The sequence below is a fragment of the Symphalangus syndactylus genome, chromosome 2 (genome assembly GCF_028878055.3).
Source record: "Symphalangus syndactylus isolate Jambi chromosome 2, NHGRI_mSymSyn1-v2.1_pri, whole genome shotgun sequence".
NCBI classification, from domain to species: Eukaryota; Metazoa; Chordata; class Mammalia; order Primates; family Hylobatidae; genus Symphalangus; species Symphalangus syndactylus.
In genome coordinates, this window is record NC_072424.2 from 114,956,119 (window position 1) to 115,028,207 (window position 72,089).

At 40.3% G+C, this 72,089-nt stretch overlaps 1 protein-coding gene across 3 annotated transcripts; it reads right to left on the bottom strand.

Moving 5' to 3' along the window:
* Positions 1-23,386: 23,386 nt before the first annotated feature.
* IL22RA2 (interleukin 22 receptor subunit alpha 2) lies at positions 23,387-53,322 on the bottom strand. Of its 3 annotated transcripts, XM_055265144.2 has the most exons (7): positions 53,092-53,322; positions 41,334-41,459; positions 37,990-38,125; positions 36,410-36,505; positions 34,549-34,727; positions 27,288-27,457; positions 23,387-25,341 (listed from the first exon to the last, which is right to left on the bottom strand). In XM_055265144.2, the coding sequence occupies exons 2-7, from the start codon at positions 41,392-41,394 to the stop codon at positions 25,192-25,194; spliced, it is 792 nt and encodes a 263-aa protein (XP_055121119.1). In that variant the 5' UTR covers positions 41,395-41,459; positions 53,092-53,322; the 3' UTR covers positions 23,387-25,191. The 3 variants fall into 3 exon arrangements, with proteins under 3 accessions (XP_055121119.1, XP_055121129.1, XP_055121139.1); XM_055265154.2 differs by lacking the exon at positions 36,410-36,505; XM_055265164.2 differs by lacking the exons at positions 27,288-27,457; positions 36,410-36,505.
* Positions 53,323-72,089: the final 18,767 nt, after the last annotated feature.

Sequence of the window (72,089 nt, forward strand, 5' to 3'; positions counted from 1 at the left end):
CCTTTTCATATATTCATGAGTTCTTCAATATTTTAATATTTGTATTTATATATATTTTATAAATATTTTTATATTTTATATGTTATATATTTAAAAGTCACTAAAAATTCTTTTCATTTTTATTATTACAACCAATTTTTTTCTGCATGTTATGCTGATGTTTCTCTTTTGAACTTTGTTTTGAACTCATTCTCAAATTGGCATAACTTGGCTGACGGGAAGTAAGCTGCCTTCTACTTCAACCTTTTAGCTCTGCCCCTGGTTTTCTTATGACAAAAACAGTGTCATAAGAAACATCTGGGTTTCTTCTTCCATACGGACTCATTGAAGAGTCCTGCAGCTTTGAATTGGAGGTTAGTGTTAGAGACCTAAATCTGAGGGTTGGGATGCATCTGAGAATTGTGAAGGGTGAGAACTGTCCCTGCTACTATGGATTGAACGAAAGGTAAAGATATTTTTAAGGTTATGGCTCCATATTAATCTTCCAAATTTATCCCTGTGCCATATCTCATTTTCATTATAGTAAGTGATTTTTTGACCTACCAAGATATCCTTCAACAGGCCGGGCATGGGGTGGCTCATGCCTGTAATCCCATCACTTTGAGAGGCTCAGGCAGGTGGATCACCTGAGGTCAGGAGTTCGAGACCAGCCTGGCCAACATGGTGGAACTCCATCTCTACTAAAAATACAAAAATTAGCCGGGCATGTTGGTGGGCGCCTGTAATCCCAGCTACTCTGGAGGCTGAGGCAGGAGAATTGCTTGAACCCAGGAGGCGGAGGTTGCAGTGAGCTGAGATCGTGCCACTGCACTCCAGCCTGGGCGACAGAGCAAGACACCATCTCGAAAAAAAAGAAAAAAAAATCAGCCAGGGACTACGTGCCTGTAGTCCCAGCTACTCAGGAGGCTGAGGCAGGAAAATTGCTTGAACCTCGGAGGCGGAGGTTGTAGTGAGCTGAGATTGCCCCACTGCCCTCCAGGCTGGGCGACAGAACCAAAAAACAAATATCTTTCAACAGTGACAAAGCAGAGGTTAGTGAAGAGAGAGTGTGCTTGTAGGGGATCAGTGAGATCCTCTAGCTGGGTCATCCAGAGGAAAAGATTTATGTATGTATGTATGCGTGTTTGTATGTGATATGTGTGTGTCATGTGGTATGTGATCTGTGTGTAGTGTGTGTGTGTGTGTGTTATGTGGTATGTGAGTGTATGGTGTAGTGCATTGTGTGTGGTGGGTATATGTGTATGGTGTGTATGTGGTGCGGTATGTGGTGTGTGTGTGGTGTATTGTGTGTGTTTGTGTGTGTGGTGTAGTGCATTGTGCATGGTGGGTGTATACGTATGGTGTGTGTAGTGTGGGGTGTGATATATGTGCATGATGTGTGTGTGTTATGTGTGTAGTGTGGTGTATATGCGTGGATGTGGTGCATATGTGGTGTGTGTGTGTAGTGTGTATGTAGTGTGTTTTCTGTGTGTGGTGTGTGGATGTGGTGTGTGTGTAGTGCATTATATGTGGTGGGTATATATGTATGGTATATGTGATGTGTGTGTAGCATGGTGTCTGTGTGTGTGTGTGTATGTGTGTAGTGCACTGTGTGTCATGGGTGTATATGTATGGTGTGTGTAGTGGGGGTGTGGTGTATGCATATGGTGTATGTGTGTGGTGTGTGCATAGTGTGTTGATGCATATGCTCTATGTGTGTGGATGTGGTGTGTGTGTGGTGTGCATGTACTGTGATGTGTGTGGTGTATGTGTGTGGATGTGTGTGTGTGGTGTGAGTGTAGTGTGTATGTAGTGTGCTTTCTGTGTGTGTTGTGTGTGGATGTGGTGTGTGTGAACTATGTATGTAAGGTGTTTTCTGTGTGTGGTGTGTATGTAGTGTGATGTATATGTGGTGTATGGTATGTATGTGGTATGTGTTTGGGGGTTGTGTATGTGTTGTGTGTATGTTGTGTGTGCGTGTGTTGGGATAAGAAGAGGGAGATTGGCTGAGACTTAAGCTAAGATGGGTGTGGTATGCCCAAACATTCTTGAAATTTTTGATATGAAGTTTTATTTTTTTCTATCTTTTGATGTTGATTGAATTAGGGTAGTGGTTAGTATTGCTTTTGAGTGTGTTGATTTTAGAAGCATTTTAGGTTGAGTAAAAGGGGCAAACAGTATATCAGCATCACTCTTTTTTTGCCAGCTTTTTTTTTTTTGAAGCAAAAACAAAATTCTAATTCCTTAAGAATGAGCAAAAGATACACCCACATGACCACTGCTTCATAAGTCAGAGAGAAAGTCTAGGCGGGAGCTATGGTGACACTCATTTAAGTGACAATGAAGTTACTTATATACATTCAGAAATTTATACAAAGAGGGCTTTGTACATGGAGGCAGGCGGGCCAGGCACATCCTGGTAGTGCAACAAACCCTTGGAAATCTGGGCACATCTTGTTTTCTACTTTCACATCCTCCTGTATATAGGGACTTTTGTCCTAATTCTTCTTGCCTCAGGGTTAAAAGATGCTTTTTGCACCTCACAAGATGCTTTCTGTCGACTCTACTATCAGGAACTAGGGGAAAGAGGTGAGGGTGGAAGTTGTGGCAGTACCTATTTAATAACATAATTAAAGTATTCTTGAAAGTTCTACCCAGCATAAATGGTGGAAATAGAGGGAAGTGGATGGATTTAAGAAATATTTAGAAGGGAAAATTAATAACACTCAGAAATAATTAGATATGAAGGATGAGAGGGAGGTGCTAAGGATGATGTCAAGGTTTCTGGTTTGGGTACCTGGATAGGTGATGGTGCCATTCGCTTAGAAAATTGTGGAAGGGGATTGGGTTTTGGGAGAAGATCATGTGTTTAGTTATATTGAGCATGAGGTGCCTCCAAAACATCCAAAAGGAGATGTCCAGTAGACAATTAGATATAGTTGCTCTACTTCTTTCTTGCAATGAGAGTTCTTTTATTAGAGGCATTGTTGCGTGGTAAAGCATGATGGCCAATGAGACACTCAAGAAGTCCACAGGTGCTGGCCCAGACAGAAACACCATGAGCTAGGATGATAAACCCAAATCTGGATGTGTCTACCCCACTGGGGACAGATTACTGCCCCCTCCAAGATATGCTAACATCCAAGATGTTCACAGGCTGCTTCCTGTCATTGGTTGACAGGACACTCAGGCCTGCAGCAGCCAGGTCAGCCTCAGTGAGAGGCAGCCTGTGCTCTTTTGAGCCATGTGGGACCCCCATCCCTACTGCACAGACATTTGCTCATGAGCACATTGAGAAAATGCCAGGGTGTCTGGGAAAGAGAATGACTAGGTCACACGTCCACTGAGCAGGTCAACTTGTCCATTGATCCTTGACATCCTGCAGTCTTATTTGTGCTATAAGATTGGATCCAGGCTTGCTATGCTCCTCCTGCCTCATGGCTTGATGGTCCAGAGAAGACCCATTCATGATGAGAAGTGTGGGCCACATGGTCCCATGGGACCCCGAGGTCAGGCTTTCAGCCTCCCTCAGGGCGAGTAATAAGCCAATAGACGTTTTCCAGAATGAGACTAGTTATTTGCTGAAGAGGGTGGGATTTTAGTCCAAAACCTTGGAAGCCATGGCTGTGTGTCTACTGTCAGGGTTTGCCACTGACTTACTGCTTGGTCTCCTCTCTAGTGTTACCTCCTCTATCTAACTTTCATATTATAGCCAGAGTAATGTTTCTAAAACTGAAATCTGGCCCTGGCTAAAATCTGATCAATAATTAATTCAATCACAATCCTTCAACACATATTTAACAAGCACCAGTTTTGTGTTGGTTCCAGGTCTTGAGGATTCAGCAGAGACCAAGATAAAAAGCACTGGCAAAAACTGAGGTGGAAATTAAAGAAAAAAAATTAAAAAGAAAAAGAAATAAGCTTTCCTGTATTAGGCTGACTTTCCCAGGGGCAGCAACAGGCACAGCCCAGACCCAAGAAAATCCTCGATAAACACTATCTGGGAAGCCAGGGCTCAAAGGAATGTGCTCTGGAGACTTTCCCAGCAACATAGGGAGGAGAAGAACAAATTTTCTTTTCTCTTATGGTATGAGTTTATAGATTCCTGTTCTCTGTAACTAGTAACTTCAAGTATTCTGTTTCACCTAAGTGGTAGAGTGAAGGTCATGAGTTGTCTGAGTAGGCCTGAACTACAGCTACCTGGGCACCATAGCAAAGGTTATGAGATAAGCCCATGCAAGGCACTAGAGCAAAGCCTAGATAACAGCCATCTGGGCTGCATAGCAAGGGTCATGTGTAATTCTGGGTTATGTACCTGTCACAATTTGATTAACTGCCTTTGTTCTGCCTCTGTATCCTTGCTTTCTTGCCACTACACTTGGCGCCACTGTAAGCTTGTTTCAGGCTAGCCCACCCCCTTTTAGAAGTGTGTATACAAGTCAAGTCTGTCTTTGTTCTGGGCCCAGTCTCTGGATGCTCATCCACTGGGTCTGATTGCACTCAATAAAATCCTCCTGCTCTTCCCGTGGTCTTTCTAGTTCTCCTGATTCCTGCAAGAAAACCACAATTATTTTGCCCCAACCTAATACTACACATATGTGTGTATGTAAACATACATATTTTTTAAGTTTAAAAAATGAATTAAAAATTAATTACATGAATCTATATGTAAATATCTATAACATTATATATGTGTGAATATATAAAAGAGATATATATTTAATTTTCTTTTCTATTTCTTACCTCACCATTTCTATAGGGTGTGTTGGCAGTTGTTAATTTTCAACTTGTCCACAGAATACAGTGAATTAGTTCTTCTGGGACATAAGAACCAAGTGGCTGAGCTGCTGGTTAGCAGCATGAACTAGAAAAGTAATCTCTTTTTCTGGGCTGAACTCAAATACAAAAATTTTCAATTCATCTAGTAAATGCAAGGGACTGTAAACCAAATGTTGCTTCCAAACCCTGAAGAGATCCACCAAGTAACCTCTTTTAATGGTAGGGGGTAAAAAGGATAGCAATGTGTCACTTAATTCAGAGGGTATCTCACAGTGTGCTGAATCTCCCAGGACTTGACTGATTGGGTAGGTTCCTGAATTTTATGAATTTTATTTCCTTCCCTCTGGCACACACGTATCCTACTAAATCATATGGGTGAGGGTTACTTCTGGCTTTCCAGCTCGGTCAGCCCAGTCTCCTCCGAGCAGTAGACAGCGCCATGTCCTGTGGATGGTAGAGCACTCCAGTTCCCTGCTGAAGGTGTGTTTCTGGTGTTCTATATTGACTAAAATAGAGAAAAATAGATTTGCCTGATGAAAAGCTGCATACTGGTTTTCAGAGGCTGTGTTGACTTTCTCCAATCAATGACTGTTTTTTCAACAGCAGCTATAACAGGAGTTACTACCCGATTAAACTTACAATTACTCTGTCATTTTCCAAAACCCACCTACTTTTTTTCAGACCAAAAAAGCTAGTGAATGGGTATGCAGGCACATGGTAATAAAAGTCAAACAAACTTACATTTGTTTGTATTAGAGCTTTTTAATCTTCTAGAGACAATACCTCCCTTCATTCCCCTAAAGCTTTGCCTTCAAGGGACATTTTATTCCAGGGTACCATAGAGGAAATTTGATTAAAGGCAAGCGTTAGCTTCTATTTTTCCATCTCTTAGCTATGTTTTCACTGCCCTCAGCTCTAACAAGGCTAAAAAATACACACAAATTTTCTCCTTCTCTCAAGGCCTGTTATTTGGAACCAATGATGGTACTAATTTATGTAATCGGCTGGTCTCTTAGGTGTAAGCAACAGAAACCAAATCTGGGTAATTTAAACAGAAAAAGGACAGTATTAAAAGGATGTTGATTAGAGAAAAGCAATTTGAAACCATAAGCAGGAACTAAACCAGCTTTAACTTTCTGCTGATTCCTTCATTAATAATGAGTTCAATAAATCTTTAACACGTGTTATATTCATGAGGCTGGGAGATCTGTTTTAACTGAATATTGTACTTTGACAATTTTTGGAGATTCCACATAGATGTCCCAGGAAATTCCCCTTCTGAAATTAATTAGGCTTATTGAATTTTGCACAGATTGATGCCAGGTATTTCTTGTGCTCCTGGAGACAATCTCAAGCAGCAGTAAACACTTAACCACTGCTGGCTCTGTTTCTCTGTTTTTTTCCCTTCTTTGAGTCTGTTTTTGTTTTTGTTTCTGTTCTGAGCTACATCTATTCGTCCAATTATGCCTTGTCTAATTTAAGTTTGGCCCACATTTATTTTTTCACGGAAGTTCAGGGACTAGTATTAATACATATCTGGCCTGTCTCTACTGAGATCGCCACCCTGTGTACATGTGAGTCTGGCTTGTGCACAGCTGATCTGTTACTGTCCTTTTGTGGCAGCAGTGGATGGAGATCTGGTTCTATGCACTGACTTTTTTTGTCATCTCTGTTGGTATGACAAAGATCTATGCTTCTTTGGCAGTTATCTATCTGTCTGTCTGTCTGTCTGTCTATCTATACACACATTGTGAGCTTTGCTGTCTGCTAAAATGCTAGTGTATGAAAGACAGTTCTCAATGTCCTATCTTCCAGAGTTTTCCATGAAAGAAAAATTGATTACTTTGTTTAAAAGTTATAATTACTCTATGCGATTGAGACTGTCTTAAGTAAAGTGGGGGCAGAGAAGTATGAATGTAGAATCTAGGTAATAATGGGATGAGTTATTATTTAGCAAGGAAGAGAAAGAGTAGACTTTCTTATAGGAGAGCATCTTGTTAAAGAAGTAGTAAAGAAAAAACCTGATATGATATTTAAGGCTTATAGAAGGTTTGCAGAAAGAGAATTTTATTTGCCTTAGATTAATACCTAAAGGTAAATGAATCTGAAAAGAAGCAACACAATGTGCTAAAAGTTTTGGCAAAGTTGGCTCAATTTTGACAGGTTTATTTGTAAGATTTTTTTAAAAAAGAAAACACATGAATACTGTGTTAATACAAGACATAAATTTTTTCCTCTGTTAAAATGAGATATGTTGGACTTGGAGTCCTCAGTCTGTGCTTATTAAGAGGTAGTAAATTGTCCTTTACCTTTGTGTTATTTCAAACGGCAGAGATTACATATCTCATCAAAATAACTTTCATTGCTTTATGCTGACTTCGGTTTGTTTTTTGTTTGTTTGTTTTTTAAAGACAGGTTCTTGCTCTGTCACCAAGGCTGGAGTGCAGTGACATGGTCATAGCTCACTGTAACTGTGAATCCCTGGCCTCAATCAGTCCTCCTGCCTTTGCCTCCCAAAGTGTCTAGATTACAGGCATGAGTCATTTGTACCTGGCCTGTTCTTGATTATTAAGCAAACAAGTAAGCAAGCAAACAAAGAATAAAAGTTACTTCTGAGTAAGCTAAGTTTTCCTACAATGGTGTTACCTTCTGTTGGGTTTATTTTTAAATGCTACATGAGCCTCTTATTAATAAGGGGCCAAACCACCTACGATGGCTATATGCTGATCACTAGCACCTGTGTTATGCTGTGAACTAGAAACCATCCACTTGTTTTGTTTCAGTTTTGCCTTCCCAAGATCAGATCTTAGATTCATAAAATTTTTTCTTAAAAACGTTTTGCACCTAAACAAACTGTGTGGTTCCTCTGAGGTTCTTCCCAGATTAAAAACTGATTTGTTTGTTTATTTAACCTTATAAAAAGAGGGGGGCTAAAAATAATTAGCTTTGGGTGGTCTATTTTTCTTAACTTGTTGAATGCTATCATAAGAGCTTCATGGAAAGGATTAAATAAATGAGGCTCAGATTTTCCTAGGTTAGTTCTGTGCTGGTAAAGTCCTACTGATAAGTGTGTTTCAGAGCTTCTTACAACTTGGCAGGATGGATTGGAAAGCCCTGGATATTTGTTAAAAATTCTAACTGTTTATAGACTATTCTTATCTTCAGGGGAAACATTGATCAAATCCTCAGAAAGTAATTATGTATTATACCCTAGTAGAAAATTTTACTTTCCTTCATTCTGATTTTGTTAGTTATTATAATAACTGCAGCCAGTCTATCTTCTTATAAACCAGTGGCCTCAGCTCTTCTCTTATACTTGCCTGAAGCCTATGCTATAAGCTATGACTCTAGAAATGGATCTTTATCAAAAAAGGACAGTTTCAGAAATTTAGTGGAAAGGATTCTACCAGAAACTTCTACACCTATTGTTACTTCCAAGACTGGACTCCCGCAGACATGGCTTCTGAGTGGGCATTACTTAGACAACTGTCAGACTGTTCCATGGGACTAAGATTTCCAGAACTCTTTCCAGTCCAGAAAGACAGGAACTCTTGAAACTAGACTGCTCCCCAATATCCAGTGAGGCAAGACTTAATTAAGACAAATGATGGGCCGGGCATGGTGGCTCAGGCCTGTAATCCCAGCACTTTGGGAGGCCAAGGCAGGTGGATCACGAGGTCAGGAGTTCGAGACCAGCCTGGCCAAGATGATGAAACCCCATCTCTACTAAAAATACAAAAATTAGCTGGGTGTGGTGGCAGGCGCCTGTAATCCAAACTACTCAGGAGGCTGAGGCAGGAGAATCACTTGAACCCAGGAGGTGTAGGTTGCAGTGAGCTGAGATTGCGCCACTGCACTCTAGCCTGGGTGATAGAGTAAGACTCTGTCTCAAGAAAAAAAAGAAAAAAGGAAAAATGATGAACTGATGAGAATACAAAACTGTGATTTTTTATTGGAATAATGTTAGCATTAGTTTTGATATTATATCTTTTTATTCTTTTTTAGTTCCCTGCAAGTGTTGCACATCAATGTTGTATTTTTGATAGGTATATGATGGATACTGCTACTTAATCTATTCTTAACTCTTTTATCTCCAATCTTATTTTAGTAGGACATTTTAAAAAGAGTATCTTATGGTCATTGATCCTTCAGTAATCAGCAACAATTATTTTTACCAAATCTCTTTGCTTTTAGTGGCAATGTAGTTACCTACATAGATTCAATAAAGCCTTTTTAACAGACAATTAATTTTACAAGTTAATTGACAAGTAGCAAATTTTTTTTAGAGTGCCAATAAATTTATTTAAATATGTATGACTAGTCAACCATTAAAAAACAAGAGTTGTACTTCACATGTGAAACCAATGCTAAAAAGCCTCCTAGGAAGCTGTTCTGGTGTCTATTTCATGGTTTATAGAGACCCAGCCTTACAGGATGTAAGGTTGCTTTCCAGCAGGCCCATGGTTTCAGAAGACTTTTGAGACCCTGAAAACAAAGGAATTTACCCACATTTATAGGTACTGCAGGTAATCTAATGGAGATGAATTTCTTGGGCTTGATTTTCTAACATTATAATAGAAGAGTAACTAAAAACATCTTGGAGTAATGGAGACTGTTGAAAAGACAGTTCCTACAAAGTCTTTAGATAGAAGTTAATCTTCTGGTCTTAAGTAGGTACAGCTCTAAATTTCCTGGTTATACATCACAAGTTGGTTTCTAAATGTTAAATAATGCTTCTTGCTACATCTATGTAAGTGTACAAGGCTAAACCACAATGAGATCCTTGATAATAGCAATGAAAGAATGATTGATGAAAAATGTCCATAACTTGTAAAGAGAAAAGGATGACTGCATGTCCTTTCATGTCAAATAGGTTCATCTTTGACTCAGTAGTTGCTATTTATTAAGAAATCTTATTAGTCAATTTGGGCTGCCATAGCACAAAAACATAAACTGGGTGGCTTAAATAATAAATATTTGTTTTTCACAATTCTGAAGGCTGAAAAGTCCAAGATCAAGGTGCTGGCAGATCCAGTGTTTGGTGATAGCTCACTTCCAGGTTCACAGATGGCTGTCTTCTCATTGTAGTCTTACATGGCTGAGAGGAAGATAATCGCTTTCATGTCTCTTCTTATAAGGGCACTAATCTTATTCATGAGGGCTCCACCCTCATGATTTATTCACCTCTGAAAGGCCCCACCTCCTAATACCATCACAATGGGTATTAGGATTCCAACATATGACTTTTGTAGAGATAGAATCACTCAGTTCGTACATCCAGATAGATGTTAATTTTTAGTATACTGAATGGCATGTAAGTTATTCTCTAGAACAATGTAACTGATTTTTTTTCTGTAGACATGTAAATTATTTTCAGTAAAAAAGATAACCCTATGGTTTCATTACCTGTAGGACATTAAGCAAGTTTGTATCTAAATTAACATTCTTTCTTTTAATGACTATGAGTATTTCTGTCTTTCCTTTAGTCCTTTGAACAAGCTTTATCTGTCTTCTGATTCCTCAATCATGAGTTACTTTAATACATGCTCAAAGACACATGCACAGACACACACAAACACACCATAATGAACCATGACTTAGTACCCACCAGAATGGCTAAAATTAAAATGTTAACAATGCCAAATATTTACAAGAACATAGAACAACTAAAATTATTGTATATTGCTGGTTGGAATATAAATCAATCATTTTGGAAAAATGTTTGTGAGTAGCCACTAAATTTAAACATACTTAAACCCAATGACCTACTCCTGGGTACATCCAACAGAAATCTGGACTTTTGTCTACCAAAACATAATAAGCTTTGTAGAAACTTTAATTGTAATAACCCAAAATAGGAGGCAACCAAACGTCCATCAACAAGTTATATAGATTGTGTTGTAAATACACAGTGGAAATCTAGACATCAATTAAAAAAATGATCTATTGATACATGCATCAATAGAGGCAAGAATGGATAAATTTTACAGATACAATGTTGAGTGAAGGAAGCTGGGCATAGAAGACTACATACTGTGTATTTCCATTTATATGAAGTTCAACAACAGGAAAAACTTGTCTCTGGGAGACAAGTCAGGATTGCCATTCCTGAGGGAATACTGAGTGAGACAGCTCTATGAACAAGCCTTCTGCATGTTGGAAATACTCTATATCTTGATCTGGGCAGTGGTTACACAGGGAAGTAGATATGTAAAATGTTATTGACCTACATTATTTTTATTATTTTTGTTTTTTTTTGAGATGGAGTTTCTCTCTGTTGCCCAGGCTAGAGTGCGGTGGCACGATCTCAGCTCCCTGCAACCTCCGCCTCCTGGGTTCAAGTAATTCTCTGCCTCAGCCTTCCGAGTAGCTGGGATTACAGGTGCTCACCAGCATGCGTGGCTAATTTTTTGTATTTTTAGCAGAGACAGGGTTTCACCATTTTGGCCAGGCTGATCTTAAACTCCTGACCTCATGATCCACCCGCCTCAGCCTCCCAAAGTGCTGGCATTACAGGCGTGAGCCACCGCACCAGGCCTTATTGACCTACATTCTTAAGACTTGTGCTCTTTTCTGCATGCGAGTTAAGACTTAATTTTAAAAAATAAATTTTGGTTAATTTACAGGATTTCTGGAGGATGGGTGGCACAGAAGACCAGATCTGGAGGCTGCATAGTCAGGAACAACATTCCTGTTGTGTTACAGAGTTGCCCATTTATGACCCTTTTGCTGCCACTGGGCACAGCACTGCAACTTATGTCCCATAGAGCTCTGACACTAAACATCAGAATCTACCACTTAAACTGCAGCCACAGCTGTCTCTGAGCCATTCCCACTCCCTGACCCCTGCCAGAATGGATTCTGCAGAGAACAGCTCACTTGTGACCTAGCTTGCAATTTAAAGCCTGGGCCAGGAGTATCTGATTGGCAAACACTTGCCCTTAGTTGCAAGAAAGATTGGGAGGGAGAGACAGCATCTCCTACTATTTCATAAAACAGGAGGATGATTCAGTCATTAGATGAAGGTTGTGATATGAAGCATCCTTCAAGAATAACAAATGTCTGTAGAGGGGAGGTAATTCAACTAGTAACCAATACTTAAAGCACGCCCATGGTGTACTGGCCACTGTAGTGGTGAAGAAAATTCTTGGAGTTGCTTTCCTATCAGATTAGTTGTTTTTCCTCACTCAGTTGGGGGAAGGCGAAGGAATATGTGCCAATTCCGAGTATAGTTGCTGAGAGAATAGGGTCAGATCTTAGTCGTTGACTAATTCTTTTCCTTGCAGAATGGTGTGGACTTACTTTTCTTTTTACTGAAGAGCAAGAGTCACAGTCACATCTACTTTTTCCTTAAAAGAATAAGATGTATTACTTTTTTAAATTTTTATTTTTTATTTCAGTAGGTTTTTGGGGAACAGGTAGTGTTTGTTTGATTTCATGGATACATTCTTTACTGGTGATTTCTGAGATTTTGGTGCATCCATCTCCCAAGCAGTGTACACTGTACCGAATGTGTAGTCTTTTATTCTTCACCCCCCTCCAATCCTTTCTCCTGAGTGCCCAAAGTCCATTGTTATTCTTATACCTTTGTGTCCTCATAGCTTAGCTCCCACTTACGAGTGAGAACACATGATGTTTGGTTTTCCATTCCTGAGTTACTTCACTTATAATAATGGTCTTCAGTTTCATCCTGGTTGCTGCAAATGCCCTTTTGTTCCTTTTTATGGCTAAGTAGTATGCCATGGTATATATATCCCACATTTTTTAAATCCACTCATTGATTGATGAGCATGTGGGCTGGTTCCATATTTTTGCAATTGTGAATTGTGTTGCTATAAACATGCATGTGCAAGTACCTTTTTCATATAATGACTTCTTTTCCTCTGGGTAGATACCCAGGAGTGGGATTGCTGGATCAAATGGTAGAGCTACTTTTAGTTCCTTATGGATCTACACACTGTTTTACAGAGTGATTGTACTAGTTTACATTCTCACCAGCAGTGTAAAAGTGTTCCCTTTTCACCACAACATGCCAACATCTATTTTTTTTTATTATGGCCATTCTTGGAGGAGTAAGGTGGTATGGAATTGTGGTTTTGATTTGCATTTTCCTGATACTTAGTGATGTTGAGCATTTTTTCATATGTTTGTTGTCCATTTGTATATCTTTTGAGAATTGTCTATTCATGTTTTTAGCCCATTTTTGATGGGATTATTTGTTTTTTCCTTGCTGATTTGTTTGACTTCCTTGCAGATTTTGGATATTAGTCTTATGTTGGATGCATAGTTTGCAAATATTTTCTCCCACTCTGTGGGTTGTCTGCTTACTCTGCTGATTATTTCTTTTGCTGTGCAGAAGCTTTTTAGTTTAATTAAGTTTCATCCATTTTTCTTTGTTTTTGTTACATTTCCTTTGGGGTTCTTGGTCATGAACTCTTTGGCGAAGACAATGTCTAGAAAAGTTTTTCCAATGTTATCTTCTAGAATTTTTATGGTTTCAGGTCTTAGATTTAAGTCTTTGATTCATCTTGAGTTGATTTTTTATAAGGTGAGAGATGAGGATCCAGTTTCATTCTTCTACATGTGGCTTCCCAATTATTCCAGCACCATTTGTTGAATACTGTGTCTTTCCTCACTTTATGTTTTGTTTGCTTTGTCAAAGATCAGTTGGCTGTAAGTATTTGGCTGTATTTCTGGGCTCTTGATTCTGTTCTGTTAGTCTATGTGCCTGTTTTTATGCCAGTACCATGCTGTTTTGGTAACTATAGCCTTGTATTATAGTTTGAAGTTGGGTAATGTGATGCCTCCAGATTTGTTCTTTTTGTTTAGTCTTGCTTTTGGCTATGTGGGCTCCTTTTTGGTTCTGTATGAATTTTAGGATAGTTTTTTCTAGTTCTGTGAAGAATGATGATGGTATTTTGATGGTAATTTCATTGAATTTATAGATTGCTTTTGGCAGTATGGTCATTTTTACAATATTGATTCTACCCATCCAAGAGCATGGGATGTGTTTCCATTTGTTTGTGTTATCTATGAGTTCTTTCAGCAGTGTTTTATAGTTTTCCTTGTAGGGATCTTTCACCTCTTTGATTAGGTATATTCCTAAGTATTTTATATATATATATATGGTAGCTGTTGTAAAAGGAGTTGAGTTCTTGATCTGATTCTCAGCTTGTTTGCTGTTGGTGTATATCAGTGCTACTGATTTGTGTACATTGATTTTGTATCCAGAAATTTCACTGAATTCATTTATCAGATTTAGGAGCTTTTTGGATGAGTCTTTAGGATTTTCTAGGTATACAATCACATCATCGGTGATTGACTTTCTCTTTACTGATTTCAATGCCCTTTATTTCTTTCTCTTGTCTGACTGCTCTGGCTGGGACTTACAAGACTATGTTGAATAGTAGTGGTGAAAGTGGGCATCCTTGTCTTGTTCCAGTTCTCAGGGGGAATGCTTTCAACTTTTCCCCATTCAGTATAATGTTGGCTGTGGGTTTGTCATAGACAGCTTTTATTACTTTAAGGTATGTCCCTTCTATGCCGATTTTGCTGAGGGTTTTAATCATAAAGGAATACTGGATTTTGTCAAATGCTTTTTATGCGCCTATTGAGATGATCACATGATTTTTGTTTTTAATTCTATTTATGTGGTGTATCACAATTATTGACTTGCAAATGTTAAACCATCCCCTACATCCCTAGTATGAAACCCACTTATTTTGAGAAAAAACAAAAACAGATTAATTTTAAATGATGTGAAATTTTGTTCTTTGCACAAATATGGAGGGAAATGATTAATCAGGTATTGGCTTTACTAGGCAGGAAAGAAAGCCTGTTCTTAATGGGCATTTAGATTAAGGAATCATCTAAAGAAACAGTCTCCCTTATTATTCTACATTGAGAGGCAGGGCCATTTTTTATTTTATTGTATCTTATTTTATTTATTTTATTTTAACAAAACCTGTTCTCAAAACAGTAGAGATGGCATGCTAGGAGACTACAATGGCAGATGCTAACTATGTATGTATACGGCGTGTGTGTGTGTGTGTGTGTGTGTGTGTATGAAAGAGAGAGAAAGAAAGGGAGAGAGAGCAAGAGCAGCAAGCATTTGAAATAAATACCGAAGATGTAGTTGTGGTGTATTTAATAGAGTTTTGGTCACTAGCATTGCACTGACCATGTATTAGGATGTCGGTAAATATTTCTGGCCTGAACTTGGAGCATTCTAAAATTGCCTTTTGTCCTTGAAATTTATATTCGTAGGACAAAAGGGAGATACTGGTTTTTTGGTTAGAGTATTCGTACAGCCATATGACTTCTGAAGAATATCAGATGGGACCTTGATTTGCTGCTGTAAAAATGTACTTTTTACATACTAGGTTTACACACTAGGTTTCATACTAGGGATGCACAAATCGTTTAACGTTTGCAAGTCAATAAATGTGATACAACACATAAATAGAATTTAGTACCAAGGAAGCCGTGAATTGAACCACGTGATATCAGCAAAATGAGAATTTGCTGACAACAGTAGAGGTTGGCCGACATTGTCTCTGATAAAACCCTGACCAGAATAACCAAGCATAGTTCTGTAGGGCTTTTCTGTGCTCAATTTGCACTAATTGTATAATCTGCAGAAAGATGAAATTTCCGGCAATGTTATTCTCAATATTTAGAAGTTACAGTTCAAAAGTTTTTTTTTTTAAGTTGAAACTGTAACTTTGGCTTCAAAACTTACATTGGCTTCATTCTCTGCTGGGTTTTCTCCATCTGCTGGGAAAGTTGTTTAAAAAGTTTAAGCTGTAACTTAATGCAGACGATACAATTAGTGCAAATTGAGCACAGAAAATTTACTTTTGTTAATACAATACATAATTCATGTCACAAACACTTATTTTTTTTTGTTCTATTAGTCAAGGATCTTTTGGTTGAAAGTGATAGAAATTCAAGATAATAGTAAAATAAGGGGAAAAAGTAATTTATATATTCATTTAAAATCAAAGTAAGGAAGGTGGGCTGGTTTTCAGCACAGCTGGATTTACTTGAATACTATCAGGAATCTGTCTCTTCCCATCTTTACTCTGCTTTCCTTCACATTGGCTTTCTCCTCTACTGGGCTCTATGCTGAGAAAGTTGCCTGCAGCAGCTCTAAGCCTAACAGATCCTTACAGTGCATGACTCCAGAGGAGAGAGCTGGCTGTTCTTCTCCAATCTCAACGTTTGTATTTTAAATAGCTCTAATTGACCCACCTGAGTCAAGTCCCACCAGATGATTGCCCTGTGTGTGTGATGGGGTGGGAGGTGGGAAGACCTCTTTGACAAGGTGGCAAACAGGGCCGGGGAAGGGAAAGAGTCAGCAGAGCTCTGGGGGCTGTCACGTCGCATTCTTGGGGCTGTGAATGAAATGAGGGATGTGTATGGAAATAGGGTAGATCTACCATTTGCCTCTTCTCACCCAGCTGTCATCTTCTCAGATCCCTAAAGAGAATAAACAGACCCATCTCCAGGACCATCATCCTTGGGCACAGTATCATTTCAGCTGAAGGGTGAAGGGCCTTTCTGCTTAAAACATATATTTCCAGTTACACAGCATTGCCTGGAATCAGTTTCACTCAGAGCAAAGCATTTCATTCCAAATTATTCTTTCACAGATAAAAAGCCTCAAATGCAAAAATCTGGCAGGATGGGCTTATTTGTGAGAATGTCAGTCAAGCATAACTGACTGCTTTTTGTATGTGACTAAGGGTCAGAAAGAAGGAAGGCAAATGGTTCCCAAGACGGAAGGAATGACAGTGGACCAGCCTCTGCCCCACATCCAGCCAAGGGGCTATGGGTAAAGAGAGGCTAGCTATCGTCAAAGAAGTACTAGAAGAGATTGAGGTCCCAGCTGAAAAAAATGATACCTTTGGAGCATCAGGAGCAAGGTTTTTCTCCTTAGCAACCCTCATTTTGTAGAGATCAATTTTTGTCATTCGGCTTAAGCAACATCTAGCAATTGACTATGTAGTGATTTTTGTCATTGTTTAGACACAAAGGTCTACTTTCCTTTCCAGGGAACATAATCCCAACTAGCAAGATAAAATAAAAGAAAATCCACAAGAACAATAAAGAAAAGTTCTATTCACCAAGTTCACTTATTTCTCTGGGTAAATGGCATAAGTTAAGGAAACCATATAGTTTGGTGCAAGAATTTCAAGATGGTTATGATTTTAAAAGGCTTGGATAGAGTTTATTCTAAATTAGTTTCATCTTATCAAGCTGGTTTTTTCTTTTTCTTTTTTTGCCTTGGAACCATTGGAACTTAATTTACCAAAAGAAATTATGATTTTTTTTTTTGCTTGGAGGTCAAGATACCATAAAAATGATTGACAATAGCCTTAAAAGTAGCTGAGAGTGATGTTAGCAAGATGGCCAATTAGAAGCCTCTCCCACTCCTTCCCCCAACAAAGACAGACAAAAACAACAAATAAACAACTACATTCTGATAAAAATAACTAAAGGAGAATGCCAGAGTACATCAAGGGAGTGGCAGAAACCCCCTGGAACACAGAAATCCAGGATGGCCACACAGAAAAAGGAAGGAAATGCCTTGCCTCCACCATCCCATAACCCAGTCGGATCAGCAAGGAACCAGGAGGGACATCTCTTTGCAGGGAAAAGGGAAGCAAGAGGACCCCAGCAGCCTTCATCACCACCTTGAACACCTACAGTCCTCACTACTGAGAGTCTCTGCAGTCCTCATGGGCATATTAAGCTTAGTTGAGAGAGCTGCCTGGAGTCCACACAGCTGCACTTCCCCTAGAGAAGAAGCCAACACTGTGCCCTCCTCCCTGTGGTCCATGCAGCTACTTCACTGTGCCATCTTGGAAACAGAGCCACTGTTTGAGTGTGTCCCGCTCCATGGATTTGCTACTCTTCCATCCCTGAGGCTTTGTCACCACTGAATCACCCCTGCCTGATAGCTTGCCATTCCTGGGCCAAGCTGCTGCTGCATGCTACCTTGTGAGACCAAGCTGCCTTGGAGCCTCTCCTTCTGCCCTCCCAGGTGCTTCTGTGCCCCAGCCTTGTGGCCTGAGCTGGAGTGGTGTACTGCTTCCCAGAGAAACAGTGCCTTGGCTGCCCTGAGCAGTTTCCCTCCTGGACCTGAGCTGAAGCAGCATCCTACCACCTGAGGAATCAGTGCCATAGCCACAGAGAGCAGTGGCTCATCCCAGAGCTGAGCTGATACAGTACCTGCGTCCCAGAGAAATAGCGTTGGCTGAACTGAGATGTCTTTTCCTATAGGCTGAACAACCGTAGTACCTTGATTTCCTAGAACTGGACTAGACCCCTAGAATCTGAGCTACTAAGACACCTCCTACTCAGGGAAATGGAATCATTACTGTGCTGCTCCCTGCCCGCCAGGGCCCAAGCAACTCCAAACACTCTACCGTTCTGGCATCTTTGCTGCCACTGGATCTGGCTTCACAGGATCTGGGATTCTGCCTAGTCCTACCATCCCAGGGTCCAGAGTCACCACTGCCTGATGCCTCCTCCCCAGGGCCTGAGTTGCCACTGTGCCCTATTGGCTCTGGTTCCAAAATTGTAGCTCTACCCTGCCTCAGAGTCACAGGCCCTGGCTTTGTGGGCAGTCTGCACCTAACCATGCCTTAAGAGAGAGAAACTATACCTTAAGACCCAGGTGCCCTAATAGGTTCATGAGACCCTGAGCCCAGGGCCCTGGTGCAACAGTCACTTTGAGCATGTGTGCCCCAGAACCCAGGGCCACTGCAGCTGCTTGTAGGTTGTGTCAGACCTAACACCAAGAAAGATCCACTCAACTAAGAGTCCCCATTGTGAGGAAAACAAGAAGAAGAAGCCACCCAAAGCGCTTGTAACTGAAGACCTTAACAGCCTATGCTACCATCACTGCTTACTACAAACTCCTACAGCCTAAGCCACCGAGGTACCCACAGTTATCATTGATCTTGATTGCAGCTAAAGCAGCTGCATAGAGGCTATACCACCGCATCTACTTAAAAGCAAAGTTACCATACACTTCTCAGCTGGCACACTAAGACCTATGTTCTGGTGAAAGTCTTTTCCTGTGAAAAACACTTGGTAGAGTTTGGAAGAGGTGATTGCTCCACCAGATGTGCAGACATCAACCCAGGGACATAAGAACCATGAAAAAGCAAGGAATATGACATTACCAAAGGAACATAGTAATTCTCTAGTAACTGACCCTCAGCAAAGGAAATTTATAAATAGCCTAAAAAGGATTTCAAAATAATAATCTTAAGAAAATTTAGTGAGATACAAGAGAATACAGATAGACAATTCAAGACAATCAGAAAAAATCTTGATCAAAGTCTCAATGTCATTCTTCACAGAAATAGACAAAACAAATCCTAAAATTTGTGTAAAACCACAAAAGATCCTAAATAGCCACAACAATCCTGAGAGGAAAAACTAAGTTGGAGATATCACACTTTTTGATTTAAAATTATGTTACAAAGCTATAGTAATCAAAATAAAATGGTACTGGGAAAAAATGGACACATAGACCAGTGGAACAGTGTAGGAAGCCCATAAATAAATCCAAACATACATGGTCAACTAATTTTTGACAAGGACATGAAAAAGAAACAATGGAGGTAAGGATAGCCTCTTCAATAAGTGGTGCTGGGAAAACTGGATTTCCATATGCAAAAGAATAAAATTGGACTCTTATCCCATACACAAAACAACTCAAAATGGATAAAAGGCCTAAACACTAGACCTTAACGCAAAAAACTCTTAGGGAAAATAACTTAGAGGAAAAACTCCTTTACAGTGGCCTTGGTAATGATTTCTTTTGTGTTTTGGATATCAAGTCAAAAGCTCAGGCTACAACAGCAAAAATAAATAAATGGGTCTACATTAAACTAAAAAGCTCCTGCCCAATAAATGAGACAATCAACAGAATGAAAAGACGACCTACAGATTGTGAAAAAAAAATTTTGCACACTTTATATCAAATAAGGAGTTGATATTGAAGATTTATAAAGAACTCATACAAATCAATAACAAGAAAACATATAACCCAGTGAAAAATGGACAAATAACTTGAATAGACATTTATCTAAAATGACATAAGAATGGACAGCAGATACATTGGAAGTATTAGTTGAAAAGGTGTCCAACATTACTAATTATCAAAGAAATGAAATGAAAACCACTATGAGATACCACCTCTCACCTGTTAGGATAGCTGTTATCAAAAGATAAAAGACAACAATGTTAATGAGAGGGAAAAAGGAAGCCTTGTGCATGTGGGAATGGAGATTGAGCAGCCATTATGTAAAATAATATGGAGGCTCCTAAAGAAATTAAAAATAGAACTACTACATGCAATTAATCTTCTGGGTATATACCCAAAGGAAATAAAATCATTGCCTCATGAAGATATCTGTACTCCTATGTTAACTGCAGCATGATTCACAATAGCCAAGATATGGAAACAACCTAGATGTCCTTCAATGGATAAACTATGGTATATACATACAATGGAATATTATTCAGCCTTTAAAAAGAGGAAAATGAGGGAATCTTTCTATTTTCCACAACAGGGATTGACCTGGAGGACATTATACTAGGAGAAATAAGCCAGAGACAAAAAGAAAAATATGTATAATTTCACTTATATGTGGCATTCTCCCCAAAAGATCAAATATATAGAGAGAATGAAACAGGGTTACCAGTGCTGGAGTCTGGGAGGGGAGAATGGGGAGATCTAGGTAAAAGGTTACAAAGTACCAAATATATAGAATAAACAAGTCAAAAAATGTGATGTACAACAACATGTGGGTTAAAATTAATAATAGTGTTATATAGAGGATTTTTTCTAAACTAAGTAGATTATAGCTGTTTGCCACAAGGGGAAACATGGTATATTAGCTCATTTTGCATTGCTATAAAGGAATATCTGAGGTTAGGTAATTTATAAAGAAAAAAGATTGATTTGGCTCACCGTTCTACAAACCGTACAAGAGGCTCATGGTTCCACAAACTGTGCAGCTTCTGCTTCTGGTGAAGCCTTCAGGAAGCTTTCAATCATGGTGGAAGGTGAAGGGAAGCAGGTGTGTCGCATGACGAAGGTGGGAGCAAGAGAGCAAGGGGTGAGGTCCCAGGATGTTTAAGAACCAGCTTTCATGTGAACAAATAGAGCAAGAACCCATTCACTACTGCAAAGAGGACACCAAGCCATTCATGAAACATCCACCGCCAGGACCTAAACACCTCCCACCAAGCCTCACCTCCAGCACTGGGGATCACATTTCAACATGAGGTTTGGAGGGGACAAACTATATCAAATGGTAACTGAGAAGATTAATAAATTGTTCCACTATAGTAACCATTTTGCTACACACATGCATCTTATAACATCACATTTTATACCTTAAATATACACAATACAATTTTTTTAAAAAAGCTAATTAGATATGGAACTTACCAATGAGTGAATGTTTGCCAGTAATTGTGCAGACTTCAGAGCTCTTTCTAGTGAGTACAGATGGCCTCCAACTTAATATGGTTCGACTTAAGATTTTTTGACTTACAATGGATTCATCAGGATGTAACCTCATTATAAGTTGAGGAGCATCCATATGTACCTCCATTTATGCTGGACAAATAGATTTTTTTTTTTTTTTTTGAGACACAGTCTTGCTCTGTCACTAGGCTGGAGTGCAGTGGCATGACCTTGGCTCATTGCAGCCTCCGCCTCCCGGATTCCAGCAATTCTCCTGCCTCAGCCTCCCAAGTAGCTGGGACTAGAGGCGAGTCTCAAAACCTCAAAAGTGACAGTTCAGCCTTCAGTCTGTGGCTGAAGGCCTGAGAGCCCCGGCAAGCCACTGATGTAAGTCCAGGAATCCAAAAGCAGAAGAACTTGGAGTCTGATGTTCGAGGGCAGGAAGCATCCAGCACGGGAGAAAGGTGGAGGCCAGAAGACTCGGCAGGTCTGTTCTTTCCATCTTCTTCTACCTGCTTTACTCCAGCTGCGCTGGCAACTGCTCAGATGGTGCCCACCGAGATTGAGGGTGGGTCTGCCTCTCCCAGTCACTGACTCAAATATTAATCTCTGTTGGCAACACCCTGGTAGACACATCCAGGAATAATACTTTGCATCCTTCAATCCAGTCAAGTTGACACTCAATATTAGCAATCACATGGGGCATCCTGGTTTTTCATGGTTTTATCTACTTGCCGCAGCCTTTTTAGAGAAGACTCTAAAATTCTTTTTGTCAATATGAGTATGTCTTTTTTCCATACCCAATTTTACTCCCTCTCTCCTTTTGAAGAAAATCTGGGACAGGACTTCTGGGCTTGACCACCAGCCAGGGAGAAGAAACAATACCTAGGAAGTGACACTCAGTTGGAGGAAGAATGATGATTCTAGAATAGCTCTCTGCTGTGGCACCAGGACTGCACGAGATCTGGTCTCCACACATCTTGGTGTCTGTATTCTGGTAAAAAATGGCCCACTTTCCCACACTTACCCATGGAGGAAGATGAGGCAACAAGTTGTAAGAAATTACAAGAAAAGCCTCCCTCCTGATCTCCTGACCCACCCCTCTCATGCTCTCAGTGCTTCTACTCTTGCTTCATTAGTTTATCCAACAAATACTAATTGTCTACTAGGTACCAAGTTCTGTTATAGATAATGAAGATATGGCTGTGGAAAAAGAACCAGAAACCTGCCTTTACATTCTAGTGGAAGAGGAGGAAGATAAACAATAAACAAGGTCAACAAGTAAACTATAGCATGTCAGGTGATTTAAGTGCTGGGAAGGAAACTGAGTGGTATAGATCATTGCAGAGGGTAGGTTGCAACTTTAAATGGAATAGTGAAGTTAGCCTCACTGATAAGGCAGTCTTCCAGCAAAGATCTGACAGAGGTGAGGAAGTGAATCTATGGAAACCTGGGGGTACAGCCTTCCAGCAAATAACAGGTGCAAAGGCCCAGAAGTCTAGGGAATTTGTATTTGAGGGCAAGCAAGGGGTCTGTGTGCTGGAGGAGAGTGAGCAAGGTGAGAATTAGGGAGTGAGGCCTGTGAGATTATGAGGAAAGGAAACAGATCATACAGCGCCTTAGAGGCCATTATAAAGACTTTGGTTTTTACCCTTATGAGATGGGAAGCCATTGGCGGTTTTAGAGCAGGAAAGTGACATGATCTGATTTATGTTCCAAGGCTCATGCTGGCCACCCTGTTAAGACAAAACTGGAGGGAGGCAAGCAGAGCGGGGACACCAGTGAGGTAGCCATAGTGACCATCCAGAGGAGAAATGATGGCGGCCTGGAATAGGTAGTTCTGAGAAGTGTTGTATTTTGGAGGTAGAGCAATAGAATTTATTGGTGCATTGAATATATATGATGTGAAAAAAAGCGGGGGAGACAAAGATAACCTCAACGCTTTTGGCCTGAGCAGCTGTAAGACTGGGATTGCATTTGATCACGGGGCAAGCTCAGACGGGCTCAACACTGTTTGCTCTTTCCTGGCTGGAACTTCGTGTGGGCCTAAGATGTTTAATTGGAATTTCATCTGGCAGACTTAAACATTGTATTCTTCTTTTAAAAGCTCAAATAACAAATATTCCAAAATGCAAAGCAAAAAATTAAAGGATTTATTGAAATCATGTGACAATATATCCCTAACACCATGAAGAAGATGACAATTATGATTTTCACAGAGTATTTTGCACTTGCCTAAGCACAAAAGCAAAACCAGAGCAAGGCAAACAATATACAAACAAAACTTGATGCTATTTAATAACTTTCATGAAACAACCATAAATGAATTTTGTTTTATTAAGTCAGGCTTCAGGACTACTGAATTGCATTCACTAAAATGCTATTTGAAATTTTACTTACTCCCCACCCACCCCACTACTCTTAATTCATCGCCCTCCCCACAAAAGGACAAAAGGCAAAAAAGGTAGTAAGCAAAATATAAATAATAAGAATTCAAAAACAGAGATCAAAGTAAATTTTATTTTTCAGTCTCTGCATCTATGCTCAAATCAATGTTTTCTGAGCATACAGGGAAGCAAGGAAACCAATTCTCTAGCTCTTGCTCTGCCTCTTATTCTCCTCCACCCCCCAATACATTTCTGAATATTTTTTAATCCATTTATCACTGAGTACTTGCATATAACTAGAAGCACCGACTATATTGTTATCATACTTTGGAGCAATTTTCATGGGGAATTGTACAAATGTTCTCTGATATGTATCTCCTGACTAGAAAGACAACCTTAAACATATATAAAGACTTAGCCTCAAGTGAAGAAGGCAGCTTTCTGTTGACCACACTGAACCTTAGGTCACCAGATTTCTACTCAGCAGAGGCAGTGGGCAGGAGGGGTCAGTTTGGAGGGCTTTGTCTAGCTCTATGGTCTCTGTAGACACCCACCAACACCAGTCCTTCTCCTGCTACCCACTGTGTGCTTCCAGCTTCAAGCTGAGTTCTCTGCATGGACCCCAGCAGTTCCCAATAAACCATCATTCATGGGATCCTCCTATATAGAGATGAGGAAGGCGCCACAAGCAAGACACTCTTGGCCAGAAGGGTTGAGTAATGAGGTTTCTTTTCTTCTTTGTCACTAAAAAAATTACATTTAATTTTGAAAATAAAAATAAATTCTTCTAAGACAGGATTAAAAACGAAACAAAACAAAAAGAAACATAGAAAAGAAAACTTTAATACATCTTTTAAATGAGGGACAATTGTATAGAGTAGACTTCCTTGCTGTTGATAGTTTTAATTCAGATATCAATCCAGAAATCATAAGATTTTTTCCCCAAAACCTGTTCTTATTTACATAAAGTAGAATTTAAAACAAAATTTTGATTCATTAAGTAGAAATATTTAATAATAATAAATATATAAAAAGTATATTCATATAAAATAGAAATGTATGAAAAATATTCATCCATATAGAAATTTTAAATTATCAAAGCAATGTCGATTTAATTGGCTCAATAAGAGAGTGAAAAGCGATTGCTTCAGGACTGCCTCGGTCTGTAATGCTATTTTTAAAAAATTATTTCAACATTTTCTTAAATACTATTCCTTGGTTGTTAAATTTTTATTTTGCTGTCTTAGAAGAATGAAGGTTGTTATTAGGGATGTTACATTCAGAAATAAAGTTCTGAATTTCTTAGAACACTTTATTCTCTGCCTCGTCTTTACATTTCAATTTTTCGGGGGGAATGTTGTTCAAATATAGTTTACAAATGAAACATAAAGGATGAAAGAATGGATAAACAAGGAAGTCCCCAAGGTGGAACAGTGAATATTGCTTTAAGAAAATACAAAAACAATTTTAAATAAGATCCTTCAAACAGGAGTCATCCCATTCTCAGGGAGCTTTAGAATTTCCACATTGCTGAGTGCCAAATTCCACAAGTCACGGAATTTCCACACATCTCTCTTCACTTCTCTGACTTCTTCTGTCTAACATGGGCTGATATATTTCAGCCACTACACAGTAGCTGGAGTGTGGTATTAGAGCTTCAGTTTCAACCATTCTGTTCACCCCTTCATAAACCTTTTGCTCCTACACACAAGAGAGAAAATAATCAGTTGGTAAATGGCTGCCATTAAGTCACAGCTGCATTTTTGTTTAAATTAGCAAGTTGTACATGGCCACAGCAGTAGATGGGTTGTGGGGTTTCTTCCCAGACATACCCTTCTTTTCTAGAGTCCTAGGCCATAGCCTGGTAAAGGGACAAGGCAAGTGGCTGTGTAGGTGCAACTTGACTTCTCCTTGAGGGCTGTTGGCTGGTTGACCCTGTGGTCAGTCTTCTTTTTAAGAATTTTGTTTGTTTTTTGAGACACAGTTTCACTCCGTCGTCCAGCCTGGAGTGCAGTGTCACTATCTCGGCTCACTGCAACCTCTGCCTCTCAGGTTCAAGGGATTCTCGTGTCTCAGCGTCCTGAGTAGCTGGGATTGCAGGCGCACACCACCATGCCTGGCTAATTTTTGTATTTTCAGTAGAGATGGAGTTTCACCATGTTGGCCAGGCAGATCTTGAACTCCTGACCTCAAATGATTTGCCTGTCTCAGCCTCCCAAAGTCCTGGGATTACAGGTGTGAACCACCCCACCTGGCCTTCTTTTTAAGAATTTGAAGTGTGCAGCGAGAATGATGTGCAGCGAGATGAGCAGAGATAACTGCAGGCATGCAACTGTGGCCACAGAGAGACAGAAAGTCCGAGAGACAGAGGAGGATCCCTCAGAACTCACTTCCGTTTCCCTTCCCAGTCACCAGTAAGCCTGCTGGCACTCCACGCCCTGCCTCTGTCGCTGAGATTGCTTTCCTATCTCCTAATAATCCCTCCCCTCCTCTTTTGTTTCTAAACAAGTTAGACTACGGTTTCTGCTCCTTACAACAAAAACCCCTCATCTTAGATGACACCAAAAAAGGAACAAATTCAATTATCCACCAAATCCAGATGGAAGCACTGATGGTGGATTAGAATACCACGGCAAGGCCGGGCATGGTGGCTCATGTTTGTAATGCCAGCAGTTTGGGAGGCCAAGGCAGGCGGATCAGTTGAGCCCAGGAGTTTAGGACCAGCCTGGGCAACATGGCCAGAGCCTGTCCCTACCAAAAGTACAAAAAAACAGCTGGGCATGGTGGCACGCACCTATAGTCCCAGCTACTTGGGAGGCTGAGGTGGGAGGATAATTTGAGCCCAGGATGTCAAGGCTGCCATGAGCTGTGATCGCACTGCTGCACTCCAGCCTGGGTGACAGAGCCAGACCCTGTCTAAAAAAAAAAAAAAAAAAAAAAAAATCGCAGCAAAACTGGCACAAAAATAATCATGTGATTCAAAAGCTATTTTAAAATAAAGTGTGAGGCTGGGCATGGTGGCTTATGCCTGCAATCCCAGCACTTTGGGAGGCCAAGGCAGGAGGATTGGTTGAGGCCAGGAGTCTGAGACCAGCCTGGGCAACATGGTGAGACTTTGCCTCTACAAAAAAAAAAAAAAAAAAAAAAAAAAAAAAGCTGGATATGATGGTGCATGCTTGTAGTCCCAGCTACTCAGGAGGCTGAAACAGGAGGACCACTTAAGCCCAGAAGTTAGAGGATACAGTGAGCTATGATCACCACTGTACTCCAGCCTGGGTGACAGAGTGACACCTGGTCTAAAAATAAATAAATAAATAAATGAATAAATAAATAAATAAGGTGTGCAAAGCCCATAAAAATGAATATTTGTGGCAGTCACATGGAATTAAATACTGTTAATACCAATCTTTAGATATGCAGGGAAGACTGTGGAGACAAACTGAAGGATGGAAAGGGCACACACACACATTCTGATGGTGATGCCACCACCAACCGTGGATCAATGCTGGCTGAGAGTAAGAAGGAATTAAAGATAAGGAAAAATAAGAGGAGGCAGAGTAGCAGAAGAGGACATCTCATATGACCAAAATATTGGTTAAATAAACAAAAGAAAAAAACTCTAAATATATCTATTCATCTGAACTTACCTTTTCTAGTGAATTGTTAATTATAAAAACTCGGTATACTAGTTCATAGTAATCTTCTATAGATATATTTTTTTCCTTTTGGTATCTATATGGTAAATTTGGAGCATGGAGAATTACCAACAAAGATCCATTGACTTGGGTTATATTCATGACTGGAGGATCTATTTTTGCTGGAGAAAAAAACATAAAAATTTGACAAATCATCAAGGGAATGTATTATATACAGACACATTACTTATAATGACAAATCAGCATGGTGGGAGGATCACCTGAGCCCAGGGAGGCTGAGACTGCAGTGAGCTATGATCATGCCACTTCACTACGACCTGTGTGGCATAGTGAGACCCATGTCAAAAAACAAAAATAAAAAAGAAAATTGCATATGTATTTGAATCTCAAACCTTTGTAAATGTAGGGGGTATTAGATTCTTAGCAGAATAAAGATGGAAACGTACAAATTACTTTCCTCTGTTTATTGGAAGGGCTTTTCTTAGTCCGCCTTTTGTTTGTTTGTTTGGTTGGTTGGTTTTGGGTTTTTTTTGAGACAGGATCTCATTATGTTGCCCAGGCTGTGCTCGAACTCATGTACTCAAGTGATTCTCCTTCAGCTTCCTGAGTAGCTGAGATTACAGGTGCATGCCACCACACCCAGGCTAGTCTGACTTTTTATTGACAGTGTAGCCCTTGGAGGTTCTAAGATTTTTGTGGGGGTATTAGTTCTAACTCCCTGCCTTGTGCTGGCCTAAAACCTTGTCTTTTGTCCTGGGAGTGGCTGTTACCACTCAGGGTCTAGTTACCACATCCAGCAAATGCCCTCAGGGCAGCTGGGGCAGTCACTGTGTTGGTCTTCTGGTTCCCCTTTGATTTCCGTTTACTTTGTTTTGGCCCCCAAGGATTCCCTTTATTTTCATTTTTGCCCCTCTGTGGAGTTTGGAGAATGTGTTTTATTTTATCCAGAATTTCTAAGTGTTTTAGAAGAAGAGAGTTTCTTACTCCCAGGCTATTTAATTTGGAACCATAAGTTTTTAAAGCACTTTCCAACTATATTGGAATAATGTGATAATTAACTTTAAATACACATGTCCCTTTTGTATTCAGGCACATATTTCAGGCATTGTCATATCAGTGAGCCAGCTGCGGACATCACAGGGCTCCTGGCTTATGATCTGTGATGCTAGATTTTGCAACTGATTGCAAAATCAGTTTTGCAATCAGTTGCAAATTTCTTGACCCATTCACTGGATTGTGATTGTGTTACAAGACCAAGTCAAGATTATTTGACCTCATAGCACTTTACTCTTTAACAGCTCTCTCCTTGAAATATTACCTTCCCACACTATTCATGAACATATCAGCCACAGATTTCCTCCTACCTCTTTGGCTATTCCTTCTCAGTCTCCTTTTAAGATTTTTCTTACTCCCGCATCTTTGGGTGAGAGTCCCGCAATATCTGGTCTTACTCAAAACTGCCTCTCACTCACTACTCTCTCCCTAGGCAATCCTATCAATGCCCACTGTACTGTATGCATGAAATGACTCACAAATTTTTGTCTCTAATAAAGACTTTACTTTGAGTCTTGGATCTGAAGAGATATGTCCCTTGGATCTCTTAAAAACATCTTAACATATTCAAAACCAAACTCATAATCTGTATTACCTTGCATCCCACCAAACTGGTCTTTTTCATCAAACCCCATCAAAAACATCTCAGCGATTCATCTAATTACACATGCAAGAAACTTACAGGTCATCTTTGACATGTTCTCTTCACCATTATATCCAATCTATCACCTGGTCCTGCCAATTTTTCTTACTAAATGTCCCTCCAGGAATAAATTTTCTCTAGTCCTTTTCATAAGCCAAATTGTGTCTCCTGTAGACTATTATTAGTAACCTGCTACTTCACTTATCTGCATCCAACCTGTTCCCCCAAATATAGTCAAAATGATCTTTTCTATACACAAGCCTGATCACTATACACTGGCTCCTGAGTAAAATTACATTTTTCTGGAGGAAGTCACAACTCCTTAAAAAATTCTTGTACCTGCCTACCTTTCCAGTCCCACCTCATTACGGACTCCTTCCTGCATGCTCTTCTTCAATATATCGGTTGTCTTTCAGTCCCTTGCATTTGCTATGCCAGAGGGCCTTTGCAAATGCTGTTCCCTTGCTTGGAATGCTCTATTCTTTGCCTCAAGTGATCCTCCTACCTTGGCCTCCCAAAGTGCTGGGATTACAGGCATGGAGCCAACACACCTGGCCTTCACACCTATTTTTAATCCAAGCAATTCTAGGGTCAAACAATACTGAAATCTCACTAAGTATCAAATGCTGCTTTTAACTGAAGAAAGTTTATTTTGTTTTATTTTATTTTTAAAATCTTGCTTTGTCTCTAGATAGACACTATAAATCAGAACTTATTAATCTAAGATAACATCCTGCTGCTCAAAAACAGGTGTCAGAGGAGCCAATGCATGCAGCTGGCTCATTAGTCTGTATCACAGATGCCACGAACATGCTGTCCTGAGCACCTAGAAACATGTTTTTTGAAATACGTTCTTCGGAAGTTCTTAGGAGCTGTGGTGGGAGAGCACAAACCTGGGGGTGAGGAGGCAGATGAGTGGGTGATTCCTCTCACTATTGCGTCAACAAGAGTAGTAGCTATAGACTAGGTTTCTTATTCTTCTACTAAGAGGCCCTGAAATAAAATGGCTTTTTAAAGGATCCAGTCTAAAGCTTTTTTCTTTTCTTTTCTGATTTTTTTTTTTTTTTTTTTTTTTAGGGAGAATGGTCATACAGAAAACACACAAACCCTTCTTAACTCAACACTATCCCAATTTAAATAGAATTGAGCTAAAGCTGTGTCAGTCAATGTCTTTGGCTATTCTTACCTGACTGGCCTAATGGCTTAGACTAAAGGAAGCTTTGTTTGATAAGTAAATTTGAATGTGACCCTATTTCTAGGCTTGAATATAATAATCAAACTGATCTGTGAATTCCCTTCACTGGTGTTCATCAGCTTAGTCATGAAATCTCCTTTTCCTCAACTAGAGAATTGCTTGTTGAGTGTATTGGCCTTGAATTTCAATGTATCCAAGAAACAACGTGAGAGTTACCATGAATTAGTTTGCTCAACTCTATTCCACACACCTGCTAATTAGAGAGTTGGGGGAAAATGCATCTAGCATTTTGGACATTATCCAATTAATCTGGATCTAATTGGACCTTGCACCAGTTAGAAGAGGTGTATGGATGGATCCCTAAGTACTAAGATACAGAATGTGAAATTTCTGTGGCCATATGAATGCAAAGCAAAAGGCTCATACTGAAAAGTGGTCTTAAAAAATCTCGGTGGTTAGATAATTGCAAGGAACCCATAATAGTCAAAACAATCTTGAAAAGGATGAATAAAGAGGAGGGCTCACCCTTCCCAATTTCAAAGCTTACTACAAAGCAACAATAATCAAAATAGTGTGGTATGGGCACAATGATAAATGTATAGATCAATAGAATAGAATTGAAAGTCTGGAAATAAACCACACTTCTATAGTCTATTGATTTTCAGCAAGTGTGCCAAGAACTCTCAATGGGATAATATTCAACAAATGGTGCTGGGACAACTGGATAGTCATATGCCAAAGAATAGTACTGGACCCTTACCTCTCACCATATACAAAAATTAACTCAGAATGAATCAGACTGAACTGTAAGAGATAAAACTATAAAACTCTTGGAAGAAAATATAGGGTAAATCTTCATGATTTTGGATTTGGCAAAGGATTCTTAGATATGACACCAAAAGCACAAACAGCAAAAGAAGAAATAGATAAATTGGATTTAATCCAAGTTTAAAACTTGGTATCAAGTGATACCATCAAGAAAGTAAAAAGACAACCCACAGAATGAGAGGAGCTAGCTGAGAATCATATATCTGATAAGGCATTGGTATGCAGAATATATAAAGAACTCTTACAACTCAAAAATAAAAAGATATGATTAAATTTTTTAAATGGGCAAAGGATCTCAATGGACAATTCTCCAAGGAAGGTACAAAATAGCCAATAAGCATAAAACAGAAGCTCAACATCATTAATTAGCAGGTAAATGCAAATAAAAACCACATGAGATGCCATTTTATACCATTAGGATGGCTATAGTCAAAAAAGATTGGTAAAAATGTGGAAAAATCAAAACTCTCATATATTGCTGATGGGAATGTAAAATAGTGCAGATGCTTTGAAAGTAGTCTGGCATTTCCTCAAATGATTAAACATAGAGTTACTATGAGACCCAGCAATTCCACTCCTATGTATATATTGCAGAGAAATAAAAAGGTATGCCCAGCTCTGCGTGGTGGCGTAGGCCTGATAGTCCTTTCTACTTGGGAGGCTGAGGTGGAAGGATTGCTGGAGCCCAGGGTTTCAAGACTGAAGTGAGCTATGATTGTGCCACTGCACTCCAGCCTAGGTGACAGAGCAGGATCCTGTCTCTCAAAAAAACAAACAAGAAAAAAAAAAAAAAAAACAAAACTCCCACACAAAAATTTTTACATGACTGTTTATAGCAGCATTATTCATAATAGCCAAAAAGTGGAGACTACCCAAATGTCTATCAACTGAGGAATAAATAATATGTGGTATATCCATATAATGTATTATTATTTGGCCACAAAAAGGAATGAAGTACTGATACATACTACAATCTGAATGAACTTTGAAAACATGTTAAGTGAAAGAAGCCAGTCAAAAAAATCATGTATTATATGAGTCTATCTAGAACAGGGAACTCTATAGAGACAGAAAGATTAGTAGTTGCCAGGGCTGAGGGCTAAGGGAATGGCGAGACTGGAAGGTGATAGCCAAAGGGTATGGAGTTGCTTTTTGAGGTGATAAAAATGTTCTAAAATTGACTGTGAGTGATGGTTGTACATATTTGTGAATATAGTAAAAACCATTAAACTGTATGCTATATGCTTAAAATATAAGCTGTGTGAATTATATCTCAATAAGGCTGTTTAAAAAAATCTAAGTGGATGCAGCGACCATCTATTTCCCCAGTGTCCTATAGTTGCTCTATGGGCTCTTGAACAAAATAGTTGCATGATGGAGGCTATATATGGACTTAACAATATGGATCTCCTCTTACCAAAGTTGGTCTGACCTGCAGAGTGTCCAACTTTCCAGTAAGGAAGATCAATGTTGAACCCCTAGTATAGTGCCATATTCCAGGGGCTCTCATCTTCCATCTCGTTGCAGGTAGGTTTATTTTTGTTCCCTTCCAAAAGGGAGGGAGCAAGAGACATTGGTTATAGTTTTTCTTTATTGCTGGGTATAGATTCTGGTTACAGATTTTGTTTATAGATTTTTATTTACTGCTTCAATGCTTTTATTAGCAGACCTCTCACCACCCCTGGGACCACACATACACCCATAGATGTAGTCAATGCCTTATTCATGAGCATAGTACTCCACAATACATTGCTTATGACAAAGAACTTAAGTTAATGTGAAAGGAGTGAAGCAAGGTCTCAAGACCCATAGGACAAATATATATCATATATTTGTCACTCAGAAATCCATGACTTTATAGGAAGGTGAAATGGAGAATTGAAAACTCAGTTTGAGAGACGTCTTGTGAATTGGCATATGAATTGGTAAATGCTCCAATTGGTAAATGCTTCACTAAGCCTAGGGCCAATATATGGTGCTATTTCTTCCATAGACAGAATTCACTGGTCTAGGATACAAGAAGTAGAAGTGAGAGGGGCAACTCCGACTGTTACCCGTAGTGAACAACTCATGACGTGTTTTTGTTTCCCATATGCTTGGCCTTGAATTCTTCCGGTTTATAACAAATATGGTTTCCAAAAATTGGAAGTCGAGGCTCTCTCCTGACCATTTGGAGCACCTCGTGCCATTTAACTAACAAAAAGAAAATGAGGTTCTTATATTGTCTAGGGTTATTCATTCTTATTTTCAAGGCACAACACAGTTATAAATACAATGGGGTCAGGTGGAAGAATTCTTGGTAGCCTCTGGTGTGCCTCTTAGAGCTTCTCTATTCAGTGATTAAAAATTAATGTAAGGTTAGGTCGAGCTGAGACAGGAAACACCAAAAGGACTCAAACTCCTCATGGACAAAGAGCTGAAGTGCTGACTGAAAAGAAAGTGAATGTTGAGTTTATAATGAAGGAAGAAGTCATAAATATTAACTACAGCTTCATGACTAGTTGCAATTATGAGGATTGTGGTAAATATCTTTATTTTCTTTCTTGTTCTATTTACGCACATCTTTATACATTAAACCCCTTCTCTCTCTCTCTCTCTCTCTGTTTCTTTTCTCTACTATTTTATCCAATATCTGTTGGTAATGGTTAATTTTATCACCTATATCTTAGATTATATTATTCTATGATTGTGACTAAACTAAAAGAGGAGTAAATATCATTCAGGATGGATACTGAGAAAGCACTTTTGGGCTGCCTTTTTGGGGAGGTGACTAAAAGTCTTAATTTCCTCAACAGAAAATTCCTCTAATGAATATTTTCATGAACTTAACCCTCATGTTTGGGGAAGGACTAGGGCACTATGAAAAATTATGCTGTCTAAAAATACTTTTTTGGGGGCTGGGCATGGTGGCTCACACCCATAATCCCAGCACTTTGGGAGGCCAAGGGGGGCGGATCACCTGAGGTCAGGAGTTTGAGACCAGCCTGGCCAACATGGTGAAACCCCATCTCTACTAAAAATACAAAAATTAGCCAGGCGTGGTGGCAAACACTTGTAATCCTAGCTACTCGGGAGGCTGAGGCTGGAGAATCACTTGAACCGGGGAGGCAGAGGTTGCAGTGAGCCAAGATCGTGCCACTGCACTCCAGCCTGGGTGAAAAAGCGAGACCCTGTCACACACACACACACACACACACAGAGAAAGAGAGAGAGAGAGAGACACACACACACACACAAAAGGTAACAAATTGATGGAGTGGAGGCTCTGCAGTCAGATGTAGCAAATTTGAACCCTGACTTGGATAATACAGGTCATGAGATTGGAGCAATGACTAAAGCCTCTACATCTTGATGTTCTGGGCTAGAAAATTAGGATAATAAAAGCTATCTCCTAGAGCTGTTCTGAGAATTAGACCAGATGGGATAATGATGTAGAGACCTCAGCAAAGCACAAGGCCTGGTCGCTAGCCGTGCTCCGGGAGGGCTGTCCAAAAGCAGGAAGAACAAGGGCAAAGAAACTCCATGGAACTCACTTTCCCACCAGGGAGTGAACCGCGGCGTCATGCTCCATTCTGAGTAGCTCCCAGCCGAGGCTGCCCTCACCCTCCCGTAATAAGGTTCCTGTATGTCTGAGGTTTCACTGGTAAGGTCACAAAAAAGTTCTTGAGTACCCCAACAGTCTTCTTTATTTTTCCATTGTCTCTGTCCATATCTGTAGCAGGGAAAAGGCAAAGATCTGAGTTTCTTTTCTCCACTCAAGGAGTCTTCAGTATTTTCAGACTAATAATTCTTAATACCTGATTCTAGTAGCAACACCACCATGATAGCTTATGGCTACTCTTCAGAATCTTTTAAAAAAATTCCTTCTTATTAACTATCTCAGTCCATTTTCTGTTGCTATAACTGAATACCCGAGACTGGGTAATTTATAAAGAAAAGGAATTTATTTCTTACAGTTTTGGAGGCTAGGAAGTCTAATGCCTAGGAGCCACATCTGGTGAGGGCGTTCTTGCTGGTGGGGACTCTCTGCAGAGACTTAAGGTGGCAGAGGATGTCACAGGGATTCAAGAGAGATGGCATATATATATATATATATATATATATATACACACACACACACACATATATGTATATATATACGTATATACGTATATACATATATATATACACATATATGTAAAACAGAACAACTTTTGTGATAACTAGCCCACTTCCTCAATAACACATTAATTCGTTAATCCATCAATGGATGAATCCATTCATGGGGCAGAATCCTCATGACCCAATCATCTCCCCAAAGTCCCACCTCTCAACATTGCTGCACTGGGGATCAAGTTTCCAACACATGAACTTTTGGGGGACACATAGAAACCACAGCATTACCTAAAGCGCTGTCTTGCTGGAAGATAAACATCCCTGACACTCTCTGTATCACTAACATAAGGGTTTTAATTTATTTTTTAATACTTGGCAAAATGTTCTTTCTGGTGTGTGGACTGACTTCCATTTTTGAATACTCACTCTCCACATCCTTAATGCTCTGTGGTTTTGGCTTTTTGTGGTTTTTCTCCACTTCTCATCAGCTTGCTGTTGAGTAATGTGGCTGATTCTGAGAAGTTGCTACCACTTTTCATCTCAGGTGTTGCTTACCCTACATACATGACTAATCTCTTTATTGAAAATTGACGGGAACTTTTAGTGAGGACTATATATGGAGCCCTGTAATTAGGGGTTGGGAGATGGGGAGGGAAACCCGTGAAAAAAGGTAGTGAGGCAAGAGGCAGAGAAGTTGACTCAGCCTGAGGCCACAGGATGGTGTAATAGTCAAAGGGAAGATTCACGCTTTGTTTCCTTACCTGCCATAAATCAGACCAATGCAACAAAGTGATGGGGAACAGAGAATGAATTGGAGTCTGGGGAGAAAGGTTTCCCAAAATATTTATTGAAAGACTTGACATCTAGCTTTCTAGACACATAATAAGGAAGATCGATGGTATCTGTACTCAGTAATCTACATGGTGACAGCAGTTTCATTCTATCACAATTAAAGCAGAACCACAACAAGTATTGAGTATAATTTGATGTTTTAAAATTATTATTTATTTATATAAGTCTTTAACTTAGCTGTAATGACAGGCTTCTCTTTTAAAATAATATCTCATTGTTTATCCTATTCTAAATGTGAGGGATATAACAGTATTATAGCCCATGAACTGGATACACCAAAGTGAAAGTTTTCAAAATTATAAATTTGTCTTGTGCTGTTGAAACTCCCTTAGAGACAGGAATGGATTCAGGTATTCTGGGGTCTGAAATTTATATAATCTTGGTCCATTTAGTGTTTCTATAACAGAACACCTGAGGCTAGGTAATTGATAAGGAAAAGAGGTTTGCTTAGCCCATGTTCTGCAGCCTGGGAAGTTACAAGAAGTGTGCTGCCAGCATCCACTTGGCTTCTGGTGAGAGTTTTTCATGCTGCATGAGAACATGCTGGAGAAGGTCAATGGGGAAAACAGATCCCGTGAAGAGGCCAAACTCAAGGGGCATCCTGGCTTTACAACAACCACTCTCATAGAAACATTTCCATGACAAATTCAGTCTTGCAAGAGTGAGAACTCACTCAACTGCAGCAATAATGGTACCAAGCCATTCATGAGCACTCCATCCCCATGACCCAAACACCTCCTACGAGGCCCTGCTTCCAACACCACCACACTAAGGATTAAATTTCAACATGAATTTTGGTGGAGACAAACTCAAACCATAGCAGCTTGGGAGTCCTCTTTAGGAAAAGATTTATAAATATAAAATCCTTGCATTGGGGTCCTGAAGTTTAATCTTCATTAGATTCATGGTAAAACAGTTTCTGATCTTCTTAGTACTTCGGACCACAAATAGGTCCACTTTTGACCTAGTTATACTGCTCAAGGGGAAGTATAAAAAGAGTACCAATCTTTACTTCCTACATGCTGAAATTATCTCCAGTGACGCACATGTCTACTTTTGTAATGGAGAAACGTTCATTGTAAAGATTTGTAAATTTTACAATCACTACATAAAATATGTAGAGAGAAGTAGCAGCGGTTAAAGATGGAGATGCTTCTGGGGATATTCCTTCTGAAATTAATTAGCAGGAAAATCTGACCTAGGACCTACCCCATGCTGGAGAGACATGGATGAATTCATGGGATAAAAATTGCTATTTTGGCCATAGCTGCATTTGATTTTCTGAATTTCTAGTGAAAAACCATGAAAGCTAAACTGTAATATCTCCCGTCTCACTGTCAGGAGACAGGATTGAGCCTCAACCCCCCTCGCCCCCCAGAAATATATGAGTGGAAAAACCTGACATTTTCAAGTCAGGAGTGTTTGTTTCCAAGCCTTGAGCCAGGAAAGGAGTAGATTATATCTGAGTTTTGGCAGTGATCCAGCAGGAGTAGCCTGAGGATCACACAAGAGGAACATGCAGCAGCGTATTCCAATTTGTGTTCATGCTTACGAGAGTCATTAGTTTTTGAAAGGAATTTTCTAAATAGTAAATCCACTCTGAAAGTGACTTTTAAATTAAAACCTTATTTTACACACTCGCCTCCATGTTTGACACAACTTCTTTTTCAACTACCGATAGTTTCACTCACTGAGTACTTGCTATGTGCTAAATAAGTTGCTTCCAACATTCGCTTGACAAATCTGTATTGAGAACCCACCATGTGCCAGGCTCCACTATGGAGGCGAAGGCTGAGCCTGTGGTGCAGGTCTAGGGCTGAAGTATCTGCCCAATGCACTGCATACCATCATGTATTTTGAGTCCCCAGGCAGCCTTCAGGGGAGACAAGTCACTGCTATCCTGACCTTGGCTTCTTCTCAACCCCTCTGAAACTGAACAAAAGCTCTGATCCTAACACTCCATTGCATCCTAGAACATGTTATCCCAGTGCCATCTCTATCAGCTGAAGGAGGCTCAATTTACTTACATTTTGTACTGCACAAAATAGACACTGCTGTTGCCAGTAAATGACCTCCCAGGCTTCCATTGCAAAATGTTGTGAAAATTTCGGGACTGAAATTGTACCCTCTGAGGCTTCAGAGACTCATGCGCTGGCTGAGTTCCTAAGATAATAAGAGAAGGAAGAGCATTGAACGTTGCTTGGAGCACTGTTGTTCCCAGCAGTAGTTTTCAATGGAATACCTGCATCAGGATTCCCTAACGTAGTTGCTCTAAGTGCAGATAGTAGAGGTGGAGCCCAGAAATCAACATTTTGAATCTTCAATGCAGTGATTTTGATGCATGCTAAAGTCTCAGAATGATGAGTTCCAGATCATAAACATGTACATGATATCTTCCCACCCTATTTCCAAGGCTGTGGGGGAAGTAAATTGCAGTAAAAAAAATATTGGTCTTATTTTATTTCCAAATAGTGATGGAATATAATGACTGAGATGAAGGACCCACACTAAGACCACCAACCATCTTCTTAGGAACCACTATATTGGTACTACTCAAGCAAAATTTGCTAGGGACCAGTTCTGGCTCCAGGACCTCAGCCCAGCACTCAGTCCCTCCTTTCGCAGGTTCTTGCTCCATCTCTGGGTCCTGCTTCCGGGTAGGTCTGCCTTTGCAGTCCCACTCCTGAATGGCTGTATTTACCTGCCTGCATCCTGGCTCCAAGTACCCAAGCATAATCCCTCAGATGAAATGGCCATGCTAATGAGGAAAACTGCCCAAGACCCTGCTGGGAGGCTAGTGTTTCAGGGACTAATCATGGCATGGGATGGGATAATTTTGCACTGGCATGACGTGTGCTTTCTTCCTCAAATCATGCAACATAGGTGGTACAACCTCACTTGCCTTTAGTCGTATGGAGGCAAGAGAACTTTGGCAAAATTTTATTTAGGGTTCAAGGTTTTTTATAAGGGATAAGAAGTTGGGCAGAAGGAGAAGGAATCAGGAAGCATATCTTTTTTTTTTTTTTAGACGGAGTTTCACTCTTGTCACTCTGGCTAGAGTGCAGTGGCATGATCTCAGCTCACTGCAACCTCTACCTCCCGGATTCAAGTGATTCTCCTGCCTCAGCCTCCTGAGTAGCTGGGATTACAGGTGCCCACCACCACGTCTGGCTAATTTTTTGTATTTTTAGTAGAGACAGGGTTTCACCATGTTGGGCAGGCTGGTCTTGAACTCCTGACCTCAAGTGATCTGCCTGCCTAGGCCTCCCAAAGTGCTGGGATTACAGGCGTGAACCACTGCACCCGGCCAGGGAGCGTATCTTCTGTTTTCTCCCTGACCTCATCTTCTGTCACCCCGACCCCTGTGTTTGCAGTGTTGACTCCTTCACTTGCTCCACCATGACCCCAATGACGCTGCCTTAGGGCCTCTGCACTGGCCCTTCCCTCTTCCTGGTCTACTCTTCCCCTGGATTTCACATGGCTCATTTCTCCACCTCCTTCAAGTCTTTGCTCAAATGTATCAAGTTATTGAGATGGTTAAAAAAAATACTCCCAAGCCCATTGGTCTCAGCTCTGAACTTTCAAGATTTGTTATTTTCAAATGAACAAGACTATTTCCTCAGGCCTTTCTTCTTACCAACCAAATAGTGTGAATACTGTTATTTGTTTTTTAATTTGTTTTCACTTTTATTGTTTGGACCACCATCAGTGCATCAAATGGTGTTGTGTTCTTGGAAAGGGTCTATAGCCACAATTGACTTTGATCACAAAAATCACTGCCTGATCAATCATCTTTAGAACATAAAAATTCCAGAAGTTTTCAGGAGATGACAGGCACAATTTCCTGAAGGTCTGCCTAGAATTGATTTGCTAACATGAAGATAGATGGCTTAATGCCCTTTATCTCTCTGTCTATGGATTTCTTCTCTCATTTTTGTAACATCAGTGCTAACACCACCAACAGTAATAACACTGCACCAGGCACTGAGGGATTTTATCTGCATTCACTCATTCAATTTGCCCAGCTCTTCTATGAGGAAGGTACTGTGCATTATGGTCTTCCTCTTACAGACTGAAAAAATGAAGCCTTGGAGACCTGAAGGAGATTGCTAGGCAGCAAATGGTGAAGCTGATTTTGTACCCAGACAATCTGAGTGCAGAGCCTGCCGTTTCCCTCCAGCAGAAAACCAAGAGCAAAGCCTTGGGAGAGAGGAGCTAATGAAAGTGGCAGACCAATTAGAAGCTGAGGCTATAATTTATCTTCTTTCTTCTTCCCTCCTCCTCCTTCTGGCTGCCATTCATCAAACATTGAACATATATGAACATTAACTTATATTAGGCACTATGTTCAAAGCTTTACAACTTGCTTAATTCCCACAACCACCAAGTAAGGTAAATATATTTATTATCACATTCTACAGATGAGGAAGCTGAGGCTTTAAAAAGTTGCATCTCTTACTTGAGGTTACAGGGTTGGTAAGATGCAGAGCCAGGAACATTTTGGTAACATTTGAATTCCTGCCATATTTTGCTAAATGTGCCCTTGCTGTTACCAAGGACCAGAGTCTTCTCAAATCCAAACATTTCTGGAAGATGAAGGCTTGAATTGCTTTTATGTATTAGTCACTGGACAACTGCTCCATCTTGGCAAGTTACTTAAATCGCTTACACTGAGAGGTACCCATCTGTTAACTTGGATTCTTACAGGCTTGCTCAGAAGTATGCGGTGGTAATAAGATGCTCTACACTCCTGCAGTTTCCTCCACGAATACAAGAAGCAAATTCTCACCTGTTGTTTGTGGTCCCTATCCTGTGCCAGGCACTTCTCTAAGCATTTGGCATGTATTAATTCATTTAATCTTCACAGTGCCCTAGAATCCCCATTCTACTAATGAGGAAATTGAGGGTGTTAAGTAAATTTCCCAAGTTTTCCTAGATGGTAAATGGCAGATCTGAAATCCAGACTATGACAGTTCGGCTTAGGAGCCTGTGCTGGTAACCACCATGATATAGTGTTCCTTCAAGGTAAAAGACATTCTAAGGTGAGTGAGAGCCAGAGAGAAAGAGAGAGGGAGAGAGAGGGAGGGAGGGGGAGAGAGAGAGAGACAGAGAGAAATGGATGTATATTTGTTCTGTATGAAGTCTCTGCACCCTCCAGAGAGCCTTTTCTTTAGTGGGTAGTCATTAATTACATGTGGGGTCATTCAAGCTGCAGATAGACACTAACCCCACGCCTGCTGTGATCACTTAGTGACCTCAAAAGCTGCAGCCTTTATAAAGTCCAAAAAAGTACCAGTGCCATTTTTAACAGATCCTTGATCAGACTCAGATGACAAAGCTATGAGCAATTAAAAAGAAACAAAGCACTTACCTGCTACACCAGTAAGGAAGACACTGATGAGGAAACCTAGAAAGCAATGTTTAGGCATCATGGTTGCAAGTGTGACTGTTCAGGCAACCAGTGTTCCCTTTAACCGGCTCAGGACCAAAGAGGAAACTGTAAAATCCACAAACAGACAATCACTCCTGGGTTTAAGGCAGATGGTTCCTTGAAGTAACTACAATTTTATTTCGATACTACATTATATTATTTTATTTTAGGAGAAATATGAAAGTATAAAAATCACTTCAAAAAGCATTTGCTGTCACTTTTATGTGGAAGCTCGTTTTTATTGGGAAGCTCGTTTTTCTTTTGGGGCTTCATTAGCTGCGGAAAGGCAAAACACTGAGGATGGGCATACCCGAAGGGCAGGGCAGTGCAGGGATTGTGCAAGTGGCAAGCAGGTGAGTGAATGAAACGACTCATGGGGCCTTAAGGGAATCTGGCCCCAGGAGGCGGAGAGGCTGCCAAGGACTAGGACTTGGCTGCCAGGATGATTTTGAGTAATATGCTTGGCAGTTGCAGCTATCGGGACCCCAGCAGTGGTTCAAAGCAAGAGGGGTCTCTCGTTGATTCACTTTTTTCGTCCCTTTTTGGTAGCTCCCCAATTAATCTCCCTGCTATGCCCCATACCCTCCTGCTGCCTCTGGCTCTTCATGGGGCTCCCTGCCATACTCTTCAGCCTTCCCCACTCCGTAGTGGTCCTGAGTTCCATTTAGCTAATGCCTCTTCCTCTTCCATTCTCATACCCAGTCTCCAGCAAGCTGGAAAAAGATTTTGAGCCTGTCAAACCACATGATTCCTTAAAAAGATGAATGGGGAAGACATTCTTTTTGAGCTACATTAGATATTTTCACATTGTCTTTGAAATCTGATAGAACCAGCTCATCTTTTCTCTATGATTCATTATATCATTCTTCTTACCATTTTTTTTTACTACATGTGTTTAGAGGTACTAAAATTATACATGAAAGAACAAAAAAGTCATGTTCCATAGCGAGCAGGTCTGTGCAAACCTACCCTTAAAGTCCAAGGAAGCTGAGAGGCCAAAGAAAAACGCTGACATATCCAGTTTCTCAGAAAGAAACATTTAATAGGGACTTATGAACAGAGCCATGTGTGTGTCCTGGACAGTGGCAAGACAATATGGTGGACCCTCATGCCTTTACCCTGTAGACCTGAAGAAGGAATTAAGGAAATCAACTATAACCTAATAGTAGTAGTAATAGAAATTTTAAAATCCTCTTAAAGTTGCTGCAAAATGTGACCCCCCCCCTTACACTCAAGTTAAAAGGGAATATTAACAACCTGTCTTCTCTCTGTGGACAGTGGACCTTATCTATACTCCCCAAATCCACATTCCTCCAAGTTTATTACAGGCCCAGTGAGTTCCTGCACGACTGCAGGGTCACAAGACTGGTAAGTTTAGGTTGCAAGACATGTCTTTCTCAAAATATAACAAATGGTGTAATGCTGCCTTTGTTTCTTGCTTCTGTATCTCACTTCCTGCCTCATGTAGTTCCCACCTTAAGATGTTTAAAAGTAGGAAAAGCCCTTTGTTCAGGGCTCAGACTTTCTGGACATATGTCCTACTGATCACCTTAATTTAGTAAACTCTCCTGAACCTTTTTCAGTCTCTCCAATCTTTGATTGTCCCACAACATTTCTGGGGGCCAGTCCGGGATTGGAGATGGCAGATTTTCTGTCTCCTTTGCCTGTGGGCTAGAGACCCAGGATGCGGGAAATCTGGGGTCCTTGGTGCCACCGGGAAAGTTTTAGCCCAGAAGGAGAACAGCCCTTCCACATTCTGGAGCCTTCCTCCAACACTGCAAATGGAACCAGTGGAAAGGGTTGCAGGACAGTCACAGGAACAGCACGTAGACATATGAACCGCGGTAAGGTTTGGGCCCTAAGGCAAGACCTGTCCCATAAGGATGGAAGGGGAGCCTGGTCACCTCCAAGGGCATGACAACTAGTCTGACCCAAGGGGGTTGGGACAATGGGAGAGGCCCGTTGATTCAGATGAAACTCACACCCTTACTGACACCAGACGTAGGTGGGGCTCATGAGTCAGTCAGAAAGGAAAACCATTTTGGGGACAAGGGAGGTGTGTGAAAGTGTGTGAAAGAGACGGTCTCGGGAGAGACCAAGGCGGGGTTGATGTGGGGAGGCACAGATCTCTTAGCATGGACTGTGTGCTCCCAGGTGAGTGTGGGAAAAACCAGACCTAGGACACTGCATACGGCCCATAGGACCAGGTCCACAGCCACAGCTAGCTATGACAGGAATTAAGGCATGCTCCTGGCTAAGCAGTGTCCAAACCTCCTGTAATAGGACTCAGTCTGGTGGATCCAAGAGTGCAAGTGAGAGTGAAAGCGCGGCGTGAGGGAGGAAATGGGAGGAAAAGCGTCAAAGCCTATTCCACTGGAGTGCGTGCTGAAAAACTTTAAAAAAAGGTTTTAATGGTGATTATGGGGTTAAGCTAACTCCACAGAAACTGAGAACCTTTTTTGAGATAAAATAGCCATCTCTTAATGTAGGGTGGCCAGCCGAGGGGACAATAGACAGGGAGATAATTGGCTGAGTGTTTTGGGTGGTCACCAGGCTTGGAGAACAGCCCGGGCAGCTGGATCAGTTTCTGTATATTGACTCCTGGCTAAACGTAATTCAGACCCACCCTAAGTGGCTGCAGTCCTGCTTTGAGATCTACTGTAAGACTCTAACGGCCAAGACAAAACCAGGAACAATAGAAAGAAAGTGCAAGGCATCAGAAAAAGAAAAGTCACAGGAAAAGCAGAAAAAACCTGTCCTACAGGCCCCACCTGAAGAGTTAAAAATTCCACCCCCCTATTCACCAATTAATCCATCCCTGGCAAGGCTTAGACAGGAGGCTGCCCCAGCTGCCTCCAGAGGCTCAGACTCAGAAGAAAGCACCCCTCAGGCAACACCATGCAGAGAGGAGCCAGAACCCTTGCCTGAAAAGCCAAGGGAGGAACTCCAGGGTGATGAGGTCGGCCGCCTTAGGTCGGTCCGTGCCCAAGCAATGCAGATGCCACTCTGAGAAACATGGGGACAAATTTATTTGAATGCACAGAATGAAGTCCAAGGGGGAGAACAGCTCTTCGTTTATCAGCCCTTCTCTACTACTGATCTCTTAAATTGGAGACAACATACTCCCTCCTATACAGAGAAGCCTCAGGCTCTTATAGATCTAATGCAGTCCATTTTCCTAACTCACAATCCTACCTGGGCTGATTGCAAACAATTTCTTCTGTCATTATTTAATATGGAAGAGCACCATAGAGTTATACAAGCTGCTCTCCAGTGGCTGGAGAAAAATGCACCTGCAGGCACAGGAGATATCAGGCAGTATGCACAACAAGCACTCCTGATAGAGGCTGACCCAGGCTGGGACCCTAACCAGGCTCAAGGGCTACAAAGTTTGCAGCGGTATTGAGAGGCACTCCTAAATGGAATAAAGACTGCAGGGAAAAAGGCCACCAATATCGGAAAGGTCTCAGAGGTCTGCCAGAAGCCAGATAAAAGTCCCAGTGAATTTTATGAGAGGCTTTGCGATGCTTACCGGCCTTACGTGCCACTTGACCCAGAGGCTGCAGGTAATCAGTGTATGGTTAATGTGGCATTTGTAAGCCAGGCGCAAGAAGACATCGAAAGTTAGAAGTGTTTGAAGGCGTGAATATTACCCAGCTTATCCAGGTGGCTACTAAGGTGTTTGTAAATCAGAATGAGGAGGCCAAGAGAAAGCTAGATGGAGAGCTAAGGAAAAGGTAGACTTGCTGGCGGCAGCCTTAGTTGGAAGAGAAACTGGTTTTGTGAGAGGATGTGGTCATGGTCGCGGTCATGATAGAGGACAAACTAGGTAAAACCAGGAAGCTAAGCCAGGACAAGAGGGCCAACCTAGGCTTAAGAGAGATCAATGTGTGAGATGCAAGCAGATGGGACACTAGAAGAATGAATGCCAAATTTTCTGGTGCCCTTGTTAGGAAGACATTTGCTCCAGAAATTGCAAGCACAAATCTCCTTTACACCAGAAGCGGACATGACTCTAAATCTAGGTCAAAGAAAAGCCACGATAATGACCCTTACTGTCCCAACAACAGAGGAATGGTAATAAGTCGGGTGCCCCACATGGTTGTCACCCTGATGGAGCAGAGGGGGCATCGCTGGCTTTCTAACCCTAGGATGTTAAGATATAAAGGACTTTTGTGTAAAATCCCCTACATAACCTCGGAGACTGTGAATACTCTAAATCCAGCCACACAGCTGCCAGTAGAATGGGTGGAGCATGGAAAGCCCCCATTGTGTGGCCCAGGGTATCACTGTTGTGTGGAAACTGTGGATGAAGTTTTCTCAAGCTGAAAAGACTTAAAGCACTAGCCCTTAAAAGACCCACATGTTAAATACTTGACTGATGGAAGCAGCTTCACATCTAAAGGTTTATCAGATGGGTTGGATATGCAGTGGTAACACTGAATTCAGTAGCTGAAACCTGCCCTCTGCCGGCCTGAACTTTGGCCCAAAGAACTGAGATAATAGCTGTCACTAGGGCTTTGCTTTTGGCCAAAGGAAAGTCCGTAAACATCTATACTGACCCAAGGTATGCCTTTGCCACTTTGCATGCCCATGGAGCCATATATAAGGAAAGAGGATTGTTAACTACTGATGGAAAGGAAATAAAAAATAAAAAGGAAATAGAGCAGCTCTTAGAAGCTGTATGGGCTCCAAAAAAGTAGCAGTCATCCATTGCAAAGGGCATCAAACAGGAGGACGTGACAAGGCTAGAGGAAATAGAAAGGTGGACAGAGAAGCCAAAAGAGCTGCAATGACAGCGGTAACTAAGAAGGAAGAGGAAACCCTTACCATGCCCTTATTGCAGCTTCCCTTTACAGAACCCCCTAACTACTCCTCTAATGAAAAGGCTTGGTTTGAACAGGAAAGAGGAAGTTACCAGAAAGGAAGTTGGTGGAAGTTCTCAAACAGGAGACTCGCCAGCCATCCCAGAAGCAACAGCACCCGGTTCAGAAAACGGTTTCATCAAGGAACACATATGGGAAAAACTGCATTAGAGACTCTTGTAGGACGGCATTTCTATTGCTGAGCCTAACTGCCATCACGCAAGCCACTTATTAGTAATGTTTAACTTGTGCCCCAAACAATCCACAGCAGGGGCCAACATGGCCCCCAGGGATTCAAGAAACTGGAGCTACACCCTGTGAAAACCTGCATGTGGACTTTACTGAGCTGCCTCGAGCTGGAGGCTACCAGAACATGCTAGTGTTTGTCTGCACTTTCTCAGGGTGGGTCGAGGCATTTCCCACCAGGACAAAGAAAGCTCAGGAAGTAACCAGAATCTTAATAAAGGACATCATTCCTAGATTTGGACTGCCTCTAAATTTAGGATCAGACAATGGCCCAGCATTCGTGACAGAAATAGTACAACAGCTAACACAGAGGTTAAAAATCAAATAAAAACTGCATACAGCTTATCACCCACAGAGTTCTGGAAAGCTGAAAGAATAAACCGGACACTCAAACAGCTGTTAAAAAAGTTTTGCCGTGAAACTCATCTAGGGTGGGATCAGGTGCTGCCCATGGTCCTTCTCTTAGTCAGGTGCACTCCTCCTAAATTAACTGGGTATTCACCCTATAAGATAGTGTTTGGCCGACACCCTGATCATAACTCAGATAAAAGGGGATTTAAAAAATTGGGGAATTAACCTTAAGAAGGCAAATGCAAGCCTTAGGTGAGGCCACACAGGAAATGCAAAGGTGGGTAAGAGAAAGAACACCTGTTAGCCTCACAGATGCAGTACATCCCTTCTAACCTGGAGACACTGTCTGGGTCAAATGATGGAACTCAGCCACTTTAGGGCCTTTATGGGATGGTCCCCATATTGTGAACTTGTCTACCCCCACTGCTGTTAAAGTTGCAGGTATCACACCTTGGGTTCACCATAGCTGGCTGAAACCAGCAGCAGCCACCGCCCAGGACCAGTGGACCAGTCAACAAAACCCAGACCACCCGACATGGCTGATCCTGTGGTGAAACCAAGCCACTGCTGACAAGGACAACTGCCCTGCTCCTACCACACCGGAGGCTGGTTGGTCCATGCACGGCTGAAGCTTGAGGAAACATTGAGCCCTGTTCTAGTCACACAAACAGAAGCTGACTAGTCTATGCATGGCTGAAGCCTGAGGAAGTCAACGATACATAACTAAATGTAGATTAAACTTACAAACATAGTTATACTCACTTGTGGTAATTATTTTGCTGTCATGTTATCTTTGCAAATGCTGCCAAGCTTATTGCCCAGAAAGGTGACCATGCATAGTATAAGTTTAATAATATTAGTAATACTGAAGCCACTGACATTTTCACCTATGGCTATAAAAGGGGACCAGGATGACTGTCATCACTGTATGATAGAAGCCTGGTCTGGAAAAGGTGTGACTAAAACTCTGTTATACCAGACCTACTATGAGTGTACAGGGACTCGTACAGGAACTTGTGTTTATAACCAGACTAGTTACTCGGTCTGTGATCCTGGAAACGGGCAGCCCCAAATATGTTATGACCCAGAGTTCTTGCCCTATGACTTCTTATTTGAAGTCCAAATTTGTTGAACCCCTAACGTCATCATATACAAACCCCACAGAAACTGGGGTCAGTAAACTTGTAAACAAAACGGAAGTATTCACTCACTCACGTAAAGGGCCTGTCTCCGTATATTTTGATGCCTGCCAAGCTGCACATCTCAGTAAACTAAATAATATTTAGACCATCTGTAAAAATTTAGGACAAGAAAGAGTCAGCAGCAGAGCCACCAAGGCCATAATAGGAGAGTCCGAAAAAGAGTGCCCTGATTTTGATAATCAGTGGACCACACATGAATTTAATCAGCACCTATACACAGGAAGGGTTGCTCTGTCTGCCAGCCAAGAGGAGAAGACAGGGTACACAAATGGAACATGGTACCCACTCAATCTGACAATACTAAAGCCAAATATGCCTTTCTGGACTAAAGGGCATAAAGGATTACTAAACTTTGATCAGGCGGGAGCTCTCCTAGGACTTGGTATTCCACTGGTCATCACAAAGAAAACCCAAAGGACTCAAGTTCAACTTAGCCCAATACAACAGTTCAGGTTTTATAAATCTTTCAATGAATACTTTAATCCTGAAGTATCAAAAATTCAAATTCCTCCTATATCAACTGAAAATCTGTTTGTCCAGCTAGCCCAAAGTATTGCTAACAATTTAGGAATTACTTAATGTTATGTATGTGGAGGTACTAATATGGGACATCAGTGGCCCTGGGAAGCCAGAGAATTGATGCGACAAGACAATTTTACCTTGCCTGAATTTGTTACAAAATTCAATGCAAATCCAAGTGTTTGGCTATTAAGGAACCCCATCATTGGAAAATACTGTATTGCCTGTTGGGGAAAGTCCTTTCAGAACCAGGTAGGGGAAACAACTTGCCTAGGTCAACAATATTTTGAAGAATCTGAGAACAGAACACAATGGAGAAGCTTTATAGACAATTCCTCTGTGTCACTTTAATCCCTTTTTGCAGTTCCCAACACTAAATCAATCATGGTACCAATTAGATGCTCCAACTGTTTGGAGAGCATCTGCAGGGTTATATTGGATCTGTGGAACAAAGGCTTATCAATTACTAACCGATAAATGGACAGGGGCATGTATATTAGGAACAATAAGGCCATTCTTTTTGCTACTCCCCCTGCAGTAAGGGGAAGATCTAAGCTATCTGGTCTATGATGAAGGTAGAAAAAGAGTCAAAAGAAATGTGTTTACAAAAATAAGTACTGAGGAAAAAATAAAATACTAACATTAAAAAGGACATTGAAATAGGGGGCTGGAAAGATAATGAATGGCCACCTGAAAGAATTGTCAAATACTACGGACTGGCCACCTGGGCACAAGAAGAGTCACGGGGATACTGTACTCCTATTTATATGTCAAACCACATCATAAGGTTGCAAGCGGTTCTGGAAATTATAGTCAATGAAACAGCCCGAGCCTTAGACTTGCTAGCCATACAGGCGACCCAGATGAGAGATGCCATTTATCAGAACAGGTTAGTACTGAATTATCTTTTAGCTTCAGAAGGGGGTTTGTGGAAAACGTAATTTAACAAATTGCTGCTTACAAATTGATAACAATGGAAAAGCTGTCGTGGAAATCACTGCCAGGATGCAGAAGTTAGCTCATGTTCCGGTCCAGACATGGTCTGGTTGGAACCCGAGTTCACTCTTTGGAGGATGGTTTTCATGGTTTGGAGGCTTTAAAACTTTAATAATAGGCTTTGTGGCCATAATAGCTGGATGCCTACTGCTTCCCTGTCCCTTGCCACTTCTAATCGGAAACATCCAATCCACCATAGACTCAATGGTAGACAGACATACCACCACCCGAATAACGGCTCTGCAAAAGTACCAACCGGTATCCCAAGATGAGTATGTACCCCCTCAAGAAAAAATAGCTCACTGTGGTGCTCTTTATTAATCTACATTTGTGTAGAGCACCAAAAGGGGGAAATGAAGAAGGAATTAAGGAAATCAACTATAACCTAATAGTAGTAGTAATAGAAATTTTAAAATCCTTTTAAAGTTACTGCAAAATGTGACCCCCCGCTTACACTCAGGCTAAAAGGGAATATTAACAGCCTGTCTTCTCTCTGTGGACGGTGGACCTTATCTATACTCCCCAACTCCACATTCCTCAAAGTTTATTACAGGCCCAGTGAGTTCCTGCACGACTGCAGGGTCACAAGACTGGTAAGTTTAGGCTGCAAGACATGTCTTTCTCAAAATGTAACAAATGTTGTAATGCTGCCTTTGTTTCTTGCTTCTCTAACTCGCTTCCCACCTCACGTAGTTCCCACCTTAAGATATTTAAAAGTAGGAAAAGCCCTTTGTTTGGGGCTCAGACTAGCTGAGCCAGTGATCACCTTAATTTAATAAACTTTCCTGAACCTTTTTGGTCTCTCCAGTCTTTGATTATCCCACAACAGACCCAGGGCTTACATACCACCGGGAAAGGGCCTGCGTGATTCAGAAGGGATGTATATGACAATTGAAGTATGATAACATCAAGGTGGTTTTGACGTACAGGCAGGTTTTGACGTACAGGACTAATGACAAGTAAGTGTCCTCATACAAGGAACAATAGATAAACTAGAAATCTTAGAAGCCTTCCTGGAAAAGGATTAATCAGAAGACAACATGGCAGATTAACATCTAAAAATGAAGTTGCTTCAGCCTCCACAAGTCATAAGAGAGACTCTTTAGATCAAAAGGGGAAATGTATACTGGTTTCTATTTTCTCTTGTATAGTCTCTTTCAAGTTCTTGGTAGAATAGCTCCTTTAGTAAGGAATAATGATGGCTGCTAAGCAGCAGCCATCCGTCCACCTATCCAATAACATTTCACAAATATTTGCTGTCCCACCATAAACTAGGAATTAGTCTCAGCAGCAAGGATGCAGCAGCAGATAAGACAGACATTGCCCCTGCCTTCCTTAAGCTTCCTCCTCAAAGGAAAAGTAGACAATAAGGACCTACAACAGGGTCACATCTTCTATTCATCTAAACTTCTCTGTCTTTTTCTTCTTCTTAAATGGGAGACGAAAAGTTTCAGAAGCTGGCTTGCGAAGCCACTTTGCCTCCCACCCTCCATCACAGCCATTAACCAAGACTAGAATGTAGGAGGGGAAGCGGGTAAAATGAAAGTGCTAAAAGGAGAGGGTTGGGTGCCACTGATGTGGAGGAGGCAGAGTCTTCAAAGAGAAAGGGAAGGATGGCATTCCGCATACAGACAGGAGCAGAGGAGTTTTTCTCAAGTGTAGACCCTCCATCCCAACCCCATGACCCAGCACCTGTGAACATTTCTAGACACTCGGGTGCCTGAGACTGTGAGGCCTTGAGTGGAGCTGGGGCCACGCAGGGAAAACCTTATTCCTAATCAAAGGTCTTAGAAGACACCTATCAGAAATTTCCTCAGAAACCAGATCCCAGTGGACCAGGCCACTGTCATTTGTCATTTAACGAATTTCAGTCATTGGATGGCAGTTGCGATGCATGCTTTCTGAGGCCAGCCCTACATGGAAGGGTTTGTGCGGTTAACATCAGGTTTCCCAGTGCCTCTGTTCTACGGCAGTCTTCTGAATCCAGGCTTGTATCTCCTCCAACTGAAGTTTTTGGTGCTTATAAGGTAGCTTCTGCTTTGAAAGAAGAAACATGCAGCACATTTTATGTTCCCTTTTCACCTCTTCCTGCTCCTTAGCTTGCAACCTTCTCAGCATTGTTATTCACTTCCCTGCTAATGTTGCCCACTTCGCATTGACTTTGGTATTTAAATGGGGGATGATAATCTGGGTTTGAACTATTGATGTTCAATAGCTTCAATACCAATAGATCTCATTCTGAAGCAACCAAATTGTTCCAAGTTCCAGCTAAGAATAAAAGGAAAATATTTAAATTCAAGGTTTTATGATGAGAGCAGCAGAGAATGAAATTGAGGTTTCCACTGGGTCGCTGACTTTGTCAAACAAATGAGGGGAAATTAGGGGAAGTGGGATAAGCAAAACATATTTAAGAACTGAATTCTCCCCAAAACGTGAGCTTTGGTGCTCTGTTAAATTTCACAAACCAGACCAGTTCTGGCACTGTTCAATTAGCTCTAGTTGTGTAATAGAACCTGCATAAAAGCCAACACTGTCAACAAGGCCTCAAGGTAGATGAAAAGATAAAATTCAATTCTAATTTCCCATCAATCTGGAAGCAGAAGAATTTGTACAGAATTGTTTCAAATGAAGTGCTGTTTTGTTTGGGAATTAAGAAACTTTTAATTACTAGGGGATCTCCGCTCTGCCTCCTTTCAGGCATGAAATGCTGGCTTCATTCCCTGCCCTCCCCCAACCTCAGCCCCACTCCGCAGCAGGGAGAGTCCACCTTGACGGTGACAACGGGTATTTCCATCATCGTGTTGACTCTGGAGAGAACTTGCTTAAGCCCCTGTCTTGAACAGACTTGATTCTCTTCTTCCTTTCTTCTTGTGGCTTCCAGCAGACCAACCATTTATCTAATTAAGGAATCATTATTCATTATTTTTAGGTGTGATATGGAATTTTGGTTATTATTTTTATTTTATTTTTAGAGCTACCTATTGTAGTACTACAGAGGAAATGGCGTCATGTCTGGGATTTGCTTCAAAATAATACAAAGGCCTGGGAAAGGGGGTGACCATCCATGAGCTAATAATTGTTGAAATTGGGTGTCAGGTTTATTATACTCTACTTTTGTATATACTTAAAATTGTTCGTAACAAAGAAAAAAGATTTTTAAAGTTTATCTACATGATGTGGCCAGACACGGTGGCTCACACCTGTAATCTCAGCACTTTGGGAGGCGGAGGTGGGTGGATCATTTGAGGTGAGGAGTTCCAGACCAGCCTGGCCAACATGGTGCAACCCCGTCTGTACTAAAAAAATACAAAAATTAGCCAGGTGTGACTGTGTGCGCCTGTAATCCCAGCTACTCAGTGGGACTGAGGCAGGAAAATTGCTTGAGTCAAGGAGGTGGGGTTTGCAGTGAGCCGAGATCGTGCCACTGCGCTCCAGTTTGGGCAGCGATAAAGTGAGAGTCCATCTCAAAAAAATAAATAAATAAATAAATAAATAAATAAATAAATAAAGTTTACCTACAAGGCGCTGTCTTCCTTTTGGTAATTTTAATGCCATTTTAGTGTCAATAATAAGATCTAATAATTATAGGACACCATGTTACGTTTTTCCCATATATTGTCTTTGTTAATCCTCTTATGAAGTCTAGGAGATTGGTATTATTATTCATTTGATGTTACAGATGAAGAAACTGAGACATAGATAGAGAGGTGGAGAGAACTTGACCAGGGCTCATAGCGAGTAGTGGTAAAGTGAGGGCTGAAATCAGATCTGGTTAGCCTCAGGGCCTGGGGAGTATTATAAAACTCCTCTTGTGTTATTCTTCGCTTGTAATAGACATTCCATAAAGGGATAGAATGATGTCAAAGAACATTTGTCCATTGGCTTCTCGAATTGTTTATTCACTCAAACAAATGTTTATTGAGTATCTGTTATATGCCAGGCACTGTGTTAGACATCAGGGATGCAGAAATGAACAAGACTGCAGAGCCAGCCCTCAGGGAACCAACAGCATTTTCTTCAACCAGGTCTTGGTAGCAAAGGGCTAAGTGTTTCTTACTGTTTTTCAGAAAAGTGTTTAAAAACGGGTGTTCAGTATGACTTTGGTGCTGTCCATTGAAGGGAAGTCAGAGCAACTGTTGTTTCTGCTAGGCCCTTTCCTTCATCCTATGATTTGGTGGGCAGCTGAGCATCTTTTAAAAGTTTCATCATGAATGATAATCTGAACACCACCCTTCTCCCTCTCTGGAAAACTATAGAGCTGTAGAGCCAACGACAGGGAAACAACTTGTTCTTTCTTATTTGCTGGGACCTTAATAACTCCACCGAGTAATATCCATGTCCTTTAAGCAGTTCGGCATTCTGGAAATAGTTGGCATGCAAAAATTCAAAATGGTTTGTGAACCTGAATTCAGAAAAGAAAAAGAAACATTGTTGTTCAAACACAGGTGATAAGCACAGTGACTAATCTGAGTTTTTGGACTGTGATCGCTAATACATTATTTCAAATCTCCACTCATAGGACATAGGGCTTCATGAGGTTAACCTTTCCTGCTCTTCACTCTTATTTTTCTGGGTAAAAGATGCTATTGATTTTGCTTTGATTATTCTTTAAAAAAATTTTTTAAATTTATTTCTGAAAACCAAAACATGAAGGAGTGATAACATTTAAAAAATATTTATTTTTTTTTATTTCATATAGCTGTGCAATAGTGCAAGTGGTTTTTGGTTACATGGATGAATTGCACAGTGGTGAAGTCTGAGATATTATTGCACCTCTTACCCGGGTAATGTACATTGTACCCAATATGTAGCTTTGATTATTCTTCACCTAAGGTCACCTTGAAACCCCTACCAGATATCATCAATCATTATGCCCATGCACCAGTATGTTTCTATGTATTGTTTGATCCTGAAAAGATCTTCATGGCATAACCAGAATCCAAATGGTTTTCACCTCCTCCACTGTACCCATTTGGGTAACCTGCTATCATCATCTCTTGTGTGGACTGTGGCCACATCCTCCTTACTGGTCTGCCTGCCTCTGTCACTGTTCTCTGCATCAGGTGGAGTGTTCCTATTAAATGTCAGAATAGAACATTTTATTCAGAACCCTGTGATGCCTTCCCATCTTACTCAGATTGAAAGTCAACATTTTTACAGTCCCTTACTAAGCCTTATATAACCAGGCCCCGTTACCTCTAAATTTATTTCCTACTGCTCTCCTCCCAACCCATGTTAACTCCCTCCTGGGTGGTCTTTTTGCTGTTTCTCAAACATATCATGCGCACCCCACATTAGCAAGGTTCCCTCTGCTCCAATGCTCTTCCTGAGATGTCCAGGCTCACTCCCTCACCTCCTTCATATCTGTGCTCAAATATTACCTTATCAGTGAATTCTATGACACCCAAAATAGCAGCACTTCTCTCCACCAGCTGTCCCTGGCACCTTTATCTGTTTGTTTTCCAAAACATTTATCATCATTTGGCAGGCTACATTTTATTTTATTCTTGCTGTCTATCTCCCCAACTAGAATATAAGCTCCACGAGGTCAGGGATGTTATGTGTTTAGTTCACTGCTTTAACTCCAGCACTTAGGACAAGGCTGGGGACACAGTAAGCACTTATCACATGTCTAGTGAATCAATAAAAAGGAATGTGATTTTAGCAACTGCCATGAATTTACAAGAATTAAGCTAAAGGAAGTGGAAGGTGCTTTTCTGCTTTTTATAGTCTGAAGTAGGATTCCTGAGGGGAAGGGGCTGAGATTCTCTTTACTGTGAGGTTACTATGGTCACATACTCACGAGCTCAGACACTCATGGGCAACAATGACTTTTGCAAAATCATGCAATGTCGCAGTCAACTCATCAGCTGGATAAATTAATCTGAGTGACCTAGGAATTCTCTGCTTCTTAAGGATACATAGATTTCCCTGAGAAATCATCTGGGTGCTTTTGGAAGTTGGGGGCAGAAAATACAGGATAGTATTATTTGACAATTTTCTAATTCTAATTCTTCTATGGTAATTAGTGTGTTTAGATTTTTTTATCTCATCTAGATTCAGTTTCTACAAAGTATATTTTCTGTAGAAGACTACCCTTTTTATTCATGCCTTTAAATTTATTGGTACAGAGTTGTGCAAGTTATTTCTTTATGATTTATTTAATTCTCCTGTTTCTGTGACTTCCCTTTTATAATTTCCTGTTTTGAGTAATGATTTTCCCCTTCTTTTCTTATTTTTTTCTTAGTAAATTGGCTGGTTATTTATCTTCAAATTTCTCTTCAAGGAACTAAATTTTGTAGTTTTGTATTCTACTTAAAAAAAGTCATGTCTCATTTTTATCTCCTTTACCTTTAAAAATTCCTTTTGTTTTTCTTTTATTTAATTTGTTAGATATTTCAAAAAACAAAATCTCCTAAGTCAGATATTTGTTTTGTTTGTTTTATTCTTTATTTTATACCAACACAAATTTTTACACTAGGAATTTCTCTGAAATGTATAAGCTCCCTCATTGGCTCTAAAATGTGATGTTTTCTTTTTTCTTTTCTTTTTTTTTTTTTTTTTTTTAGCAATTCTGCAATTTAGATTTCTTTTTCTCACCCACGGGTTTTTAAGGAAAGAATGAAAAGCAAAAATTCCAAATGGAAGGGCTGTTTAATTTTAATTCTCATTGTTGCTTTTTCATGATATCCAGAGAAGAAGAAAAAAGATGCTTGACTTACGTAACCATGCTCAATTTGGAAATACCCTCTCTTTTTCCTTTGATTTCTGGGAGGTGGATTAGCATTTACTATTAGATTCACTATTTAATTTACTCTTTAAGAACAAAGATAAAGTGTAGCCAGACAACTGCTTAGAAGTATATCAGTCCAACAAGATGTACACGGAGCTCTAAACAAAATTTAAAAATCTTCATGAGCCTTAGAATAAGAAAAATACCTTTTACGTTTTAAAACAGTGACTTAATTTTTTTTTTTTACTGTAGCATGTGAGCAGCCACCATAACTAACTTATTTTGTATTTCTAGCTTCACCTAAGGCTATTTTTGGATGTGGCTGCTGGTTTGTCAAAGTTAAATAAAGTGTGACGCATATTGTTCAAAGGCAAGTGGAAGAGCTAATGTTTCTTTTTGAAATATAGGAAACTGGAGACATCAGGCAACAGTGGAAAAGCATGCACTTTGGAGAAAGGTGAAATCTGAATTCAATTCTCTCAAAACGTACTTCGAGCTTCATCCATTTGCATTGGGGTCCCCATCCTGGTACTTAAAGGCATGTAAGATGCCATTTCTCATGCCCCCCAAGTGCTCCCACACAAACCCAGAGTACTCACAAACTTCATTTGATTTCTGGGGTCTCTGGACTCCTTAACTGAATCCACTTAGACATCCCATATGCCTTAAAATAGGGGCTCCACCTCAGCCATGGGAAGGATTCTAACCTTCTTCCCCATCCATGTTCCCTGCTTAGCCCAAAAAGACCCTGGCAGAGGCTCCTGCCCAAGGGCCATGCTGGGCCTTGGGCTCCCCTCTAGGCCCTTAGCTGGCTCCTTGTCCTCTGAGCTGCACTTGTTCCAGCCTGAGGCATCCCTCCCTCCCACCCTTCATCCACAAGACCCCAGCCCTGCCTCCTCAATGTTTTATTTGCATTCTGAGTTCCTACTATATTGTATTCCCAAGACATATCTCTTCTAAATTTCTAAATTACAGCAAAACAACTTCTAAATTTCATGTGTGATGTGGTTTGGCTGTATCCCCATCCAAATCTTGTCTTGCATTGTAGCTTCCATAATCCCCATATATTGTGGGAGGGACCTGGCAGGAGGTAACTGAATCATGGGGGTGTTTTTTTCCCATGATGTTCTCATGTTAGTGAATAAGTCTTACAAGATCTGATGATTTTATAAAGGGCAGTTCCCCTGCACACACTCTCTTGCCTGCCACCATGTCAGATGTGGCTTTGCTTCTCCTCCTTCTGCCATGATTGTGAGGCCTACCCAGTCATGTGAACTGTGAATCCATTAAACTTCTTTTTATTTATAAATTACCCAGTCTTGGGTATGTCTTTATTAGAAGTGTGAGAAAGGACTAATACACCATGCCTCAGTTTCCTCACTTGAAAAAACGTATAATACTAGCCTTACCAGTTAGCTAGGAGTGTCGATAAGAGAAACTTTGCCAACCATCTGCCTATAGTAGAGGCTCATGCGCATTAGTTCTCCCTCCCATTTCTTTCCTCTTCCTGCCGGAGCATGTCCCCAGGCTACCCATAGCTGCTTTAATGTTTCCCAAACTTGCAAGCAGGAATCAAGGTGTGTGGAGAGAGAGGAGTCTCCATAGGTCCCAGGAGGGAGCCATACCTTATTCTCAGTCCTACAGAGGGGAAGTTAGAATAATGGGAAATGAGCAGTTCTACAGATGCAGTAACATAGGTAGAATTGTTGAGGTAAAGTCAATTCACTGAATTTGGCAAGCTGTTATAGCTGGTTTTTTGTTTTTGATTTTATCTAGCTTTTTGCAATCTGACTATAATCCTGTACATTTATCCATATATTTTATTGACTTTCAATCAGTTCTGGCTTGTAAGAATTTCTGCAGTTCTTCTGTAGAAGTTTTCAAAATTTCTGGAATCACAGAAAACAGACATGTTTCTCTCTAATACATAAAATAAATTATATTAATATTATAGGTTATATATAATAACACAAATAAATATATATAGAAATATATTTTTTATTTTTATAAGTACATATTTATTTGTAAACTGTAAAACCATAATAGAGGAGTAAAACTGACATGAATATAAGTGAAATGGAGGGGGTTGTGTAGACAGTATGTTTAGCTGACAAATATTTATTGAGCACTTGTCCTATGCCAGGCACTGTCTGAAGTTCTGGGAATACACAGGGATTAGACAAGTTCTTGTTCTCGTAGAGCTGATATCCTAGTGCCTGTGGCAGGGAGGCAGATAATAAACTGACACATCACTATTTTGTCAGGTGGTGCTAAGTGCCATGGAGAAACAGTAGGTGCAGAGAGGGAGAATAATGGGAAGATACCATTGCAGGTAGGGGGTGAGGAATAGCCTTGCTGGACAGGGCCATATGAACAGAGGTCTGAGTTGGGTGAGGCAGGATGCCACACAGACATCAGAGGAGGAAAATCTGAGCAGAGGGCACAGGAAAGCCCCAAGGCTGAGGCCAGATGAAGGAGCAGGAGGCGATGTGGCTGGAGAGGAGGGAGCAAGGGGCAGAGTGTTGGTGGTGAGGTCAGGGGCCCAGCGGCCTGATCCGGGGGACTTGAACATGATGGAAGGACTTTGGGTGCGTTCTGAGGAAGGGGAAGCCACTGGAAGGCATTAAGTAGAAAAAATTGGAAGTGAGAGTAATTATATGTGAAAGTTGTTAGAGTCACAATGGAGTGACGATGAGGCAGGACAGGTAGTCAAGGAAGTAAGTGCAGTTAACAAAATGAGCCCCAGCATTCGCATTGTAATCCAGCTCGTGCAAGCACAGCTATCTCCTGCAGGGAATATTTCCCATAGACAGCATTTGCACTTTGATTTTCCCTCTTCTCAAACTGACCCTGTTCTCATGATAATAGTAAAAAACACACCCCTAGGTGGAGATTTAAGATGCTAATGAGTTATGTGATGTGCGAACAAGCATGTACAGCTACTGCACGTGTGCACCCACAAGACCACCAAGGACATGCTTACTAGCAACACCTTTTCTCACCCTCTTATGAATAATCATGTAAGAGTCCCATAAAAGGATTTCTCCAGCAATAATCAGTGCTGTCCATTCAGTGGCTCATGCCTGTAGCCCCAGCACTTTGGGAGGCCGAGGTGGGTGGATCACCTGAGGTCAGGAGTTTGAGACCAACCTGGTCAACATGGTGAAACCTCGTTTCTACTAAAAATACAAAAAAAGTAGCCAGGTGTAATGGCACATGCCTGTAATCCCAGCTACTTGGGAGGCTGAAGCAGGAGAATTGCTTGAACCTGGGAGGTGGAGGTTGCAGTGAGTCATGATTGTGCCACTGCACTCCAGCCAACAGAGTAAGACTCTGTTTCCCCTTGGCCCCCTGCAAAAAAAATAATAATAATGATAAGAGGCAAGATCAATGGCCACCAAAATTTTATTTTTTCCCATAGTGTTGCTGGGGTGGCATGGCTGCCTGCCCTGGGTTCATCCTGTCCCTAAGTGGGACTCCCTATGGCTCAGGGACTCAGAATCAAGTGACTTATAGCCAGTTAAATGTTCTAGTCCAGATGCTCAATTAAATGGGCATGGACAGACATTCGTTAGCCTTTAAATTATTTTTTAAGTAAAAAGTCAACAAACAAAAAGTCAAAGGTGAGGTTACAAAACTGACTTTTCTTTAACTTCTATGCTACTGTAATCTTGGGTTTAGTTATTGACATAGCAATTATTTATACAAAACATAAGAATTGTTCTGAAAAAATTAAAAAAGATATACCTGCATGACTCATAACTGGAAATATTATAGCAGGAGGCTTTGTCACTTGGTATCTTTATCCTTTTACTTATTATTTTCTTTTAATTCTACAGGAAGCAGTAAATTCTTTATAGTTGGAGTGGATGAAGAGGTGCCATGTAATAGCTCAGAAGGCAAAGTCCCTTGCTTTACCAGCTGTTTAGGCATCCATGTACTCATCCTCGATTTGAAGGGTTTGAGTTAATTCTATCCTTCCAAATCAGTCCTTACAATCTCATGTGCCCACCTCTTCTGCAACAGTCCCTGGGCCTAGAGGGAGGACGCTTGCAATACAGGATTTTTTGCATGTTCCCAGTGGCTCCACCCCATTCTCCCAGTGCACATGCAGGCCCTTAGTCTGAACCCACTCTACATTGATTTATTTCCCTTACTGAGCATGTGTTAAGGGATGGAATTTTTCACCATGGGCATGTTTAGGCAAGGCCCCTGTGCACAATGTCCTGGATGGCATTTGGCTGTCTTCTGCCTCTATCATTCCCTGCTCTAAAGAAGTACATCTAACTGCCATTAGAATAAGGATAAGGAGAAAGACAAAGACCGATCTTAACTGCTTCCTGCTGACAGGGGGCACTGTTTTGGAAAGACAGCAGTTGGGTCTCCCTCAGAGGCCTATCTAAGGGTACCTGGTAAAAGGGACCATCATTCGAGGCTCTAGTTGCATAACTGTTTGGAATTTGAGGGCCTGAAGGTGAGAAGAGACAAACCAGGTTATTAGAAGATGTGTACCAAAATGAAATGGGGGAAGGGTAAGGACAGTTCAAAAATCCTGAGGCTGCTGACATGCCCAGATAACTGGTGGCTATAGTTGTGCCTGCTAAGATTTGGGTGCATGGGACTTGGCTTTGGTTAGCTCCCGTAGTTTATTTTCCCAAAAAAGAAACCTCTGGGTTATGGGCACCCTATTTACTCCCATTATCTGGCAGGATTTGTAGGATAATTGTTCAGAACTAGAATACTGTTCCAGATTTTTACATTACCATGCCTTTTGTTTCTTCTGAGCTGCAGCCAGAGATCACTGGTTGGTTCACAGGAATAAGCAAGGTTAATTTAAAATGTAGGCAAAAAACTTAAAAACAACTAATGAGTCTAGAATTTAATGACAAATGTATGATAAGTTTTGCAACATAATTTCTTTCTCCCCAGTCCTCATTTTTGTTAAAAACAAATCATAATAGGAATGAGTTGTTTGTAAAATAAACTTTAGTCTTACACTTGGTCTACTTATTTGCACAAAGTACAAGAATAATTACTTTTACATAGGCTTTTTAAATTGGCTTTGATGGAACTCTGTTCCACAAGGAATTTCACATAGGACTTCATAAAAATGAGCCCAGCCATGGGTTTGTACTCTCAAATACCTATGAGTTGGGTGAATTCCTCTCTTCTTGAGGTCCCAAGAATATGGGGTTCCTGGCCCTGTTAGAAAGTGGCATTCTTTACTCACTACAGGTTAGAAATCCTGTATGGGGACTGTGTAGACAAAGTATGAGGCTGGTTTACCCAAGGGGCTTTTATTGGCTCTGCAAGTTGAGCTTGATTCCTTAAAGGGAAACATACCCTTCCAGTCAAAGTTACAGTTACTAGTTGGTAAAGTTAAAGTTACAGTTACTGGTTGGTAAAGCAACCAGTTTCTCCAGTTGCATCCTGTTGCAAAAGAAAGTGGATCCTTACTGCACTGATGCAAATAACCGTATTGCCCTAAGTTAAGAATACTCACAGATAGTTTCCAAATTCTGGAGGAAGCAGGCAGAGAGAAAAAAAACATGCCAAATTTTGTTCACAGGAGTCTACATTACTCAATCATTAAAGATTGTGAATAGCTCAAAAAAAAAGATCAGCAATGTTTTAAGCAAAAGTTTAAAAAAGATTACTTCAATTTTCTATTAGTTCAGTCTGTTCAGTTAACTCTTGTTCTGCTTGATATTCGTGAACATTTCAGCTCTTCATGAGTCCTGTACATTTTTTCATTATTCCAATGTCACACTCTCCAAAGTTATCAGAAACCTGCATTTGAGAGCACCTGTTAAGTTTCTATAGCTGATTATAAATCCTCTTTTGAAGAAGATCAAAACAAAACAATTGTCTGTGAATAACAAAATGTCCATGATAGTTACATTCAAAAACAAAATTGACAAAGAAATTTGGTTATCTGTGTGGCTTATAATCACCTAACATAACACCATTAATTGTGATTGATAGCATATACTCAGATATTAGAATTTTAGAAATGCCATACAGTTTTGGAACATAATATTATTCACTAAAATATAACCCAAAGAAGATTAAACATCATTTTGGCAATCCCATGTATGTAAACTTGTCAGGTAATCCTGTTTACCTCTCTTCTGGATGCTCCAGGGATGCTAGGGGTCAGGAAAGACAACCTTGAAGCTGACATTTGATTTTGGGAAGCCCATTAAATATGTTAGAGTTTTAAAACAATGTTATGAAGTAGAATTCCAGATTACCATAAGTTACTTATTTTGCCAAAATGATGACTCAAAAATTTTAAAACAAGCCAAAAACCTTTACTCATTAAGAGGGAAGACTTAGATTTCCAAAGAATTTGTCTCCTGTCTTCATTTTCATTTCCTTGGCAGTCTATCTGGAAGACAAACTGAAATATTTAATTATCCTTTACTATTACCTGAAAATCTTATACAAGGGAGAGAAAGCCAAATTTTACCCTCACATTAGTTTACTATTAATGTCAACCCCAATTTTTTAATGAAACCTTATAGACAATTCAATCTTAACCAGTTTGATCATGAGGTAAGATTCCTATAAACATTTTATAACCCTTTACAAATTACTAATTTACTAATCTGCTAAAGAGCATATTGGGGCCTTAAGAAAACTTTGTTGTGCTTTCATTTCAATGCTCAGTTTGTAGAAAAACCGTATAATACAGTTTTGGATTTAATCAGTGTTCACATACAGAATTTCTTTTGCAAGATTAATTTTTAGAAACCTTCCACAACTTGTTTAAACCTTTAGCTTTATCTTATCTAATTTATAACAGTCCTTTAACCTTAGGCAAAAATTTACATTTCCATGCATTCTTATAATCTTTGACTAATAACACATTTTACTGTTCTTACATACCTTGCATGTAAATCTATTTTCAGTGGTCTCAATTACATGTTATAATGGTACCTCTTAGCACTTTTTAATTTTAGTTTAAAACCTGGTAAGTCATTTTAATTACACACTAGGTGCTGATAAAGTTTGATTCCTTCCAGCATAATTAAGGGTGTGGTTAATTCCATATGTCCCCAGGCCTTACCAAGTTGTAAAGCAGGCAGATTGAACAGTTTTCAAAGGCCAAAGAAGCAGTTTACAACCTTAAAACATTTAGCAACCTAGTACCTGACTTGCATAATTTAGACCACCTATTTACATTTTAAGAACATTTGCATTTTATCAATTATCTTTAAGACTATTTTTATTTCTCAAAGATTAAAGTCACAAGAACTAAAAGGCATTATAGCTTTTATCTTTCCTCCAAAAATATTTGATCTAAGTGCTTATTTTTCTTTAAGCCAATTAATTAAGCTCTTTTTTATAACTACACAGATGGAGAAGAAGATTGAGTAGTTATAAGGTTTTTCATTTGCCCATCTCCTAATTGGATTCTTGGTCTCTGGGTGGGACCCTTTAAGAGCAGGGCTAAGAAAGCATGCAGTTTATTTTCTTTTTATCTTTTTCTTTTCTTTTCTTTTTTTGTTTTGAGAAGGAGTTTCACTCTTGTTGCCCAGGCTGGAGTGCAATGGTGAGATCTGGGCTCACTGCAACCTCCGCCTCCCAGGTTCAAGTGATTCTCTTACCTCAGCCTCCCGAGTAGCTGCATGCAGTTTCTAGGGCCTAATAAACAGGCATAGCTGGAAGACAAAAAATGGATTTTGAGAGCGATCTATATGCCTCTAATTCCTGGGGTTCCATGAGGAAAACAGAGGTTTCTCCCAAAATGGAATCCATGGTGCCTTTTCTGTTTTTACCAAGGAGCCCTATGCCATCAGAAATTATCTTAGGGCCTCTCATGTGTACATTAAGAGTGGCAAGACAAGGTGGAGAAAAATTCAGTCAACTGAGAAAAAAACCTTTTTCCAGCAAAACAAGATCCAAGAAGAGAAAAACATAAAGGCCTTTCAAATATACGTATAACTTGGATATCTACTTTTAATTAAGCTGAGCTCTCTTTAAGAAAGTCCTTTTAAATCCCATATTACCTGACTTTAGCCATGCCAAGCAGCCAATATTTCTGGCTTTGGAAGTTTATCAAAAGAACCTCAAGGTGAAACCAACAAGCCTCAATTAAGACACGCAAAGCACACCAGATTGGCTACACCTTAAGACCAGCCTCATAAAACCTTTTTCACTAGTGAAAACTTTACAGGGAATACAAACAGTGATCCTTATCATTCTTTTCACCAGTTTGCACAGGGAGAGAGAGGCCAAAAGTCTGACTGGTTAAAAAACTTGTATCCTTTTGCTGGCATGTCAGGCTTCTGGGTTCCCTTCCCCTGAGCTCAATTCTAAGCCAACCAGTTTAAGGTTTGGGAAATTAACTTTTCTCAGTTTGGAGGATGCATCCTATGGGAATGTCCTTTAGTACAGGGACACAATCACCCATCTGTGAAGAGAGGACAAAGGAGGAAAAAGTAAAAAAGGTTTTTTTTCAAAGGCTCCCAGGGGTTCAGGTGCATTTGAAAGGGGGACAGATTGAAGATGAATAGCTACTCATCTAGAAAGAGGGGAGCCAGGCATCCCTGGTTCCTTTCTCTTTCTGGGAAATAGCCAGAGTATGTGAGGGAAAGAAGGAACAAGCATCCATTTTCCTTCTGTCCTTACGTCCCCAAGTCCTGACAACCTCGATAGGGTGCCACCCATGGGTGCCAATACGGCTCTCGCCCATGGTAACAGGGGACCTAGCAGATGGGATTATCCACTGTTACCCACAAACTGCCTTTCCCCCTGCTGTCAGTAGCCTTCAAGTGCCCTAGACCTCATTTAGGCCATCGATACTAGTATGACCTTTATCCATGAAATGAGGTTTGGCTTAATCGGCAGGAATTAGTCATGCTCACCTGTACTGTGCTTTTTAATTTTTGTTGTTGTCTGCCTCTGGATCCCTCCGATGCAGTTATCTTTCCTAGGGCTTCGACATGAAGCTTAGAATTTAGTTTGGGACAAAAGAACTGCCTCAGTAGAGGGGGTGCATGGACTCACCAATCCCCAGATGTCCCTCATCCGTCTGGCTGCTGCCGCTTTATCATAAGCTGAAGGCTAAGGTGCAGCTGTGAAATTAGGTCCTTCTCAAACAAGGGAGGGAAAATGGTGTCCTGTGAATTAGGGTCCTGGTCTAATAAGATGTCTTCCAAAAGGAAGAAAACTTCTGGCATAGAGAAGACCCCTCTACCGGCAGGGCTGTGTTATTAGGTTGGTGCAAAAGCAATTGTGGTGCCCATCATTCTAAGTAATGGCAAAAAACCACAACTACTTTCACACAAGCCTACTAACTCCTGACTTGGTGGGCAAAAGAAAATAACAACAACAACAACAACAACAGCTTAAATGCAGGGCTGTGTTAACTGCTGACAAGGTTAACAAGGAGAAAAGAAAAAGATGCCTAAGGAAGAAACCTCTTATTCTTGTGCAAATGTATTTCTCCAGGCAGAGAAACTTTTAATTGCTGTTGCACTGAGTGGGACCCCTTGGCTGGGGGTGGGGAAGACTCCGTGGATACATGGCAGGGGACACTAGCCAGTTGGCTGCATGGGGCCCAGGCCCCTGAGATCACCCTGGGGCCGGGGCAGCAGCTGTGGCTCAGTCCTGCTCTGGATGGCTGTTGGACACCACATGCACATGCAGCACACACAGTCATGCGCCCTAGCCAGGAGGGAAGGGGGAATGGGGAGATGCTATCTTCCTATCCATCCTACACATGTGCCTGTGGCCATTGGGTTGGGAGTGGAACACCCCTAATATTGTAAAAGAAAAGATAGGTGCCATTACGGTCCCCCTAAAAAGAAGGAAAATGCCATAGAAAAGACTGGGTTGGACTGAGGCCAACGTTCCTGACCCCTGAGAGCAATGGGTTGGAGGGTGGGGTGCAATTTCCCCCACCCTTAGAAAACACCTGAGGACAAGAAAGCTCAGAAACAAAAGGAAAAGAAATGTTCTGGGTTCACATTTTACTCACCCAGGCAATGTCAGCATTCTCATTATAACTTTTGGCTTTTGATTTTTTTTTTTTAATTTTCCAATCTGGACAAATAGTGTTTAAAAGACCTTTGTTTTAAGCCTCTCTATTTCCATTCTATTTATTTCATTTCTTAACAACCATTCAAAGATTTCTATCACCCTTCTGGGGTGACTCCTTTGACTCTCTTTTGCCTTTCTCTTTTTTTTTAAAATTACCCCAACATTTTATTAAGGAACTGTAAGACCCACAAGGGACAGAAAATTTGATAAGACTTGTCAAACAATTGTATGGTTCTGTCGGAGAAATGTCACCTGGGATGCCTATGTAAAAGGGACCTCTTTAACCCCCAAATTTACCATGACCTGGGTAATAGGCATATACAGTGGGAGAATATCCTGGTAATCATAAAGCCAGTACCACATGGCTTGCTTATGAATCATATCAACTGCTTCATCTGGGTTACTCCACTTGGCATTTTATAGGGAGAGTTGGGCAGTCCCTTTCTCAGGGTAAACAGACTTTACAGTGGCATTTATCCAGTCCACTAGGGTTGGATGTTCTCTCTCAGGAATAACCTCCTATGCATTTGGATCACTTATACTCATTAGATTTAATAGTGAGCTGTGGGTTGTGGATCAAACTAAAGAAGCTCTTTCACTCTGTAGCATTTAAAATTAAGGATTCTGTCCTTAAATTAGTTATTTTTAGATCCATTATAGTAAAAGTGTCTCAGGAAGCTGACTATACCAATCTAAAAAACGGAACAATTCATTTACATTATAGCCTCTGGTTTTAATAGTTGTTTTGCCCTTCCCCTACATTTACTATCTTCTTGGTAACCACAGGTCTCAGAGGTAACTTTTGTTGCCCCAGTTTAATTTTAATTTTTGTGAGTAGCTTGGAGGCTAGAGGCTTGAGCTGGGACAGACCCACTTCTGGTCTTGGTCCACTCTTAAGGACCAACCCAGCACTCTTTTACTCTTGTTTCAGCTTTTACAGATGATAACCAAAGGATGAAACATTTTTCTTTTTTCCTTATTAGCTTGCCTTCCCTTATGCATTCAGTGAACTAACTCCCTGGGAGTATGAGTAGGATCCATCTCTAATTCCACTGGTAACTTTTACTAACTGAGTATAGCCCAGCTGTAGCTCCTTAAGATGGGTGAGCACATGGCTACTCAAGAGTCAGGGTTTCTCATTTCACACCCTTTTATTTTTTTCTTTATCCATTTAGTTTTATCTACATAATTTTTTCCTTTATTTTAGAGTGACTCATAAATAGTCCCTAGAAAAAAATTACATTTTCCTTTGCAAAAACTACATCCTTGTGTTTTCAGAAACCTCACCAAAAACACCTTTTATTCACCTACTAGTTTAAGTCTTATTAATTCAAATTCCCAGTGGAAAAAAACCCATAGGTTTACTTAATTTAAATATTACATGACTTATTAACCCAAATCCCCAGTGGGGGAAAAAAGTAACCTAGGTTTACTTAACTTAAACATAACATGACTTTAAGATTTTACATTACTAGAAAGAATTGAGATTAAATTTACCAAATTAATCTTACCAAAGATTACTAGTTGTGTGAGCTAAAAGGCATCTGAGCTAGCTTCCATCAGTTTGATAAGCATTAACATTCTCTAAGCCAATTGATTACAGCTCTTTTGTACCACTTGTTAGTGAAATATCACTTCCACATGACACATGTAAACATATAGATATAACAGACATATAGACAACGGCAGGTCCAAAAGATTTTTCGTTTGCCTCTTTTCAAAAATTCTCTCCCCTACTTTAGATTATTAATTTAAAAAAGTTATAAGACCAAACAGAAGTTGAAGGAGAGAGTTACCATCGTAGGCCTTCTCAAAAGAGAGAAAAGGACTGAGATATCAATCTGAATAATTTCAAAAACAAACATTACAGAATTTAAAAATTAAAAACTTTGTGCATTAAGAGTAACTCAATATTTTAAATAAAATCTTGTTCTAACCAATTCTTTAGTTTTTTATTAGTGTATTTTTTTTTGCGACAGAGTCTTGCTCTTGTTGCTCAGGCTGGAGGGCAATGGTGCGATCTTAGCTCACTGCAACCTCTGCCTCCCAGGTTCAAGTGATTCTCTTGCCTCAGCCTCCCAAGTAGCTGGGATTACAGGCACCTGCCACCATTCCCAGCTAATTTTTTTATTTTTAGTAGAGACAGGGTTTCACCATGTTGGCTAGGTTGGTCTTGAACTCCTGACCTATACGATGTGCTCACCTCGGCCTCCCAAAGTGCTAGGATTACAGGCTTGAGCACCATGCCTAGCCTAGTGTATTTTTAACATAAAAGTTCAATTTAAAAAAAAGATTATAATTTTCTGTAATTATAGACAACTTAATCACATAACATTTGTATAAATTTCTTTTTTTACTAACTTTATTATGACTTACACAGACCATTCATAACATGCTTGGACTTTCTGCTTTGACCTAAGTGTCACTCTTTCTTGAATAACTCGGTCATTTTATCTTAGGACAAAAATTCACCAAACAATATGTTTCTCATATAAAATTACTTTTCTTTTAAGCTTTCTTACCAAAAGTACCTCTTTATATCTATACTTTTCTTTATATTGCTCTATTTCCTGGTTCCTTTCACATTCTTTTTTATACATGACTTTCAAATAAGCTTTGAATCAGACAAAAATTATTTACCTTTTAATAAGAACATATTTTTAAGAAAGAATAAAATATAATTTTTTGAATTGGAAAATATCCAGATATTTAATTATCTATTATTGAATTTAATAAAACTTTATATTCTAAATTATGACAAGTTTGTTTACAGGTATTTATCCCTTTACATGTACCTGATTATTTTATTTTAATATTTTACATAGACTATTTATGAAAAATGTGATAGTCATCATTTAAAGTTATTTCCCTGTCAACGATTTTTATAGCCTATGAAGTTCAGGTGTTTACCCAGGTAAGAACCTCAAGATTAAATATATGGTTATTTTACCAATAATTCCAAGTTTAGCTGTTTTCATTAAACCAACAATATTTGATATCTTGTTTGTCAAAAACTGCAGAAGCAAAGATCATTCTGTTTTGGGTTGGTGTATTAGTCTGTTCTCACATTGTTATTAAAAAAACCCTGAAATTGGGTAATCTATAAAGAAAAGAGGTTTAATTGGCTTACAGTTTTACAGGCTATATAGAAAGCATAGCAGCTTTTGCTTGGAAACTTATAATCATGGTGAAAGGTGAAGGTGAAGCAGGCATGTCTTACGTGGCTGGAGAAGGAGGAAGAGAAGGTTGTTGGGGAGGTGCCACACACTTTTAAACAACCAGATTTCACGAGAACTTACTATCACCATGACAGCCCCAAGGGGGATGGTGTTAAACCATGAGAAACTACCCCATGATCCAATCACCTTCCACCAGGTTCCTCCTCCAACACTGGGGATTACAATTTGACATGAGATTTGGATGGGGATACAGATCCAACCATAATGGTTGGGTTAACAGTTTTATAAACTTTATGCCAAGTTTTGACACAGAGTATTTGGCAGGGATAAGTATGAAATTGCTGATCAATAAATGCAAACAAAAATATATGCTGACAATTCATAAGACATTTCTAATATTACTTTACCAATAATTTTAAGCCAGTTTATTTATAAAAGGTTTTACTTGTCACATTAACTTGAAAACCATTTGGGCTTATTGTTTAATGTATGAGTACCCTTCAACTTTAAGCCAATTTAACCTTGTGGCCAAAAGCACATAATAAAATACGTGTTTGTACACATAAACACACATACACACTCATACAAAGATCCTGTTGCTTTCACTTCAAAATTTTAGCTATGAGATATTAATATAAACTTACCAGTTTGCAAAAACAATAACAAAAAGAAGCGGTTGGGTGTAAACAGTGGATTTTTTATCTCAGTAGAAATGTGTTAATAATAGCAGACAAAGCAGGTGGAAAAGAAAACAGAGATAGAGAACTTAGGAACTTTAGAGTTGCAGGTTGAACTTTAGGTTCTGAATTTTCGTTGATGTAATTTGCCCATCAGTTGAAAATGTGCACAGGAACAGACTTAATGTGTAAGCAGCTGGAGTATTAGAAAACCTGGGATGCCCTTCCATTTACACAACCACTTGCAAGTAGAGGCACCATGAAACCAAATGAGGTGCCTGAGAGGCCTTGTTCTCCTTGTTTTTCCATATCCTTAATTTGTGCCCCACATTTTTTCTTAAAAGGAGGAACTGAGCTGTGGCCTAGGTTTTAGTTTAGTGGGTCAAAATGTGCTGATTCTGGGTGGGGCTCCACAGGGTGTCACCAGTGAGTCATTGCCGCCCTCTTATGTATCTCAGTTTCTCCCTCTGGAGGTTTAGACCTGCGAGGGCTCAAAACACGGAGTTCCTATATGAGCTTCCTAGATGAACCCTTTTAAACTAATTTTGCTGGGGGTTCCCTGTAGGGCGGCTGCATTTCATGGGGTTGGTAGTCAACCCCTTAGGCTCCACCCCAGTCATCCAGGGATGCCTTTTGGCTGGAAGGAGCAAAATTCCGTTTCTTTTCAGAGCTTAGGAAACTCAGTCTGACATTTATCTACAAAAACAACAGTTTAGTTGCTCTCACAAATACACAGACAAGCCAATCGAGATTAATTTTGGGAGAAAAGACAATGAGAAAGCTCTTTAGAATGCACCTCTGAACTAGAATTAGGATCCTAAACAACAGCTTCATTGGTGAGGGGTGCGGAAAAAGCTAAGACCAGCTGTAAACTGTCCTCAGCCACTCCTAACTTTATAGCTCTTGTCTGCCCTTACACACTCCAAGGTCAAATCTTCTCACAGTACAAGGTAAAGGTCAGGTAATGCAATACAGGAAAGCAGAGTTTTAAATCTAGGAAGAATCTGCCCATGACTCTTGAAACTCCACAAAGAAAACAGAACACCCCAAAAGGGGGTGGGAGTGGTGCCTTTGTTCTGAGTTCTTTAAGGGGTCTGAGTCGTTAGAACCGTCCTGTAGATTTTTCTTGGTACTGGAGATGGTGAAGGGGGAAGGAAGAATAGGGTGGAACAAAAGTAAACAAAAGAATAATTTTTTTTTTTTTAAGAAAGGAAGTGAACACAGAAACCAAGCACATGTTTTTGTTTTTGTTTGTGCAGCTGCTAGGAATGTTAGCCAATTCAGAGGCCTTTTTTCCCCTAATTTGGAATTCTCATTGGAATTTGACCAAGTCTGTTATAGTTGATCAAATCCTATGGGAGAAAGATCAGAACAACAAAAACCCCAACAATATGATTACTGAGTGCTCTAATGGTAAGGAGAAATTAAAACCAGCTGCTTGTCAATTTCAACTTGTAGTCATTAAGGAGAATTTCCAAGACAAAAAAATCCCAATTCTTGCTACTTAACTAGGAATAGAGCCCTGGCACAAGATTGCTCTTTACCATCTTAGAAGCAGGAAAAATACCTGGAAATGTGCACAGGAACAGACATAATGTTCTTGCCTTCCCTGTCGGAAATTGCTGAAACTCCAGAAACGAGTTACCTGCTATGCATCATCATGGAAGCAGAAAAACTTGCTTTCCTTGTTGGAATCACGTAAAACTCCAGAAAAGGAGTTGTACAGCAAAGTAAGCTTTAGATCTCGACCAAATTTTGAGAGATCAGGGATTCTCTGGAGGGGGAACTCCCAGGCCTCAGCAAATTGTCCTCCTGATTTGAGCCATAAGGATAGCTCAAGCTGGTACCAAGCACCAATAGATTCATCAAAGGTCAGGG

What these genes read in the sequence shown, in the direction of transcription:
- IL22RA2 (XM_055265144.2), bottom strand. Translation starts at nt 41,394, where the DNA reads ATGATGCCTAAACATTGCTTTCTAGGTTTCCTCATCAGTGTCTTCCTT. An exon ending in TATTTTGTGCAGTACAAAAT is followed by an intron (nt 36,506 to 37,989) that starts GTAAGTAAATTG and finishes GACCTTCTCCAG; the next exon opens with CATGTTCTCATGCAGCATGA. An exon ending in TTAACAATTCACTAGAAAAG is followed by an intron (nt 25,342 to 27,287) that starts GTAAGTTCAGAT and finishes TCTTGTGTGTAG; the next exon opens with GAGCAAAAGGTTTATGAAGG.